This window comes from Oryx dammah, unplaced genomic scaffold (genome assembly GCF_014754425.2).
Source record: "Oryx dammah isolate SB20612 unplaced genomic scaffold, SCBI_Odam_1.1 HiC_scaffold_5, whole genome shotgun sequence".
Lineage (NCBI taxonomy): Eukaryota > Metazoa > Chordata > Mammalia > Artiodactyla > Bovidae > Oryx > Oryx dammah.
Genome location: NW_024070189.1, coordinates 95,246,524 through 95,318,612, shown reverse-complemented (window position 1 = coordinate 95,318,612; position 72,089 = coordinate 95,246,524). Strand labels below are relative to the sequence as shown.

The 72,089-nt window shown below is 40.3% G+C and overlaps 2 protein-coding genes and 3 pseudogenes across 2 annotated transcripts; 3 read left to right on the top strand and 2 right to left on the bottom strand.

Moving 5' to 3' along the window:
* The window catches only part of LOC120864586, a 7,447-nt pseudogene extending 5,586 nt beyond the window's left edge, over window positions 1-1,861 (bottom strand).
* A 2,841-nt stretch (window positions 1,862-4,702) lies between these two features.
* LOC120864585 (putative gustatory receptor clone PTE01) lies at window positions 4,703-5,766 on the bottom strand. The gene is given in 5 exon segments (XM_040241632.1): window positions 4,703-4,835; window positions 4,837-5,008; window positions 5,062-5,101; window positions 5,103-5,741; window positions 5,743-5,766. Coding segments are annotated over 5 exon segments (1,008 nt in total).
* A 33,670-nt stretch (window positions 5,767-39,436) lies between these two features.
* LOC120864002 (olfactory receptor 18-like) lies at window positions 39,437-40,339 on the top strand. Its single transcript, XM_040240775.1, has one exon. The coding sequence runs from the start codon at window positions 39,452-39,454 to the stop codon at window positions 40,337-40,339; it is 888 nt and encodes a 295-aa protein (XP_040096709.1). The 5' UTR covers window positions 39,437-39,451.
* A 9,087-nt stretch (window positions 40,340-49,426) lies between these two features.
* On the top strand, window positions 49,427-50,277 carry LOC120864584 (annotated as a pseudogene).
* An 839-nt stretch (window positions 50,278-51,116) lies between these two features.
* On the top strand, window positions 51,117-64,123 carry LOC120864582 (annotated as a pseudogene).
* The last annotated feature ends 7,966 nt before the right edge of the window (window positions 64,124-72,089 follow it).

Here is a 72,089-nt window from a genome sequence, read left to right as displayed (position 1 = left end):
TATTTTAAACTGTTTTCATTTACCTGAGTAGGAATGGACCACAAGACTCTGATTTGGTATCTGCTTTCATGACTGAATCAGCTGATCATCAGTGCAGAGGAGAAAGTGGACAGATGAAGTGAAATCCAGAAACAACATCAACAGCGAGATCTACCCTGTAGTATCAGGTGGCAATCATTTCTCTGGTCTTTGCCTGTGATCTCATATGTTCTTCCTAAAGCTGACACAGCTAGCTACCTACTGCTCTCCACTGTGCCCTCCAGAAAACTCCACAAGGAAGGGCACAGTGAGCAGGGAATCTCTGCCAGGACTGACTGGGAAGTGGCACGGTAGTTTGGGGTAGCAGAAGACTTCCCTACCTTGCATCTGCAGTCAGTCTGTCTAAAATCACTGGCTTCAAACTTGGCTTTAACATTGTCTAAGTCATGATCTCATTGCTGTTGTTTAGTCCTTAAGTTGCATCTGACTCTTTGAGACCCCATGAATTGTAGCCTACCAGTCTCCTCTGTCCATGGGATTTCCCAGGCAAGAATACTGGAGTGGATTGCCATTTCTTTCTCCAGGGAATCTTCTTGACCTATGATTCAAACCCACATCTCCTGCATTGGCAGACAGGTTCTTTACCACTAAGCCACTAGGAAAGCCCCTTGAACTGATATATGTTACATAAAATATTTCACTTCTCTCTTCTTATTAAAATAATAGTAATGTGTGTACATATAATTGGGGAGAAATTATGCAGATGTACTCAAGCAATAAATATAAAACAATTCCAAACCCATGTAGATTGCTCCCAAACTCCCTTCATCATCACTATCTCCCTCAGCACTTACTGGGCTGGGCTGCATCTCTGCTGGAACATGACCAAGGAGCACAGACTCACTGCCTCTCTCCTGCCTCTCCCTCTTCAGGATGGACAGGAAGACAGACTCAGGCTGGACATTCTGATGTACGTTCCTACAAAGGATGGAGACAGAGGTGTGGATTCACAACGTGAGAACAGGCAAACCAAAGGGCTGGAGGCACAGACCAATTATTTACAATGATATGACCTTAGGGCTCAATGCATAAAGCTCATCATTAGCTAGTTAGTCTATATTATTCCAATCTCTGGGGACTTGTTAATATTAATAGAACAGGAAAAGGAGAAAAGTGAATGTCCTAGAATGAGTCTGGGTCCCTCTTCTCAGAAGGAAATTCCCTGTACTCTTGCTCCTTACTTCCAAGTCACAGGATCTTAACATTAAAGTCCGATTTTTTCTCATTTTATGGTTTTGAGAGCTGAAAATCCATGTATCAATCATGAAATCTATGCAGCATGAGGTCCATGCCAAGGATGTGTATGTACACTTTTCATTTTCAGAGTTAATAATTGTTTCTAAGGATAACTTGTTTTCATTTCCTTACTTTAGCTCGCACTCGATGGGAGGAAACACACAAAGGAATGAAAACCAAGAGTTGAGATCAGTGAGAGCATCTCAGATCCTGCCCAACACACAGGCCTCATGCTCTACAAAGACTGTGTGCTCCAAGCCATTCAAGGCTCAGGTCCTGCCCATCTGCTTTGTAATATGTCCCCAGATTCACTGCACCAACATGATCTCAACAAAAATTCCCTGGAAACAAACTAGAAATGGGTAGACTTTCCTCTCTACTGGGTACTGCAGACCCCACTGTACAGCTCAGGTCATGCAGTTTGGTTTGTGATACACAGGAGAGCCCCTCCATCAGCATCAAAGCAGGTATGGAGCCACAATATTAGAACTGGAAAACTAATGAGCTAGAGGCCATGGCCAATTATTTACAATGATATGACCTTAGGGTTCAGTGCCCGAAGCTCATCATGAGCCAGTTGGTCCATGTTGTCCCAATCTCTGGAGACTTGTTAATATTAATGGAACATGAAAAGGAGAAAAGTGAATGTCCTGGGAAGCATCTGGGTCCCTTTTCTCCTCGGGAGAAAATTTTCCTATATTCTTGCTTATTACTTCTCACTTGCAGGATCTTAACACAAAATTCAGAATTTCCCCCTCAATTTAGCCACGCAATGTGTTATTTTGATATCTATGAATCGATAGTATCAATCATGAAATCTACAAAGCATTAGGTCTATACTATGGATATGGCATACTTTTCATTTTCACAGTCTCTAAGGATAGCTTCTCTTTTTTTTGGCCAATTTTACTGAAACTTCACTTGGGGTTACAAGAGTTAGACATGATTTAGCAACTAAATCACCAAACCAATGAATTTTGAATTCTAAGGTTTTTTTTCTTTATTGTCATTGGCATATTAGAAAACTATTGATCTTTACTTACAATTTAATAACTGATACTTTAATTAAATATTTCAGTACATCTCCCAGAAGGTCACAATCAAGGTGTCAGTCAGGGCTGTAGGCATCTCAAGGCTAGATCAGCAAGTGTCCACTTTCAAACACATTCATGAGGCTGTTGATAAGATTCACCTCTTCACACAATATTATCCAGAGAATTCCTTCAGTTCCTTGACACACGGCCTCCTGGTGGGTTTTATCAATGTGAGCCATCAAGAATACCAGAGAGAAGTACCAAGAAAATAGCCAGATTATTGTACTCTGTTCCCTATTACTTCCCAACATTTCTTCCTCATTCTTGTTGGAAGTGGGTCTCTATGTACATCTCACACTCAGTGGCAGGGAAACACACAGGGGTAGGAAAACCAGGAGTTTGGATCCATGAGAGGATCTCAGTGCCCACCACACAGAAACTTCACTGTCTATGAGAGGAAGACACTGGGTGTTGGGACATTAAAAATAATTCATCCACAGCAAAATGTATTACTATACATGTGTGCTAAGTCACTTCAGTTGTCTGGCTCTTTTCGACCCTTTGAACTGTAGCCCTCTAGGCTCCTCTATGCATGAGATTCTCCAGGCAAGAGTCCTGGAGTGGGTTGCCACGCTCTCCTTCACGGGATCTTCCCAACCCAGGGATTGAACCCAAGTGTCCCTCATTGCAGGTAGATTCCTTACCAGCTGAGCTACCCGGGAAGCCCTGAGTATCCTTGAAGTGAAGTGAAGTAAAATTCACTCAGTCGTGTCCAACTCTTTGTGACCCCATGAACTATACAGTTCATGGAATTCTTCGGGCCAGAATACTGGAGTGGGTAGCCTTTCCCTTCTCCAGGGGATCTTCCCAACCCGGCATCCAACCCAGGTCTCCTGCATTGCAGGCAGATTCTTTACCAGCTGAGCCACAAGGGAAGCCCAAATGGCGACTGAGTAGAGTTGATTATAGAGAGATGAGGGGAGTATTGGGGCTCTATAAAATATGTGGGCAGTGGTAAAATTGTTAAACTGAAGTAACAGCATTGTGGAGAGAAGGAATCAGACATTAGAGTCAGTGCTAAGGATGAGTGTAGAATACACGATGTATATGAAAGATAGATATTGGTCTTTATGTATTAAATTAGCAATTTGCTTTGCACTCGCCTTGGTTTTCCTTACATGATGACTATCTGTAAATAAAACAAGAATCTTCTCACATTCAGTGTTTGGGTGTCATTGAGAAATTTCTGTCCTCACTTTTTATCCCTTTACTATGTGCAGAAATAGTCAAACCCCACTCTTTGTTCTATGAGTCTTAATCTTGCAGTAACCAGTATAGAAAAATAGATTCTATTGAATGTCCTGATAATAAATGCAAACCATATTTTTACAATTTTAAAGCAAACCATATATTTTTCTCTCTTTTGCAAATTTTCTTAGAGATGTCTATAGAAGTTTCAAGACAGAAGAAAAATACTGGATGTATAATTGTTAAATTGACTTTACTCTTCCTTATGAGGTAGTGGGTAATTTGTTCAATGCTGTACAAAGTAGTTCAGTTCAGTTCAGTCGCTCAGTCTTGTCCAACTCTTTGCAACCCCATGAATCACAGAACGCCAGGCCTCCCCTGTCCATCACCAACTCCCGGAGTTCATCCAAACTCACGTGCATCAAGTCGGTGATGCCATCCAGCCATCTCATCCTCTGTCATCCCCTTCTCCCCGCACCCCCAATCCCTCCCATCAAAGTCTTTTCCAATGAGTCAACTCTTCGCATGAGGTGGCCAAAGTACTGGAGTTTCAGCTTCAGCATCATTCCTTCCAAAGAAATCCCAGGGCTGATCTCCTTCAGAATGGACTGGTTGGATCTCCTTGCAGTCTAAGGAACTCTCAAGAGTCTTCTCCAACACCACAGTTGAAAAGCATCAATTCTTCGGTGCTCAGCTTTCTTCACAGTTCAACTCTCACATCCATACATGACTACTGGAGAAATCATAGCCTTGACTAGATGGACCTTAGTTGGCAAAGTAATGTCTCTGCTTTTGAATATGCTATCTAGGTTGGTCATAACTTTTCGAGCTGTGCCTATTTTCTGCCCTTGCTGTGCTACACTAGAGTACAAATAGACAAATTTAAGTTTCTATCCTCAACCTAATGAGAACCTGCTGCATAGCACACGGAACTCTATTCAATGCTCTGCGGAGACCTAAATGGGAAAGATATCCAAAAAAAAGGGATATATGCAAACATATAATTGATTCACTCTGCTGTACAGCAGAAGCTCATACAACATTGTAAAGCAAATATACTCCAATAAAAATTAATTTACAAAAATCTTAGACTGCTTTAAACTCCGTGTGGTTAGCAAAGAAAAATTAGAATGAATGAGAATTTTTTAAAAAACAATTTTAAAACAGGTTGTTTTGCTGAGGAACCTCCACATGGCCCTTTTGCTATCTTGGTTCCTCAGGTTGTATATGAAGGAGTTCAGCATGGGGGTGACCACAGTGTACACCACCGAGGCCACAATTCTTCCTGGGAGATTGTGAGATGGCTGAGCTGAGGTAGACACCAAGGCCTGTTTCATAAAATAAGTAAACAAATGCCAGGTGAGAGCCACAGGTCAAGAAAGCTTTATACCTCCCACCTGATGAGGGGACCCTTAGAATAGAGGAAATAATTTTATAATAAGAGAAAAAGAAAAATAAATTAATTAATTAAAAAATAAATAAATAAATAAATAAGAAAAAAAGATCCCCAAGATAGGAAGAAAACGAGAGATGGCACCAACAAAAATACATGACTATGTTGTTGGTGAAAAGGTCAGAACAGGCAAGGTTGAGGAGATGAGAAGGGTCACAGAAGAAATGAGAAATGTCCGCATCTTTGAAGTAGGTGAGTTTCATCACCATGGAACTATGCATCTGGGAAACCAAGAGACTGACGAAAAGTGACACCAAAACCAATGAGCCACGGAGACATGGGTTCATAATGTCCAAGTAACGCAGAGGGTGACAGATGGCTACAAACTGGTCATAGGCCATCACAGTCAGGAGGAGACCATCCAAACACCCAAAACGCATAAAAAAGGACATCTGTGTCAGGCAGCCTGCATAGGAGATGACCCTGCTATGAGTCTGAATGTCCAGGATCATTTTCAAGATTGTGGTGGAGGTGAAATCGATGTCAGCCAAGGATGGGTTGCAGAGGAAGAAGTACATGGGAGAGTGGAGGTGGGGGTCAAAGGTGACAGTCAGGATGATGAGTAGATTCCCCAGCACGGTGACCAGGTATGTGGACAGGAACAGGATAAAGAGCAAAGGCTGCAGTTCTGGATCACCTGAGAGTTCCATGAAAAGGAATTCTGAGTCATTTGTTAGATTCCGTGGCTCCATATAGCTTTGACACCTTTTGAAAAAGAAGAGAAGATTGAAAGAAAGGAAACAAGTAAATGGCCATGAAGCACTATGTCCACATTTTGGATTCAAGCAATTCACAAACAAAATATTTACACTTGGTTTAAAAGTCTGTTCTTTATGTCTGTGTCTGCTTTGCTGCCCTTCATGTAGGAGTGTTGGTACCATCTTTCTAAATTCCATATATATTCATTAATATACAGTAGTTGTCTTTCTCTTTCTTTCACTGTGTATAATAGGCTCTGGGTTCATTCACATCAATAGAAGTGACCCAAATATGTTCCATTTTATAACTGAGTATTGAGGCAATATGTCCTGGTAACTCAGCAATATTTCTGAGGGTCTCAAATCTAGGTTTGTTTGTTTGTTTTTCCTTGTAACTGTTTTTTCAATGGTTTCTATGTTATTCACCTCTTTCATTACACTGGGCCTGAAGAATGTTAGGAAAGCATGGAACTTTTATGATAACAATGTATGACCACAGTAATAAACTTCTCTGGTGGCTCAGATGGTAAAAAAAATCCACCTGCAATGTGGGAGACCCAGGTTCAATTCCTGGATCAGGAAGACCCCCTGGAGACATGACAACCTACTCCAGTATTCTTGCCTGGAGAATCCTCAAAAACAGATGAGCCTGATGGGCTGCAGTCTGTTGCAGGAAGGGGGACACCTTCCAGGGCCCGAAAGTGGGCTCTTGTCTAACATTCAGAAATGAATTATCCAAGGAGACACATTTACTGACAAAGCAAGAGATATTATTGGGAAGGGGCGCCCGGGCAGAGAGCAGTAGGGTAAGGGAACCCAGGAGAATTACTCTGCCACATGGCTCGCAGTCTTGGGTCTTATGGTGAATGGATAAGTTTCTGGGTTGTCTTTGGTCATTCATTCTGAGTCCCTGGTGGCGCACGCATTGCTCAGACAAGATGGATGCCAGTGAGAAGTATTCTGAGAGGTGATTGGACACGTGGTGTCACCTTTTGACCTTTCCCAAACACTTCCAGTTGGTGGTGGCTTATTAGTTCCGTGTTCTTTACCAGGACCTCCTGTTGTAAAACAACTCATGCAAATGGTTACTATGGTGTCTGGCCAAGGTGGGCAGTTTCAGTCCATGTGCTTCCCCTAACAGTTCATGGAGTCACAAAGGGTTAGACACCACTGAGACTAAGCACAAGCACTCAATGAAATATATTGAATAAGAAATAGACTTCTCCCTCTAAAATTAAAATATCTCTTGACATATCAATAAACTATAAATGGCACAGACATCAGCAACTTCTGGCCCCCAAATGTGGATGAGGGCTCCCCAAACTGCAATACACCTCCAACAACACCCCACAGTGATTGGCGAGAAGCTGGGAGGGGTTCTGTGCTGTGTTTAGTCGCTCAGTCTTGTCTGACTCTGCAACCCCAAGGATGGTAATCCGCCAGGCTTCTCTGCCCATGAGATTTCACAGGTAAGAATACTGGAGTGGGAGGGCAGGGGAATGCAAGAAGCAGCCTTCTGCCACATTGCCACTCCTTAAGGGGAACAAAGAAACAAGATTTGGTCCCAGAGGGCTGAGGTGCATATGAAAGGAATGAATTCGCTGATCCTGGAGGCTTGCATCTTCCCATAGCTAGAATGCTAAATTCCTTAATTTGCTGTCTGATCTTTGATGTTCAGACTGCCTGCTCCCTTTGTTGCAGACTTGTATATAGCCTGCAAACTTGTATTTAGCCTTCCCATCACAATAAACTGTGGAAAATTCTGAAAGAGATGGGAACACCAGACCACCTGACCTGCCTCTTGAGAAATCTGTATGCAGGTCAGGAAGCAACAGTTAGAACTGGACATGGAACAACAGACTGGTTCCAAATAGGAAAAGGAGTATGCCAAGGCTGTATATTGTCACCCCGCTTATTTAACTTATGTGCATACTTCATGGCAAATAGATGGGGAAACAGTGGAAACAGTGGCTGACTTTATTTTTCTGGGCTCCAAAATTAACTGCAGATGGTGATTGCAGCCATGAAATTAAAAGACACTTACTCCTTGGAAGGAAAGTTGTGACCAACCTAGACAGCATATTAAAAAGCAGAGACATTACTTTGCCAACAAAGGTCTGTCTAGTTAAGGCTATGGTTTTCCAGTGGTCATGTATGGATGTGAGAGTGAGACTATAAAGAAAGCTGAACGCCGAAGAATTGATGCTTTTGAACTGCCGCTAATCTGACTGCTGCCCCTTCTCGCCTCATTAGAGGTGATCTGTTCCTGTAAAGTGTCGGTCTCGTTTTTCTTTTCTCGAATCTCGCCTTCTCTAACTCCCTTACCTTACAATTGTTGCCTACATTGTGCCAAAGACTAAACTCTGGATAATCAGAAATAAATGTGACTCAGTCATTTCCTCCAAGTACTCATTATGCACTTACATAGGGATGAAACGTAAATGTTTTGGGAATTCCCTGGCTGTCCAGTGACTAAGACACCATGCTTTAACTGCCAAGGGCCCTTGTTCGATCCTTGGTCAGGGAACTAGGATCCCACGAGCCATGCGGCACAACCAAAAAAGAAAAAAAGAAAAACGAACATGATTTGTCGGTATCCATTAAAAACCAAACTGTCAGGTCACAGAATGTTTCAGTCAAATCATATGAACCTTAAATTTTGCCCTTATTGTAAGCACCCACCACATAGTTAAATCGTATAGGTAGTATTCTTTCTTTAGTTCTTACTCAGTGGAATGGTATTGTAATCAGGAAGAGTTAATTTTGAATTCACACCGGATCTGATCTGTGACTTTAACCCTTATCTTGCTGCTTCTGAGTTATATGTACATAATGGCCTGCCTCAGGGAGATAACCTGACCCAACCCACCTGTGAAGGACTGTGACATATTCTTAAATTCTTTGTGTGGCAAAGGGCATGGTGCCCTTCCTCTGCTGCTTACAGGAGTGGCCCAGAAATTCACATTTGGGAAGGCCAGAGTCACAGATAGATGTGACATATTTGTTGGTTGATATGACAAGAGATATTCCATTTCATACCACCTGTGAAATGACTTGTAAGGAAGTCAAATTAACACATCCCCCTGCCTGAGGCTTGCCATTCTAGGAGATATTTGCAAGGATTGAATAGTCTTTTTACTTTGTTTCTTCACCACCACCACCACCACCCTCCACTATCTCTGATCCATAAAAAAACCTGGTTTTGAGGTCCCAGCTTTTGAGGCACTAGACTGCCATCTTCTCTGTCAGCTGGCTCATGAATGAAGTCCCCTCCTTGTCCCAACACCTTGTCTTGGTTTTATAGGCCTATCGTGTGGTGAGCAGCTTTCTTCACAGTCCAACTCTCACATCCATACATGACCACTGGAAAAACCATAGCCTTGACTAGACAGACCTTTGTTGGCAAAGTAATATCTCTGCTTTTTAATATGCTATCTAGATTGGTCATAACTTTCCTTCCAAGGAGTAAGCGTCTTTTAATTTCATGGCTGCAATCACCATCTGCAGGGATTAAAGGAGCCGTATAAGTTAAATAAGCAAGGTGACAATCAGTCTTGATGTACTCCTTTTCCTATTTGGAACCAGTCTGTTTTTCCATGTCCAGTTCTACCAGTCCCTCCTAAAGACAATCAGTCCTGGGTGTTCATTGGAAGGACTGATGCTAAAGCTGAAACTCCAATACTTTGGCTACCTCATGTGAAGAGTTGACTCATTGGAAAAGACCCTGATGGCTGGGAGGGATTGAGGGCAGGAGAAGAAGGGGACGACAGAGGATGAGATGGCTGGATGGCATCACCAACTTGATGCACGTGAGTCTGAGTGAACTCTGGGAGTTGGTGATGGACAGGGAGGGCTGGAATGCTGCAATTCATGGGGTCACAAAGAGTTGGACACGACTGAGCGACTGAACTGATCTGTGGTGAGCAGAGCAAGCTTGGACTTGGGAACAGTTATCAACCAGGAATCAACTCAGATAACCATATGGAGGTTCAGAGGTACTAAGTACTTGTTCCATTTTTCTAGATAGCAAGTAGAGCAGATAGGATTTTAAATTATATTGTGCACAAATTAGCAACAAAGCAACAACAGGGAATCTTTAATAAAGGTTCATAATACCAAGTCTATAGCTTGTTGGTCAGTCGCTTAGTCATGTCCAGCTCTTTTCAACCCCGTGGACTGCAGCATGCCTGGCTACCCTGTCCTTCACTATCTCCCAGAGCTTTCTCAAACTCATTTCCATTATTCAATGAAGCCATCCAACCATCTCATCCTCTGTCACCCCCTTCTGCTTTTGTCTTCAATCTTTCCCAGCATCAAGGTCTTTTCCACGGAGTCGGCTCTTCACATCAGATGGCCAAAGTATTGGAGCTTAAGCTTCAGCATCAGTCCTTCCAATGAATATTCAGGGTTGATTCCCTTTAGGGTTGACTGGTTTGATCTCCTCGCTGTCCAAGGGACTTTCAAGAGGCTTCTACAGTACTGAAGTTCAAAATATGTGTAGCTGACATCATTCCCCTGCTCATTTTCATCATCACCTTCATGATCACTGATCACTTTTAAATACTTAAGGGACAGTTGTTTGTTTTTGTTTTTTGTTTTTTGTTTTTTATTTTGGCCATGCCATGCAGCTTAGGGGAAACCATGAGCAGGGATCGAACCTATGCCCCTGCAGCAGAAATATAGACTTCTAACCACTGGGCCCACAAGGGAATTCCCCTAGGGGGTGGTTTACAGGGACTCATTTCCTGCTCCAGTGAGATAGATGCCAATGGGCACTAGAGTCCATGTGGGAGGAAAACAGAAATCTAAATAAGAGTCCCAAAATTCCCACTAGAACCAATAGCATAAACTCCATGGGCTTCTGAGCTCACTGCCAATGGTGCCCTACCATCTTCTACTCCAACTGTGCTTCTTATCCTGATGATCAAGACACAACCCTCCCCCAGTCCTTCCCGTATCCAGTATCTCCAATGGCACTCACTGTACTGCACCTCCTTTATGCTGGCTCATGACAAAGGACTAACAATCCACTTCCCTTCCCATTCTTGGTAAGTGATGAAGGTTTAGGCTTCATTCTCTGGACTGGCAGAAAGAGAGTTAGGCCTGAACCCCGTGATGCATACAATGACTCTGGGAATAGAAGACACACATACAAATGCAACTGTACAAGGACTTGCAAACTGAAAGCTTGCACAGCACAGGCTGATTATTTGAAGTTGTGTGGGCTTGAAGATTTGATGCAAAGAGCTCCTAATTAGCCAAATTGTTCCCTGTTATCTCAGTCTCTGAGGATTTGTTGTTGTTAATTGTACTGGATTATAAGAAAAGTAAATGCTCTTTGTAGGGACTAAGGATTTCCACTTCTTAGTAGAAATTTTGCCTGCACTTCTCCTTCTGACTTTCAGGTTTCATACACCTTAAGGAAAAATTCAGACTTACTATATGTGTATGTGTTAGTTTCAGGTATAGTGCAAAGTGATTCAGTTATATACACATATGTATGAATATTTTTTATATATATACCCTTTTTCAGATTCTTTTCCATTATAGGTTATTACAAGATATTGAATATAGTTCCCTGTGCTATATACAATAGGTCCTTAGATGTTTATTTAATATATAGTAGTGTGTACATGTAAATTTCAAAGTGCTAATTTATCTCTCCACCCCCACTGTTGTTATTCCCTTTGGTAACCATAAGTTTGTTTTCTATGTTTATGGTTCTATTTCTGTTTTGTAAATAAGTTTACTTGCATCATTTTTGAGATTCTACATTAAGTGATATCATATGATATTTGTTTTTCTCTGTCTGACTAACTTCACTTAGTATGATTATCTCTAGGTCCATCCATGTTCCTGCAAATGGCATCATTTCATTCTTCTTTATGGCTGAGCAATATTCCCTTGAGTATACCACATCTTCTTTATCCATTCATCTGTCAACGGACACTTAAGTTGCTTTCATGTCTTGGCTTTTGTAAATAGTGCTGCTAAGAACATTGTATGTATGTATGTAACTTTTTGAATTAAAGTTATCCCTGGATAATTTCCCAGGAGTGGGATTGCAGAATTATATAGTAAATTTATTTTTAGTTTTCTAAGGAACATTCATACTGTTCTCAGTATGGCTGCACCAATTTATATTTCCACAGACTTACTTTTTAAAATAACATACATTACTTAAATTGAAGAAGGAAATGGCAACCTGCTCCAGTATTCTTGCCTGGAGAGTCCCCATGGACAGAGGAGCCTGGCAGGCTACAGTCCCTGGGATCGCAAAGAGTTGCACATGACTGATGCAACTTAACCCATCACTTAAATGGGAAGAGAATCTTAAAAAAGGATATATGTACCTGTATAACTGATTCACTCTGTTGTACACTAGAAACTAACACAACATTGTAAAGCAGCCATACTTCAATAGCAATTAATTAATGTACATCAAAATATCTTTTAAGTAGGAAGTCAAGTAACACCTGGAGTAACAGGCAAATTTGGCCTTGGAATGCAGAATGAAGCAGGGCAAAAACTAATAGAGTTTTGCCAAGAAAATGAACTGGTCATAGCAAACACTCTCTTCCAACAACACAAGAGAAGACTCTACACATGGACATCACCAGATGGTCAACACCAAAATCAGATTGATTATATTCTCTGCAGCCAAAGATGGAGAAGCTCTATACAGTCAACAAAAACAAGACCAGGAGCTGACTGTGGCTCAGATCATGAACTCCTTATTACCAAATTCAGACTGAAATTGAAGAAAGTAGGGAAAACTGCTAGACTGTTCAGGTATGACCTAAATCAAATCCCTTATGATTATACAATGGAAGTGAAAAATAGATTTAAGGGCCTAGATCTGATAGATAGAGTGCCTGATGAACTATGGGATGAGGTTCGTGACATTGTACAGGAGACAGGGATCAAGACCATCCCCATGGAAAAGAAATGCAAAAAAGCAAAATGACTGTCTGGGGAAGCCTTACAAATAGCTGTGAAAAGAAGAGAGGTGAAAAACAAAGGAGACAAGGAAAGATATAGCATCTGAATGCAGACTTCCAGAGAATAGCAAGAAGAGATAAGAAAGCCTTCTTCAGCAATCAATGCAAAGAAATAGAGGAAAACAACAGAATGGGAAAGACTAGAGATCTCATCAAGAAAATTAGAGATACCAAGGGAACATTACATGCAAAGATGGGCTCAATAAAGGACAGAAATGGTATGGACCTAACAGAAGCACAAGATATTAAGAAGAGGGGGCAAGAAAACACAAAAGATCTGTACAAAAAAGATCTTCACGACCCAGATAATCACGATGGGGTGGTCACTCACCTAGAGCCAGACATCCTGGAATGTGAAGCCAAGTGGGCCTTAGAAAGCATCACTTCGAACAAAGCTAGTGGAGGTAATGGCATTCCAATTGAGCTGTTTCAAATCCTGAAAGGTGATGCCGTGAAAGTGCTGCACTCTATATGCCAGCAAATGTGGAAAACTCAGCAGTGGCCACAGGACTGGAAAAGGTCAGTTTTCATTCCAATCCCAAAGAAAGGCAATGCCAAAGAATGCTCAAACTACCGCACAATTGCAGTCATCTCACATGCTAGTAAATTCATGCTCAAAATTCTCCAAGCCGGCTTCAGAAATACATGAACCGTGAACTTCCTGATGTTCAAGCTGGTTTTAGAAAAGGCAGAGGAACCAGAGATCAAATTGCCAACATCCACTGGATCATGGAAAAAACAAGAGAATTCCAGAAAAATATCTATTTCTGCTTTATTGACTATGCAAAGCCTTTGACTGTGTGGATCACAATAAACTGTGAAAGATTCTGAAAGAGATGGGAATACCAGACCACCTGACCTGTCTCTTGAGAAATCTGTATGCAGGTCAGGAAGCAACAGTTAGAACTGGACACAGAACAACAGACTGGATTCAAATAGGAAAAGGAATATGTCAAGGCTGTATATTGTCACCCTGCTTATTTAACTTATATGCAGAGTACATCATGAGAAATGCTGGGCTGGAAGAAACACAAGCTGGAATCAAGATTGCTGGGAGAAATATCAATAACCTCAGATATGCAGATGACACCACCCTTATGGCAGAAAGTGAAGAAGAACTAAAAAGCCTCTTGATGAACGTGAAAGTGGAGAGTGAAAAAGTTGGCTTAAAGCTCAACATTCAGAAAACGAAGATCATGGCATCCAGTCCCATCACTTCATGGGAAATAGATGGGGAAACAGTGGAAACAATGTCACACTTTCTTTTTTGGACCTCCAAAATCACTGCAGATGGTGATGGCAGCCATGAAATTAAAAGACACTTACTCCTTGGAAGGACAGTTATGACCAGCCTAGAGAGCATTCAAAAGTGGAGACATTACTTTGCCAACAAAGGTCCATCTAGTCAAGGCTACGGTTTTTCCAGTGGTCATGTATGGCTGTGAGAGTTGGATGAGAAGAAAGCTGAGCACTGAAGAATTGATGCTTTTGAACTGTGGTGTTGGAGAAGACTCTTGAGAGTCCCTTGGACTGCAAGGAGACCCAACCAATCCATTCTGAAGGAGATCAGTCCTGTGTGTTCTTTGGAAGGAATGATGGTAAAGCTGAAACTCCAGTACTTTGGCTACCTCATGCGAAGAGTTGACTCATTGGAAAAGACTCTGATGCTGAGAGGGATTGGGGGCAGGAGGAGAAAGGAACGACAGAGGATGAGATGGCTGGATGGCATCACTGACTTGATGGACGTGAGTTTGAGTGAACTCGGAGTTGGTGATGGACAGGGAGGGCTGGCGTGCTGCAATTCATGAGGTCTCAAAGAGTCGGACATGACTGCGCAACTGAACTGAACTAAACTGAACTCAAGGCAATGAAAATAAAAATTTACACTCAGAGACAAAAATTGACTGAGAAAATGGAAAGTGCATCACATTTTTGGTATAGAAGGCATAATATGGCATAGATTTCATGATTAATAAAACGGATTTACAAATATCAAAATCACACATCACATGATTAAACTGAGGAAAAGAAGTCTGAATTTTATATCATCATCCTACAACTTGGAAGTAGGAAGCAACAAGTACAAGTGAACAACTTCCTGAGAAGAGGAGAGAACTAGACCCTTCCCAGGACATTCACTTTTCTCTTTTTCCTGTTGCATTAATACTAATGTGTCTCCAGAGACTGGGACAACATGGATCAACTGGTGAATGATGAGCTTTGAGCATTGAGCCCTAAGGTCATAACATTGTGAATAACTGGCAGTGCCTCCAGCTCACTAATTTGCCTATTTTAATATTGTGAGTCCACTCCTATGTCTCCACCCTTTTTAGGAACCCGCATGAAAATGTCCAGCCTGAGTCTGTCTTCCTGATCATCCTGAGGAGGGACCCTGAGACTTCATCACACACCAGGCAGAAGATGGGCAGTGAGTCTGTGCTCCTTGGTCATGTTCTAGCAGAGATGCAGCCCAGCCCAGTAAGACAGGGATGGATGAAGGGAATGTTGAGAACATGAATTTTACCACTATAAGACAAACATAACTGTTGGGATAGACAGGTGGGAGGACACCAGTATACAAATTTCAGATTAGAGCCCTGTGATCTTCATGATCTTTGCTCCAGCTGGGGTGTGAGAACTCTCATTCAGAGTCCTGCTTCCACCGGTTCTGACTCTGGCTGGCACCCCACCCACCCGAGCAGCCAGTGGATCTCTGTAACCTTCCCCTGAGCACTTCAATTCATTATGAAAGCAGTCATGGGAAGACTGAGTAGGATGACATTAATCAAAGTATCAGGTACTGTTATTCAAGGCTTCCTAAGTGTCAGGCTCTGGGGTATGTTTTTGTGTTTCTTGGTTAATTACATCTGCATCATCTCTTCCAAATTATAAGTGTACATATTATTATTATTTTATTAAGAAGAAAGAAGGACAATATTTTTTTTCACTGCCTGCCCTAGGCTCACTTCCAGGGATGTGTGAGTCTGGTGGGCTGCAGGCAAGGCAGCCAGGCATAGGTCCCAGGAGCAGCAGCTGCTGGAGGGAAGGTCCTGGCACCTGCCTGAAGCGTGGGCTGGCCGGCTCCCCTCCCTGGGTGTGGAGAAATGTGGTGAATGCAGGGTGGAGGGGCTGCAACAGTTGAGGGGCGTGCTCCTCCACAGGTCCTTGCAGGTCCTCAAGAAGCACATTTTATGTGCTTGTATCACATCATGAGGTAGAAAATGTTAAAACCTTTCTGAAGCCAGTCACCCTGGGAAGACTGATTCCAGACACAGGCCACCCAGTGAGTCTTCCTGTTTTCACCCAGTCCTGTCACTTCCCTGTCAGCCCTGGTAGAGACTCCCTGCTCATTGTGCCCTTCGCATTGGAGTTTTCTGGAGGACACAGAAGAGGGGAGTGGGTAGCACTTGCTGCATCAACTTTAGGAGGAATGTCTGAGATCACAGGCAAAGGTCAAAGAAATAATTGGCACCTGAAATTTTCAGGGTAAATCTCTCTGTTGATGCTGTTCCTTGATTTCACTTCATCTATCCACTTTCTCTGTATTTATAATCAACTGAATCAATCATGAAAAGAGACATAAATATCAGAGTCTTGGTTTCAGAAAACTGAAAACAATTCAAAATAATATACCCCAGGTGTATCTATTATTATACTTCTGTACTCGTGCTGAAAACTTTCAATAAATCTGAAAACAGTAAAATTTAGGGCACAGGACTCAGAGAAGAAAAATGTAATTTTGAATCCTATAACTCTACCAATTCTTAGTGTGTTATGGAGAAATTTCTTAGAATCTGTGAGATTTAGGATTATTAACTGGGTTGATTCCTCGTTGATACAAACCCACTGAATTAGGACTAAACAAATAATTGTTGCCCTCTATTCACTAGCTATGTGACGGACACATAAAGAAAGTGCAAAATACCTTTTTGATATTTTGTTCCTAATAATGATTATGGTAAGTCTCACATCATCAGATTTAAACATTTGTTGATCTGAAGTTATGGTTTCCCTACATCCCTGACAGGACATTTTATTTTTGTTTATACAAGTATATCCCTCAAATATGAAGATAACTAAGTGAGGGACATTTACTTCTGATTCCCCAGAGCCTATAACTTGATAGCACAGAAGTGGCCCCAAGAATTTTAAAAAACTCAGTTAAGTGTTGAATAAACCCTTCCAGTTTTCACAGAAACCAAGTGTGGGCAATATAGCTTTTGCATAGTGCACCATTCATGCCAGTGTTGTCATCCTTTTCAGAATATCCCAAAGGACCAGAGACAAAATAAAATAGAATTTGTTTTTATGTCATCGACTTTCTATGGGACCTATTATTTTCCATTTAATCTTCAGATTTCAATGATCAAAAAACCATTTCAGAAGTTTTTATAAGTATGGGGGGGAAAGAGTCAGAAAATATGGGGACAGTACATTTTATTGCACTTGCAGAGACATATTTTAAAATTTCCTATCATTCCATGCTCTGGTGCCCTGGGACGGAAAAGGCTTTGAACTCTTCTGTCATATAATTCATGCTGCTGCTGCTGCTGCTGTTCAGTTACTAAAGTGGTGTCCAGCTCTTTGCAACCCCATGGATGGTAGCCCATCAGGCTTCTCTGTCCATGAGATTTCTCAGGCAAGAATACTGGACTGGGTTGCCATTTCCTTCTCCATTGGATCTTCCCAACCCAGCAATCTAACGCACAACTCCTGCATTGGCAGGAGGATTCTTTACCACGGAACCACCTGGGAAACCCAATAGCCCTCTTCAGTTCAGTTCAGTTCAGTCGCTCAGTCGTGTCTGACTCTTTGCGACCCTATGAATTGTATCACTGACTCGATGTTCATGAGTTTGAGTGAACTCCAGGAGTTGGTGATGGACAGGGAGGCCTGGCGTGCTGCGGTTCATGGGGTTGCAAAGAGTCAGACACGTCTGAGTGACTGAACTGAACTGAGAGCTTTATCCTGTATGCTTGACTCACATTTTATGTTTACACCATGAGACCCTGAATAGGTCGAGATCAGGGACCAAATGTCATTTATCTCTATACTCAAATGAAACACAGTGAGGCTGAGCAGAGTTAAACACATTAAATAAATTATTCTCTATATTATAAGAAAAGGGGAAGACAATTTAACATTTATATATCCACTATTTGCCTTCTTTCCTGGAGCCCTTGCTTCATATAGATATCTCTAAGAACTCCTGAAAGAGAAAAAAAGTATGATTTGCTTGGTTTTATTATCAAGACCTTCAATGGTGAGAGGGTAACAGGCAAGAAGGCCAGGGGTCTCCAAACAGAGGAAATAGCCTGCAAGTGTCAGACATTTTTATCTCTCTTAAGCGGCAGGAGGAAACAAACTAGTGATATTTTTTCCTTCTCTACACAAATTTAAAAGGAAGTTTCTCTTAAAATACTGTGTTGCCATAATGACACCTGTTTTCACCTTAAGTTAACTATTCTCAAATCTAGAGATAACCAATGCTTTTTTCTTATGGAAATGTTTATCTTAAGCTATGCTAATGTACTATGCATTTACCCCAATCTCTGTCTTCAAGTTGGTTCCACTTCTTGGCTCAGAACCTACTTGACAAACCAGTATGTTATACTCAGATATTGTTCCCCTAATCTATGTGAATGAAATTATTTGTATGGTGATCTGCCCTTCTTCAAGGTTCAAGTTAATCATTTTATGGCCCAGGATGAACCATTTGGTGCCAAGATTATCCCCAAATGCATCTTATGGGTGAGGAGCCTGGTGCCATTCTGCGTTTTAAGACATTCCTTTCTTTCATTAACAGACTGCTAGTGACTATATAATACCCAGCTGAAGACTAGCAGGGGGGTACTCTTTCTGCCCCCTTCTGATGCCTATGTCAGAAGCTTTCTCTACCTCCTTTATACTTTAATAAAACTTTATTACACAAAAGCTCTGAGTAATCAAGCCTCGTCTCTGGCCCCGGATTGAATTCTTCTCCTCTGGGGGCCAAGAATCCCGGCGTCTTTGCATGATTCAACAACAACCTTTCAATGGGATCGGTTTTTCTCTAATGATCACTGCAAGATTAAGACTCTTAGATTAAGATTGGGGGTTGAAAGTTCTACAAATAATAAAGGAACAAAAAAGGGAGTATGGAATTTCTCAACTGCACATAAAGATATTTATCATGTGTAGAGAAACTGGGAAAAATAAAAAGAAAACCATTCATTTGAATATTAATTATATGAATATCACTATCTATGTTTTTCAAGCACCATGTTCTCAGTACTCATCTTTACCAGTAATACTAAGATTTTATTCCCTTTACTATGATATGACTTCAGTTTGATGTTATTTTTGCTACTGCCCAGTATATTAAAGGGCTCCAATACTCACTTTTCTTCTATCTCTAATCAACTCTACTGACTTGCTATTAGGTAATGGACATTCATCATCATCATATTCATCATCAGAGTCAATCTAATCACACTAGACCACAGCCTTGTCTAACTCAATGAAACTAAGCCATGCGGCGGGGCAACCCAAGATGGGCAGGTCATGGTGGAGAGGTCTGAAAGAATGTGGTCCACTGGAGAAGGGAATGGCAAGCCACTTCAGTATTCTTGCCTTGAACCCCATGAACAGTATGAAAAGGCAAAATGATAGGATACTGAAAGAGGAACTCCCCAGGTCAGTATGTGCCCAATATGCTACTGGAGATCAGTGGAGAAATAACTCCAGAAAGAATGAAGGGATGGAGCCAAAGCAAAAACAGTACCCAGCTGTGGATGTGAGTGGTGATAGAAGCAAGGTCCGATGCTGTAAAGAGCAATATGGCATAGGAACCTGGAATGTCAGGTCCATGAATCAAGGAAAATTGGAAGTGGTCAAACAAGAGATGGCAAGGGTGAATGTCGACATTCTAGGAATCAGCAAACTAAAATGGACTGGAATGGGTGAATTTAACTCAGATGACCATTATATCTACTACTGTGGGCAGGAATCCCTCAGAAGAAATGGAGTAGCCATCATGGTCAACAAAAGAGTCCAAAATGCAGTACTTGGATGCAATCTCAAAATTGACAGAATGATCTCTGTTCGTTTCCAAGGCAAACCATTCAATATCACAGTTATCCAAGTCTATGCCCCAACCAGTAACACTGAAGAAGCTGAAGTTGAACAGTTCTATGAAGACCTATAAGACCTTTTAGAACTAAAACCCAAAAAAGATGTCCTTTTCCTTATAGGGGACTGGAATGCAAAAGTAGGAAGTCAAGAAACACCTGGAGTAACAGGCAAATTTGGCCTTGGAATGAGGAAATGAAGCAGGGCAAAGACTAATAGAGTTTTGCCAAGAAAATGCACTGGTCATAGCAAACACCCTCTTCCAACAACACAAGAGAAGATCTACACATGGACATCACCAGATGGTCAACACCGAAATCAGATTGATTATATTCTCTGCAGCCAAAGATGGAGAAGCTCTATACAGTCAGCAAAAACAAGACCAGGAGCTGACTGTGGCTCAGATCATGAACTCCTTATTACCAAATGCAGACTTAAATTGAAGAAAGTAGGGAAAACCGCTAGACCGTTCAGGTATGACCTAAATCAAATCCCTTATGATTATACAGTGGAAGTGAGAAATAGATTTAAGGGCCTAGATCTGATAGATAGATAGAGTGCCTGATGAACTACGGGATGAGGTTCGTGACATTGTACAGGAGACAGGGATCAAGACCATCCCCATGGAAAAGAATTGCAAAAAAAGCAAAATGGCTGTCTGGGGAGGCCTTACAAATAGCTGTGAAAAGAAGAGAGGTGAAAAGCAAAGGAGAAAAGGAAAGATATAAGCATCTGAATGCAGAATTCCAAAGAATAGCAAGAAGAGATAAGAAAGCCTTCTTCAGTGATCAATGCAAAAAATAGAGGAAAAGAACAGAACAGGAAAGACTAGAGATCTCTTCAGGAAAATTAGAGATACCAAGGGAACATTTCATGCAAAGATGGGCTCAATAAAGGACAGAAATGGTATGGACCTAACAGAAGCAGAAGATATGAAGAAGAGGTGGCAAGAATACACAGAAGAACTGTACAGAAAAGATCTTCATGACCCAGATAATCACGATGGTGTGCTCACTAATCTAGAGCCAGACATCCTGGAATGTGAAGTCAAGTGGGTTTTAGAAAGCATCACTACGAACAAAGCTAGTGGAGATAATGGCATTCCAATTGAGCTGTTTCAAATCCTGAAAGATGATGCTGTGAAAGTGCTGCACTCAATATGCCAGCAAATGTGGAAAACTCAGCAGTGGCCACAGGACTGGAAAAGGTCAGTTTTCATTCCAACCCCAAAGAAAGACAATGCCAAAGAATGCTCAAAGTACCGCACAATTGCACTCATCTCACATGCTAGTAAAGTAATGCTCAAAATTCTCCAAGCCAGGCTTCAGCAATACTTGAATCATGAACTTCCTGATGTTCAAGCTGGTTTTAGAAAAGGCACAGGAACCAGAGATCAAATTGCCAACATCCGCTGGATCATAGGAAAAGCAAGAGAGTTCCAGAAAAACATCTAGTTCTGCTTTATTGACTCTGCCAAAGCCTTTGACTGTGTGGATCACAATAAACTGTGGGAAATTCTGAAAGAGATGGGAATACCATACTACCTGACCTGCCTCTTGAGAAACCTATATGCAGGTCAGGAAGCAACAGTTAGAACTAAACATGGAACAACAGACTGGATCCAAATAGGAAAAAGAGTACGTCAAGGCTGTATATTGTCACCCTGCTTATTTAACTTATATACCGAGTACATCATGAGAAACACTGGGCTGGAAGAAGCACAAGCTGGAATCAAGATTGCCGGGAGACGTATCAATAAGCTCAGATATGCAGATGACACCACGCTTATGGCAGAAATTGAAGAGAACTTGATGAAAGTGAAAGTGGAGAGTGAAAAAGTTGGCTTAAAGCCCAACATTCAGAAAACAAAGATCATGGCATCTGGTCCCATCACTTCATGGGAATTAGATGGGGAAACAGTGGAAACAGTGTCAGACTTTATTTTGGGGGGCTCCAAAATCACTGCAGATGGTGATTGCAGCCATGAAATTAAAAGAGGCTTACTCCTGGAGGCGTCTGGAAGGAAAGTTTTTCCAACCTAGATAGCATATTGAAAAGCAGAGACATTACTTTGCCAACAAAGGTCCATCTAGTCAAGGCTACGGTTTTTCCAATAGTCATGTATGGATGGGAGAATTGGACTGTGAAGAAAGCTGAGCGACAAGGAACTGATGCTCTTGAACTGCGGTGTTGGAGAAGACTCTTGACAGTCCCTTGGACTGCAAGGAGATCCAACCAATCCATTCTGAAGGAGATCAGCCCTGGGATTTCTTTGGAAGGAATGATGCTAAAGCTGAAACTCCAATACTTTGGCCACCTCATGCGAAGAGTTGACTCATTGGAAAAGATTCTGATGATGGTAAGGATTGGGGGCAGGAGGAGAAGGGGACGACAGAGGATGAGATGGCTGGATGGCATCACTGACTAGATGGACATGATTTTAAGTGAACTCCGGGAGTTGGTGATGGACAGGGAGGCCTGGAGTGCTGCAATTCATGGGGTTGCAAAGAGTTGTACAAGACTGAGTGACTGAACTGAACTGACACTAGCAAGACTAGGTTGGGTGAAATTACTACTGTATTTAAAAAGGATAATCAAGTAGGACCTACACGGAACTCTGCTCACTGATATGTGGGAGCCTGGATGAGAAGGGAGTTTGAGGGAGAATAGTACATGTATTTGCATGGCTGAGTCCCTTTGCTATTCATCTGAAACTATCACCTTGTTAATCAGCTATACCACATCACAAAATTAAGTCCAAAAGAAAAAGAAAATTGTGTGAAATTAAACGATTTTTTTTAATGTGAAAATAATTTTGTTTAAAGATGTTCCCAAATGACTAGAAAATGGGATAAATTAGATTTCAGCTTGTCATACAGGACAGCTTTTCATGACTGATCTGTCTTATTGTCCTCTTTTTCTGGTTATTATCCCATTCCACTAATTCTTCTGGAACAACAGTAAACACAATAGACATGCTTCAGAGGCACCTGTTTCCCAACAAAAATACAGCATAAGTTTTTCCTAGCTTTACTGAGCCCCTCAGACAGTAAAGACCAAAAACTATAAAACTCCTAGAGGAAAACATAGCCAAAACGTTCTCTGACATAAATCACAGCAGGATCCTCTATGACCCACCTCACAGAGTAATGGAAATAAAAGCAAAAATAAACAAATGGTACCTAATTAAAATTAAAAGCTTTTGCACAATGAAGGAAACTATAAGCAAGGTGAAAAGACAGCCTTCAGAATGGGAGAAAATAATAGCAAATGAAGCAACTGACAAAGAATTAATCTAAAAAATATGCAAGCAGCTCCTGCAGCTCAATGCCAGAAAAATAAATAATCCAATCAAAAAATGGGCCAAAGAACTAAACAGACATTTCTCCAAAGAAGACATACAGATGGCTAACAAGTTCGTGAAAAGATACTCAACATCAATCATTATCAGAAAAATGCAAATCAAAACCACAATGAGGTACCATTTCATGCCAGTCAAAATGGCTGCTATCAAAATATCTACAAACAATAAATGCTGGAGCGGGTGTGGAGAAACGGGAACCCTCTTACACTGTTGGTGGGAATGCAAACTAGTACAGCCACTATGGAGAACAGTGTGGAGATTCATTTAAAAAACTGGAAATAGAACTGCCATATGACCCAGAAATTCCACTGCTGGGCATACACACCAAGGAAACCAGAATTGAAAGAGATACTTGTACCCCAATGTTCATTGCAGCACTGTTTACAATAGCCAGGACATGGAAGCAACCTAGATGTCCATCAGCAGACAAATGGATAGGAAAGCTCTGAAACATATACACAATGGAGTATTACTCAGCTATTAAAAAGAACATAATTGAATCAGTTCTAAAGAAGTGGATTAAACTGGAGCCTATTATACAGAATGAAGTAAGTCAGAAAGAAAAACACCAATTCAGTATATTAACGCATATATATGGCATTTAGAAAGACGGTAACAATGAGCCTATATGCAAGACACCAGAAAAGACACAGATGTAAAGAACAGACTTTTGGACTCTGTGGGAGAAGACAAGGGTGGGATGATTTGAGAGAATAGCATTGAAACATGTATATTATCATATGTGAAATAGATCACCAGTCCAGGTTCAATGCATGAGACAGGGTGCTCAGGGCTGGTGCACTGGAATGACCCTGAGGGAGGGGATGGGGCTCAGGATGGGGAACACGTGTACACCCATGGCTGATTCATGTCAGTGTATGGCTACAAATCACTACAATATTGTAAATCACCTCCAATTAAAATAAATTATTTTTTTTAAAAAGATGATGTAATAGAATACTACTCAGCCATTAAAAGACTGAGATTTTGCAGTTTGAAACAACCTGGAAGGACTTGTAGGGTATTATGCTAAGTGAAATAGGTCAGACAGAGAAAGAGAAATTACAAAAAAAAAAGAATCTGACTACAATGCAGGAGACCTGGGATTCAATACCTGGGTCAGGAAGATCCCCTGGAAAAGAGAATTGCAACTCACTCCAGTATTCTTGCCTGGAAAATTCCATGGACAGAGGAGCCTGGCAGGATACAGTCTATGGGGTTGCAAAGAGTAAGACATGATTGAGCAACTAATCCTTTCACTTTCAAGATGTACAATAGGATGTGTTGATACATGTATATATAGTGACATGCTTACCAAAATATTTTACTGTACGAACAACTACCACTGGTTTTCATATTCCATGTCCTGGAAATTGAGTTTGTCACTGACCCTAGTATATTATTCCTTCTATTCACTATGAAATAATTTCAGTTTAGTAACGCATTTTTGCCCTGAACTAATTCGTTTAAGTGCTTCAACAGAAGTAGTTAAACAGGATATTACAGTGCCTGTAAATATCTGCCATGTGTTCTCTCCTAAAAATACCCTCTGGTACTTATCCACAGACAGGTAAATACCATTCTTCCCTCCACATCCAATTTGATTTTGGTATAAATTAAAGTTTTCTTCATATCAGTCAATGACAAACCAATCTCCATATTCCTCAGCAAAGAGGTCTCTAAGTCAGGAAGGCTGCATGGACAGGATTCAGAAGGTTACATCACTCCAATCTCCACCTACATCCCACTTTATACAGTAGGAAAAAATCGGGTAAGCCCAACCACATTTTATTTATTAACGTCTTCAAGAGCTGAGGCCACAAAGGTATCTAAAGAAGATATATTCTGAAGTTAGCTGGTTGCTCTCTAATTAGAAAAAAATCAGAACACTTGGACTATTTGTTACATTTTGCCATGGAATGGCTGCAAGTTGTGCTGATGCTGATGCAGGGGCTCTCCTAGTGTATCAGAAGCCAGGGATCTACTTGAGACTGCACGACCTGAAGCAGTAGAGTGAGGTCTACAGAAGTACCCAGTGGAAGAGGTTTGACTCCAATGGTAGTTTGTGTCCAGGGAAGCTTTGCTGAAGTTGTGGGATGAATTTGGGAATATGCTGGAAAGTAGAAGGACAGGATCTGAGTCTTGAATTGGTTGGAGCACAAAGTCATTATAAAGATGAGGACTGTAGTGGGTTGGGGGCGGGAGGGTGCAGGATCTGAGATGTTTTCAATGATCCCAAAGGTTGGTGATCATTATTTTGTGTATTTCCTTTCCATCGAGTCAAGACATATAGTGACTCGATTACGATGACAAGAATGTGGAAGAAATGTTGGGAAGTCACTTCTGGGAACAGAGTAAAGTAATATGGTTTTCTTTCTGGCTCCTCTTTCTTGCATTCTTGATGGCTCACATGGATAAAACCCAGCTGCCCCACCAGGAGGCCATGTGTCAAGGAACTGAAGGAATTCTCTGGACAATATTGTGTGTGAACAGGTGAGTCCCACTAACAGCCTCATGAGTGTGCTTGAAAGTGGACACCTGCTGATTCAGGCTTGAGATGCCTGCAGCCCTGGCTGACACCTTGATTAAACCCTTCTGGTAGGCCTGTTGAAGTATTTAATTAAAGTATCAAATATTAAATAATAGGCAAAAATCAATATTTTTCTAATATGCCAATGCAATTCATTTAGAGAAAAGCTTAGAACTAAAGATTTGTTCAAATGAAGAGAAAAGTTATCCTTTTTTATTTTTAATTTATTGTTTTTTTTATTTATTTCAATTGGAGGTTAATTACTTTACAATATTGTATTGGTTTTGCCATACATCAACATGAATCTGTCATGGGTGTACACATGTTCCCCTCCCATCTCCTCCCCATACCATCCCTCTGGGTCATCCCAGTGCACCAGACCTGAGTATCCTGTATCATGCATCGAACCTGGACTGGAGATTCACTGCTTATATGATATTATACATGTTTCAGTGTCATTCCCCCAAATCGTCCCACCCTCTCCCTCTCCCACAGAGTCCAAGAAACTGTTCTATACATCTGGGTCTCTTTTGCTGTCTCGCATATAGTGTTATCGTTACCATCTTTCTAAATTCCATACATATGCGTTAGTATACTGTATTGGTGTTTTTCTTTCTGGCTTACTTCACTCGGTATAATAGGCTCCAGTTTCATCCACCTCATTAGATAGAACTGATTCAAATGTATTCCTTTTAATGGCTGAGTAATACTCCATTGTGTATATGTACCACAGCTTTCTTATCCATTCATCTGCTGATGGACATCTAGGTTGCCTCCATGTCCTGGCTATTGTAAACAGTGCTGCTATGAACATTGGGGTACAAATGTCTCTTTCAATTCTGGTTTCCTTGGTATGTATGCCCAGCAGTGGGATTGCTAGGTCAAATGGCAGTTCTATTTCCAGTTATTTAAATGAATCTCCACACTGTTCTCCATAGTGGCTGTACTAGTTTGCATTCCCACCAACAGTGTAAGAGGGTCCCCTTGAGAAAAGTTATCTTTATAAATATTAACTGTAAAAATGGAAAGTGCATCACATCCTTTGTACAGAACTGATCCTGCATAGATGTCATGATTGATAACAATGGATTTGCAGCTATCAAACCACATTGAGTGGTCAAATTGAGGACAGAAGTCTAAATTTTATATTAAGATCCAGCTAGTTAGAATTAATCAGAGAAAGCAATGGCAACCCACTCCAGTACTCTTGCCTGGAAAATCCCATGGACAGAGGAGCCTGGTAGGCTGCAGTCCATGGAGTTGCTAGGAGTCGGACACAACTGAGAGACTTCACTTTCACTTTTCACTTTCATGCATTGAAAAAGGAAACAGCAACCCACTCCAGTGTTCTTGCCTGAAGAATCCCAGGGACGAGGGAGCGTGGTGGGCTGCTGTCTCTGGGGTCACACAGAGTCGGACACGACTGAAGTGACTTAGCAGCAGCAGCAGTTATAATTAATAAGTAAGAGAAGAGGAGAATTTCCTCCTGAGGATAAGAGGGACATAGACCCTTTCCAGGACATTCACTTTTTCCTTTCCCTGGTCTGTTAATATTAACAAGTCTCCAGAGATTGGGGCAACAGGGACAAACTGGATAATGATGAGCCTTCAGCACTGAATCCTAAGTTAATATCACTGTAAATACACGGTACCTCCAGCTCTTTAGTTTGCCTGTTCTAATATTGGAAATCCACACCTATGTCTCCAATCCATTGTAGGAACCTGCCTCAGAAGGTCCAGCTGGAATCTGTCTTCCTGCCTGTCTTGAGAAAGGACTCTGAGACTTCATCACACCAGGAAGGAGAGGATCAGTGAGTCTGTGCTCCTTGGTCATGGACCAGCAGAGATGCCACCCAGCCCAGTAAGTGCTGAGGGAGACAGATATGGATGAAGGGAGTTTGGGAGCATGATGTTTTTTTCCTCAACAAGGCAAATGTGACAGTTGGAATAGTTAGGTGGGAGGGCATCAATGTACAAATTTTGGTTCAGAGCCTTATACTTTATATTTTTATTCCTGGTTGGGGTGTGAGAACTCTCATTCAGAGTTCTGGTTCCACCCTCACAGTTCTGGCTGTGACTGGCATCTCCCAGACCACAGCAGTGAATGGGTCTCTGTACACTTCCCCCTCAGCACTTTAAAGAATTCTGAAAACAGTGATGATGAGGTGGATGACTTTCAGTTCAGTTCAGTCACTCAGTCGTGTCTGACTCTTTGCGACCCCATGAATCGCAGCACGCCAGGTCTCCCTGTTCATCACCAACTCTAAGAGTTCACTCAAACTCACGTCCATCAAGTCAGTAATGCCATCCAGCCACCTAATCCTCTGTCGTCCCCTTTGCCTCCTGCCCCCAATCCCTCCCAGCATCAGAGTCTTTTCCAATGAGTCAACTCTTCCCATGAGGTAGCCGAAGTACTGGAGTTTCAGCTTAAGCATCATTTCCTCCAAAGAAATCCCAGAGCTGATCTCCTTCAGAATGGACTGGTTGGATCTCCTTGCAGTCCAAGGGACTCTCAAGAGTCTTCTCCAACACCACAGTTCAAAAGCATCAATTCTTAGGCACTCAGCTTTCTTCACAGTCCAACTCTCACATCCATATGTGACCACAGGAAAAACCATAGCCTTGACTAGACGGACCTTTGTTGGCAAAGTAATGTCTCTGCTTTTGAATATTCTATCTAGGTTGGTCATAACTTTTCTTCCAAGGAGTAAGTGTCTTTTAATTTCATGGCTGCAGTCATCATCTGCAGTGATTTTGCAGCCCCCAAAGATAAAGTCTGACACTGTTTCCACTGTTTCCCCATCTAGTTCCCATGAAGCGATGGGGCTGGATGCCATGATCTTCGTTTTCTGAATGTTGGGCTTTAAGCCAACATTTTCACTCTCCTCTTTCAATTTCATCAAGAGGCTTTTTAGTTCCTCTTCACTTTCTGCCATAAGCGTGGTGTCATCTGCATATCTGAGGTTATTGATATTTCTCCCAGCAATATTGATTCCAGCTTGTGCTTCTTCCAGCCAAGCGTTTCTCATGATGTACTCTGCATATAAGTTAAATAAGCAGGGTGACAATATACAGCCTTGACATACTCCTATTCCTATTTGGATCCAGTCTGTTGTTCCATGTCTAGTTCTAACTGTTGCTTCCTGACCTGCATACAGGTTTCGCAAGAGGCTGGTCAGGTGGTCTGGTATTCCCATCTCTTTCAGAATTTTCCACAGTTTATTGCGATCCACACAGTCAAAGCCTTTGGCAGAGTCAATAAAGCAGAAATAGATGTTTTTCTGGAACTCTCTTGCTTTTCCTATGATCCAGTAGATGTTGGCAATTTGATCTCTGGTTCCTGTGCCTTTTCTAAAACCAGCTTGAATATCTGGAAGTTCACAGTTCATGTATTGCTGAAGCCTGGCTTGGAGAATTTTGAGCATTACTTTACTAGCATGTGAGATGAGTGCAATTGTGCAGTAGTTTGAGCATTCTTTGGCATTGCCTTTCTTGGGGATTGGAATGAAAATTGACCTTTTCCAGTCCTGTGGCCACTGCTGAGTTTTCCAAATTTGCTGGCATATTGAGTGCAGCACTTTCACAGCATCATCTTTCAGGATTTGAAACAGCTCAACTGGAATTCCATCACCTCCACTAGCTTTGTTTGTAGTGATGCTGTCTGAGGCCCACTTGACTTCACATTCCAGGATGTCTGGCTCTAGGTGAATGACCACCCCATCGTGATTATCTGGATCGTGAAGATCTTTTTTGTACAGTTCTTCTGTGTATTCTTGCCACCTCTTCTTCATATCTTGTGCTTCTGTTAGGTCCATACCATTTCTGTCCTTTATCGAGCCCATCTTTGCATGAAATGTTTCCTGGTATCTCAAATTTTCTTGAAGAGATCTCTAGTCTTTCCCATTCTATTGTTTTCCTCTATTTCTTTGCATTGATCGCTGAGGAAGGCTTTCTTATCTCTTCTTGCTATTCTTTGGAACTCTGCATTCAGATGCTTATATCTTTCCTTTTCTCCTTTGCTTTTTGCTTCTCTTCTTTTCACAGCTATTTGTAAGGCCTCCCCAGACAGCCATTTTGCTTTTTTGCATTTCTTTTCCATGGGGATGGTCTTGATCCCTATCTCCTGTACAATGTCACAAACCTCTGTCCCTACTTCATCAGGCACTCTATCTATCAGATCTAGTCCCTTAAATCTATTTCTCATATCCACTGTATAATCATAAGGGATTTGATTTAGGTCATACCTGAATGGTCTAGTGGTTTTCCCTACTTTCTTCAATTTAAGTCTGAATTTGGCAATAAGGACTTCATGATCTGAGCCACAGTCAGCTCCTGGTCTTTTTTTTGTTGACTATATAGAGTCAACATTAGATGACATTAACCACCTGCTAAGTCACTTCAGTCATGTCTTACTCTGTGCAACCGTATGAACTGTAGCCTGCCAGGCTACTCTGCCCTAGGGTTTCTCCAGGCGAGAATACTGGAGTGGGTTGTCATGCCCTCCTCCACCAGATCTTCCCTACCCAGGGATTGAACCCACGTCTCTTATGCTTCCTGCTTTGGCAGGCAGGTTCTTTACCACTAGCACTCCCTGGGAAGCCTGATATTAACCATAATGTACTGTAACTGTGGGTTTCCTAAGTTCCAGGCTCAAAAGTATGTGTTTTGTTTCTTGCTTGATTTCATCTGCATAATCTCCTGATAATAAGTGCACAGACATCATTATTTTAATAAGAGTAAATGCATATAGAACTTTATGTAATTTATATCTGATCATGAGTTAGAAAGCATTGAAGCCCATCACTCTGGGCAGACTGACTCCAGACACAGGACACATGGGCAGTCCTCCTCCTGCAAACTCAAAAAGTCCTGTTGCCTCCCTGTCAGTCCTGGCAGACTCACTGCTCACTGTGTCCTTCCCTTTAGAGTTTTCTGCAGGACATAGAGGAAGGCAGGAGGCAGCACTGGCTGCATCTACTGTAAGAAGGGTGGCCGAGATCACAAGCAATGTCTTAGAGAAAAGGGACACAGGATAATTCAGGTAGATTCTCTGTTGATCCGGCTCCCAGATGTAATGTCCATTGTCCAATTTCTCCTTCATGCTTATAATCAGCATACTCAATCACACAAAATGATATACATTCAGAGTCTTATTGTTTATTCTTACTTAGGAAACTGAAAACAGTTTCATAAATGTACTTCATACATATTTGTGGTTAGATATCCATGGGTAGTCCAGCTAAGTTGCTTCAGTGGTGTCTGACTCTTTGAGACCCCATGGACTGTAGCCCACCAGGCTCCTCTGTCCATAGGAATCTTCAGGCAAGAATACTGGAGTGGGTTGGTATGCCCTTCTCCAGGGGATCTTCCTGACCCAGGGATCAAATCCACATTTTTTATATCTCCTGCATTGACAGGCTGGTTCTAGCACCACCTGGGAAGTCTGCTTAAACCTTCAGAATGCCTGGATACAGTGAAATTTTGTGTGAGGGACTCTGGCTGACACTTTCATTTTGAATTCTGTTTGTTCCACTTATTATCAGTTTATTTGGGAACAAGTTCTTAATATAAATAAACTAAAGATTGTCCACTGAATTTATTACTTGTTGATGCAACTTCAGTGAATTATGAGCAAATAAATAATAATGCCCTCTATGTAATAACTGTGTGGTGGATGCATAATAAAAGGGCAATAATGCAGAGTCCCAAAGAATAGCAAGGAGAGATAAGAAAGCCTTCCTCAGTGATCAGTGCAAAGAAATAGAGGAAAACAATAGAATGGAAAAGACTAGAAATCTCTTCAAGAATATTAGAGATACCAAGGGAACATTTCATGCAAAGATGGGCACAATAAAGGACGGAAATGGTATGGACCTAACAGAAGCAGAAGATAGATATTAAGAAGAGGTGGCAAGAATACACAGAAGAACTACACAAAAAGGTTCTTCATGACCCAGATAATCACGATGGTGTGATCACTCACCTAGAGCCAGACATCCTGGAATGTGAAGTCAAGTGGGCCTTAGAAACTATCATTACAAACAAAGCTAGTGGAGGTGATGGAATTCCAGTTGAGCTATTTCAAATCCTCAAAGATGATGCTGTGACAAAAGATTTGCTGGCTCGATATGCCAGCAAATTTCAAAAACTCAAGGAAAAGGTCAGTTTTCATTCCAATCCCTAAGAAAGGCAATGCCAAAGAATGCTCAAATTACTGCACAATTGCACTCATCTCACACAATAGTAAAGTAATGCTCAAAATTCTCCAAACCAAGCTTCAACAGTATATGAACTGTGAACTTCCTGATGTTGAAGTTGGATTTAGAAAAGGCAGAGGGACCAGAGATCAAATTGGCAACATTCGTTGGATCATCAAAAAAGCAAGAGAGTTCCAGAAAAACATCTATTTCTGCTTTATTGACTATGCCAAAATCTTTGACCATGTGGATCACAACAAACTGTGGAAAATTCTTCAAGAGATGGCAATACTAGACCACCTGACCTGCCTCCTGAGTAATCTGTATGCAGGTCAGGAAGCAACAGTTAGAACTGGACATGGAACAAAAGACTGGTTCCAAATAGGAAAAGGAGTATGTCAAGGCTGTATATTGTCACCTTGCTTATTTAACTTATATGCAGAGTACATCATAAGAAACACTGGGCTGGAGGAAGCACAAGCTAGAATCAAGAATATCGGGAGAAATATCAATAACCTCAGGTATGCAGATGACACCACCCTTATGGCAGAAAGTGAAAAAGAACTAAAGAGCCTCTTGATGAAAGTGAAAGAGGAGAGTGAAAATGTTGGCTTAAAGCTCAACATTCAGAAAACTAAGATCATTGTATCCAATTCCATCACTTCATGGGAAAACAGTGGAAACAGTGGCTGACTTTATTTTGGGGGGCTCCAAAATCACTGCAGATGGTGACAGCAGCCATGAAATTAAAAGACGTTTGTTCCTTGGAAGGAAAGCTAAGACCAACCTAGACAGCATATTCAAAAGCAGAGACATTACTTTGCCAACAAAGTTCTGTCTAGTCAAGGCTATGGTTTTTCCTGTGGTCATGTATGGATGTGAGAGTTGGACTGTTAAGAAAGCTGAGTGCCGAAGAATTGATGCTTTTGAACTGTGGTGTTGGGGGAGACTCTTGAGAGTCCCTTGGACTGCAAGGATATCCAACAGTCCATCCTAAAGGAAATCAGTCCTGAATATTCATTGGAAGCTAAAACTCCAACACTTTGGCCACCTGATGCAAAGAACTGACTCATTGAAAAAGACCCGGATACTGGGAAAGATTGAAGGCAGGAGGAGAAGTTTACTTCAGAAGATGAGATGGTTGGATAGCATCACCAACTCAATGAACATGCTTTTGAGTAAACTCCAGGAGTTGGTGATGGACAGGGTGGCCTGGTGTGCTGCAGCCCATGGGTCGCAAAGAGTCAGACATGACTGAGTGACTGAACTGAACTGAATGATAAGGCTAATTTTCACATCATGTGATTTAAATATCTGGTGACCTGATGGTATATTTTTCCTACATCCCTGACAGAATATTTGGTTTTGTTTATGTTTTTCATAGATGAAAGAAAACAACTGAGGCTCTTTTATTTCTGATTCCCCAGAGCCTACTGGATTTCCTTGGGTTTCCCAGGTGGTGCTAGTGGTAAAGAACCTGCCTGCCAAAGCTTGAGACATAAGAGATGCGGGTTGGATTCCTGGGTCAAGAAGATCCCCTGGAGAAGGGCGTGGCAACCCATTTCAGTATTCTTGCCTGGAGAATCCCATGGACAGAGGAGCCTGGCAGGCTATGGTCCATAGAGTCGCACAGAGTCAGACACAACTGAAGCAATTTAGCATGCACACACCAGAGCCTACATACTCATATCACAGAGGAGATATCAAGAATTTTTTTGGCCTGTAGTTTTCTTTTTTTGTGGCATCTTTGTCAGGTTTTGGTATTAGGGTGATGGTGGCCTCATAAAATGAGTTTGGAAGTTTACCCTCCTCTGCAAGGGGAATGGAACAGTTTGAGTAGGATAGGTGTTAGCTCTTCTCTAAATTTTTGGTAGAATTCAGCTGTGAAGCCGTCTAGACCTGGGCTTTTGTTTGCCAGAAGATTTCTGATTACAGTTTCAATTTCCGTGCTTGTGATGGGTCTGTTAAGATTTTCTATTTCTTCCTGGTTCAGTTTTGGAAAGTTGTACTTTTCTAAGAATTTGTCCATTTCTTGAGTTGCCCATTTTATTGGCATATAATTGCTGATAGTAGTCTCTTATGATCCTTTGTATTTCTGTGTTGTCTGTTGTGATCTCTCCATTTTCATTTCTAATTTTATTGATTTGATTTTTCTCCTTTTGTTTCTTGATGAGACTGGCTAATGGTTTGCCAGTTTTATTTATTGTTTCAAAGAACCAGCTTTTGGCTTTGTTGATTTTTGCTATGGTCTCTTTTGTTTATTTTGCATTTATTTCTGCCCTAATTTTTAAGATTTCTTTCCTTTTACTAACCCTGGAGCTCTTCATTTCTTCCTTTTCTAGTTGCTTTAGGTGTAGAGTTAGGTTATTTATTTGACTTTTTTCTTGTTTCTTGAAGTATGCCTGTATTGCTATGAATTTCCCCTTAACACTGCTTTTACAGTATCCCACAGGTTTTGGGTTGTTGGGTTTTAATTTTCATTCATTTCTATGCATATTTTGATTTCTTTTTTTATTTCTTCTGTGCTTTGTTGGTTATTCAGCACTGTGTTGTTCAGCCTCCATATGTTGGAATTTTTAATAGTTTTTCTCCTGTAATTGAGATCTAATCTTACTGCACTGTGATCAGAAAAGATGCTTGGAATGATTTCAATTTTTTTGAATTTACCAAGGCTAGATTTACACACCGAGAAAACCAGAATTGAAAGAGACACATGTACACCAATGTTCATCACAGCACTGTTTACAATAGCCAGGACATGGAAGCAACCTAGATGTCCATCAGCAGATGAATGGATAAGAAAGCTGTGGTACATATACACAATGGAGTATTACTCAGCCATACATTTGAATCAGTTCTAATGAGGTGGATGAAACTGGAGCCTATTATACCGAGTGAAGTAAGCCAGAAAGAAAAACACCAATACAGTATACTAACACATACATATGGAATTTAGACAGATGGTAATGATAACCCTGTATGTGAGACAGCAAAAGAGACCCAGATGTATAGAACAGTCTTTTGAACTCTGTGGGAGAGGGAGAGGGTGGGACGATTTGGGGGAATGACACTGAAACATGTATAATATCATATAAGCAACGAATCGCCAGTCCAGGTTCTATAGAGGATGCTTGGGGCTAGTGCACTGAGAAGACCTAGAGAGAGGGTACGGGGAGGGCGGTGGGAGGGGGATTCAGGATGGGGAACACGTGTATGCCTGTGGTGGATTCATGTTGATGTGTGGCAGAACCAATACAATATTGTAAAGAAATTAGCCTCCAATTAAAATAAATAAATTTAAATTAAAAAATAAATAGAGTTGCATTGCACTTCTAAAAAAAAAAAAGATTTTTTTTTTTACAAAGCCCTGTTAAGATTTGAATAAAAACTTCCATTTTGCATGGAAACAGAGTGTTCAATAAAGTCCCCACACAGTCAACCACACATACCACAGTTTTCATCCTTTTCAGAAATATCCCAAGGGACAGAGACAAGATAAAATTGTGTTTAATTGTGTGTATCTCATGAACTTTCTCTGGGGCCTATTATTTTCCATTGAGTAGCATCAGCAGCATTCAATAATTGGATAGCCACTGGAGAAAGTTTCACAAATATTGGGGGGGGGGGGGATGCAAGTCAGGAAAAAAGGGGACAGAACATCTTAATGCATGAGTTGAGACACATTTTAGGATTTGTTGTCCTCCATGATTCAGATCACTGAAACGGGAAATGCCTGAATCTCTCTTCCATATAATCCATGAAATATCATTAAATTTGGGATCTGTGTTTCCTTGCTAAATGCAGTACCTCAAATTGAAATTCTCTTTTAAAAAATGACCAAATATCTGTTAAGCTCCAAACTTCTTTTAGGTACCATGTACATTCTATAGGTGCAATTTAGACATTTTTCCAGAAGGAACAGAAGCACAAAGAGGTGGGAAGATTTACAGACATTTCATTAATAGAGGGTGAAAGACCCAGAACTCAATCATTGATCTACTTATTCCTGCACCAGTTCTCAACCAGCTTCACTGCTAATACTGTGACTGTTTCTTTTCAAACCTACTTTGGCCTCAGGTTTTTGTTTTTTTTTTTTTTCATTATTTTATTGGAATATAACTGCTTTACAATGTTGTGTTTGTTTCTGCTGTACAACACCGTGAATCAGCTATACGTGTGCATATATCCCCTCCCTCTTGAGCCTCCTTCCCACCCTCCCATCCCACCCTTCTAGATCATCTCAGAACACTGAGCTGACTCCCCATGCTATACAGCAGCTTTCCACTAGCCATCTACTTTATGCATGGTAATATACACATGTCAATGCTACTCTCTAATTTGGTCTCAGTTTTGAAATGAAGAGAAAATAATTGATTCACCCTCTTTGGGCTCAGAGTGTCAACCAGTGAATATGGGAATGAGGGTTCATAAAGGTACTAACATGATGGAATATAGGATTTTATATGAATAGTCATGTTTTGCAGTCCAGTTTTGAAATATAAGATTGATAAGATCTCCTGTAGAAGATGAAAACTCATGTGCTGCTGCTGCTGCTAAGTCGCTCCAATCGTGGCCAACTCTGTGCGATCCCATAGACAACAGCCCACCAGGCTCCCCGGCCCCTGGGATTCTCCAGGCAAGAATTCTGAAGTGGGTTGTCATTTTCTTCTCCAATGGATGAAGGTGAAAAGGGAAAGTGAAGTCGCTCAGTCGCAGGTATCATGAAATGATCAGAAGACAGATTTCAATAATATATTCATATGATACCTTAATAAGGGTGGATGTTAACAGTCCATGAGTTGCAGAATCAGATGTGACTGAGTGATTGAGCATGCACACATGCAGTTGATAGAAAATATTTTTTGCTTTGAAATGAACATAGGCAATTAATATTAATAAGACTGGACATGCACTAATTCTTAGTTATTGAATAACTAACTGTTGAACACTCACATATCATACACAAATTCTCACTTGTATGACACAGAGAGGTACAAGAAATTTCATAGGATTGCTGTAACACAAAGTTGATATAAATAATAATATAACAAAATAATATATGTGACATTAAATATTTAGTATATATGTAAATGTTGTTATAGTTATTGCATTTTAATATGTGTTAAATATATATTTTGATAATGCTAATTTTTAAAAAAAATTTTATTGAAGAATAGTTGATTTACTATGTTGTGTTCGTTTCGGGTGTACAGTGAAACAGTTATACATATACATACTTTTTTATATATACACTCTTTTTTAGATTGCTTCCCATAGAGGTTATTTCAGAATATTGAGTGGAATCCCTTGTTCTATACAGTAGGTCCTTTATTCGTTATTTACTTGATGTATGTGTTAGTCACTCAGTCATGTCTGACTCTTTGAGAGTCCATGGACTGTGGCCCGCCAGGCTCCTCTGTCCATGGCATTTTCCAAGCAAGTACACTGGAGTGAGTTGCCAAGCCCTCCTCCAGGGGATCTTCCGACCCAGAGATCACATCTGGGTCGTTTTATGTATAGCAGGCTCCTAGGTTATGCCTCCCCCCATTTCCCCTTTGGTAACCATAAGTTTGTTTTCTTCATCTGTGACTCCATGTCTCTTGAAAATAAGATCATTCATACCATTTTCTTAGCATTACACATATAACTGGTATCATAAGTTATCCTATGTTTCTCTAACTTACTTCACTTGGTATGACTAATATCCCATTAGTCAGCCATAAAAAAAATAATGAAATAATGCCATTTACAGCAACACGGATGAACTTAAACATTGCCATACAACACACTCCAGTATTCTTGCCTGGAGAATCCCCGTAGACAGAGGAGCCTGGCTGGCTACAGTCCATGGGATCGCAAAGAGTCAGACATGACTTAGCAACTAAACCACCATCTACCTTTCTATATATCCATCTATCTACTTGTCTATACCTAATTTTCCGTCTCTTTATCTGTATCTCTATCTATTCACGCATTTATGGGGACTTTCCTGGTGGCTCGGTTGGTAAAGAATCTTCCTGCCCATACAAGAGATGTGGGATTCATCCCTGGGTCAGGAAGTTCCCCTGGAGAAGGAAATGGCTCCCCACTCCGGAATTCTTGCCTGGAAAATCCCGTGGAGAGAGGAGCCTGGCAGGCTACCGTCCATGGGGTCACAAAACAGTTGGGGGATCAAACCCAGGTCTCCCACATTGCAGGAGGATTCTTTACCAGCTGAGCCACCAGGGAAGCACCGAGATTATACATACTGGGTTGAAACAAATAACTTCACGTTAAAAAAAAAATCAAATATTTCAAAATCTTATTATTGTTTAAACATTAACAGAGCCCTGAGGCTTCCCTGATAGCTCAGTTGGTAAAGAATCCACCTGCAATGCAGGAGACACCAGTGTGATTCCTCAGTCGGGAAGATCCCGCGGAGAAGGGATAGGCAACCCAGTCCAGTATTCTTGAGCTTCCCTTGTAGCGCAGCTGGTAAAGAATCCGCCTGCAATATGGAAGACCTGGGTTCCATCCCTGGGTTGGGAAGACTCCCTGAAGAAAGGGAAGACTCCAGTATCTGGCCCGGACAATTCCACGGACTGTATAGTCCATGAGTTCGCAAACAGTCGGACACTACTGAGCAACTTTCACGTTCATGTGTACTAACATCATTTTTGCGGTCCTTAGCAAGTTTCATTATGTACACTAACGAAACCATACTTCTTGTAGTTTGATTCCAGCACAACCAATGGTATGAAGTACATACTTTATGACTTTTAAAAGCCAACTCTCTAATTAATTAATTAAAGAACAACTCTCATTTTTGAGTAAATACTTATTGTTTGAAACAGGAAAGTCAGGAAATCAAATAATGATAAAAATTATGAAGATTACTATGACACAAAAACGTTTTCTGACTGTTAATCTCAAATTTAGAATTCAGATGACACAGTCCTATGTTTCATAGAGTGCTTACAAACATTCTAAATAAAGGAAATTTCTAGACTGTATTTAAATAAAATAAGATTTATATAACTATGCCTCACTTTGTTTCAATTTGAATATTTTTCTTTTTAAATTTTTTTACTGGAAGATAATTGTTTTACAATGTTGTATTGGTTTCTGCCATACAACAATGGGAATCAGCCATAATTATACATGTACTAGTTTTTCTTAGAGGGGGCCATTATCATTCCAGATTTTTTCTAAAGAGAAGACTATTTTTTACTGAGATCATGGATTTAGTATCTCCAATATTCTTGCACCTCTTTTACCTTTCAGTCCAGAACCTACAAAATAATTGTGTATAGAGAGAGGCGGAGAAGGAGAAAGCAATGAAGAAACAGTTCTGAGCAGACAGAATTTGTCACACTGAGATATATTGCTGAAGGCCCTGGGGTGAATGATCTTAGAAATGAATTCCTTGAATCCAAAATATGGACACAGTACTGCATGACCATATAATTATTTCCCTTTTTCCACTAATTCTTTTCTTTTTTAAAAGGTGTCCAATCTACATAGAACCACAAAACCTAAGAAATGTATCAGAATTCTTCCTCATGGGTCTTTCAGATGATCCAGAACTTCAGCCTTTCCTCTTTGGACTCTTCCTATCCATGTACCTGGTCACCGTGCTGGGAAACCTGCTCATCATTCTGGCAGTCTCCTCTGACCCCCACCTTCACACCCCCATGTACTTCTTCCTCTCCAACCTATCCTTGGCGGACATAGGTTTCATCTCCACCACAGTCCCCAAGATGATTGTGAACATCCAGTCTCACAGCAGAGTCATCTCCTATGCAGGCTGCCTGACACAGATGTCCATTTTTATCCTCTTTGGAGGGATGGATTGTATGCTTCTGTCTGTGATGGCCTATGACAGATTTGTGGCCATCTCTCACCCACTGTACTACCAGGTCATCATGAACCCATGTACCTGTTGCAAATTAATTTCAGGGTCTTTTTTTGTTAGCCTTTTGAACTCCCAAGTGCAGAATTTGATTGTGTTACAATTTACCTGCTTCAAGGATGTGAAAATATCTAATTTCTTCTGTGACCCTTCTCAACTGCTCAACTTTACCTGTTCTGACATGCTCACAAATAATATAGTCATGTATTTTGTTGGTGCCATTTTTGGTTTTATTCCTTTCTCTGGAATCTTTTTCTCTTACTGTAAAATTCTTTCCTCCATTCTGAGAGTTCACCCATCAGGTAGAAAATACAAAGCCTTCTCCACCTGTGGCTCTCACTTGGCAGTTGTTTGCTTATTTTATGGAACAGGTCTTGGTGTGTGCCTCAGTTCAGCCATCTCACAATCTCCCAGGAAGGATGCAGTGGCCTCTGTGGTGTACACTGTGGTCACCCCCATGCTGAATCCCTTCATCTACAGCCTGAGGAACCAAGACATCAAAAGGGCCATGTGGAGGTTTCTCAGAAAAATAATCTAACTTCAGTCCCTGTGCCAATGCAGTAAAATTAAGCATGTTGACCTGAAATCCTACATCTCTCATCTCATCATTTTTGTAGCTCTCATGGCCTTGATCCCTCTCCTTGCTTAACAACTGAGTGTTTCTTCTTTTGGTATTGTTTTAATGGGACTGGGGGAAACTTCTAGGATCCTTTGTCCATCTTAATCACGGCATGATTGAGTAGTTTTCATCTATGGTGATTCTATTGTTTATTATCTGTGGTCCAAGGATCCTGAAAAGATGAATCTCTTTCTATATATTAAAATTTCACATCTTTTTTCACAGCTTTGACTATTTTCCGTAAAATTTTCTCAAGTTTGAAGTGTATTTACACGGGCTAGATATGACATCAACCTTGATTATTATTGAAATCATCATGAAGTTTAAAAACACTGACACCAGCCCCAAGGGATGGGATGGGGAGGGTCATGGGTTGGGGGTTCAGGATCGGGAACACATGTACACCCATGGTGGATTCATGTCAATGTATGGCAAAACCAATACAATACTGTAAAGTAAAATAAATAAATAAATAAAACTGAGATTAAAAAATAAAATAAATTAAAAAAAAAAAACACTGACAACTGGGTCTCACAACCAGAGACTTATACTTGAGTGTGTCCTGAGGATTTTTAAAAGCACTTAAAGAGATCCAGTGTGGACAAGGTTTAGAACTTCTGATCTCACTCATATCTTTGATTCCAAGATGACTTGTACACCTTGAATCCTAACAGCTCTTGGACAATGATCAGAACTCAAGGTGGGAAGATATGAAGAGCTTACCATGGCAACAGGCAATTTTCCCCTTTCTGATAATGATTCTTCACATATAGTTTCTCTCACACCATACAGTCGGGTGTAAGTGCTGGTTATGAAGCTACTGTCTCTGCTCCAAACTCACACTTTTGCACTTGCTTTGGGCTGTGGCTCTTAAAATCACTGCTCTGTTTACCATCTTGTGTTCTTACATTCATTCATGTATGCCCATTGCTCAATTGTGTCTAATTCTTTGTAAGCCCATGGACTACAGAAAGATAGGCTACCCACTCCAGTATTCTTGGGCTTCCCTTGTGGTTCAGCTGGTAAAGAATCTGCCAGCAATGTGGGAGACCTGGATTTGATCTCTGGGTTGGAAAGATCCCCTGGAGAAGGGAAAGGCTACCCACTCTAATATTCTGGCCTGGAGAATTCCTTGGAGTCACAAAGAGTTGGACATGACTGAGCAACTTCCACTTTTCACACAGGCTCCTCAGTCCTTGGGATTTTCTAGGCAAGAATACTGGAATGAGTTGCCATTTCCTTCTCCATGGGATCTTCCCAACTCAGAGTTCAAATCCATATCTCCTGTGTCTCCTGCATTGCCAAGAGAACTCTACCACTGTGCCACCCAGGAAGGCATTTAATTAAGTACCAGTTACCAACAAATGTGTAAAAATTAATAGTTTTCTAATATGCCAATGTATACAATTAGAGCAAAAACTTAGAGCTGATGACATATTCAGATAAGCAAATAATAAAAACATGTAAATCCCCATCCTATAAAATGCCAACCAAAGCGAAGACTAAGGAAAAGAAAATAAGTTATCCTTCATGGTGGCTTAGTTGCTAAGTCGTGTCCAACTCTTTGCGACCCCATGGACTGTAGCCTGCCAGGCTCCTCTGTCCATGGGATTTCCCAGGCAAGAATACTGGAGTGGGTTGCCATTTCCTTCTCCATGGAATCTTTCTGACCCAGGAATCAAACCCCAGTCTCCTGCATTGTAGGCAGATTTTTTTAATGACTGAGCTACAAAGGAAGTCCCAAGTTATACTTAGAGATAGATAAATAATAACTGAGAAAATGGAAAAGGTATTACAACCTTGGTGTAGACCTAATGCTGCATAGATTTCACATGAAATGCAATGGATTTACAGATATCAAAATTTCATGTTAAAGTGGTTAAAGAAACAAAAGCCTGAATTTTATGTTAAAATCCTGCAAATTGGAAGGAAGAAGTAAAAGTGGACATCCACCTGAGGAGAGAGGGTCCCAGACCCTCCTAAGGATATTCACTTTTCCTTTTTTTTTCCTTTTCCATTAATATTAAAAAGCCTCCAGAGATTGGGACAACATGGACCAATTGGCTAATTATACCCTTTGTGCATTAAGCCCTAGGTCATATCATTGTAAATAATTGGCTGCTGCCATCTACACATTAGTTTGCCAGTTCTAAGCGTGTGGATATATATCTATGTCTCCTCCATTTGGAAGCACCTGCATTGGATGTTCCCCAGCTGAGTCTGTCTTCCTGCCCATCCTGAGAAGGGACCCTGAGACTTCACCACACACCAGGCAGGAGAGGGGTCATGAGTCTATGCTCCTTGGTCATGCGCCAGCAGAGATGCAGCCCAGCCCAGTAAGTGTTGAGGGGGAGACAGTGATTGAAGGAGGGACCACTGGGAGCAATATTTTCTGTTCAGGAGGAACAAGCATGACAATAGAGATGGAAAGATGAGAGGGCACCGATATACAAGATTTGGGATCAGAGCCCTATGAAGTTTAATTTCTTGGTTCTGATTAGGTTGTGAGAACTCTCATTCAGAGGTCTACTTCTATCTTCATTGGTTCTGATTCTGGCTGGCATTTCTCCAACTATAGCAGCACATGGGTCTCTGTAAACTTCACGTAAGCAGTTCTAATGATCCTGAAAGCAGTGATGAGGATGATAAGGAAGATAACATTAACCATAGTATCATGTACTGTTGCTGAGGTCATCCCCAGTGGCAGGCACTGAGGTCTGTGTTTATGTATGTTTTTTTTTATTTCATCTGCATAACCCCTTAAATTATAAGTACAGTCACATTATTAATACTTTTTTTAGCTGCGCTGGGTCTTCATTGCTTCATGCAGACTTTCTCTAGTTGCAGAAAGAGGGGGCTACTCTCTAGTTGCAGTGCTCAGGCTTCTCATTGCTGTGGCTTCTCTTGTGGAGCATGGGCTTGTGGAGCATGGACTCTGTATTGTGACAGATGGGCTTAATTGCCCTGGGGCATGTGGGATCCTGGAACAGGAATCAAACTCATGTCCCCTGCATTGGCAGGTGGATTCTTAACCACTGAACCATCAGAGAAGCCCTCATTAGCAGTTTAAGAAAAGGAAAGGCTCGCAGCATTTTCTGTAACTTGTACCAGGTCATGAGTTAGAAAGGGTTGAAGCCAGATTTGAAGCCGGTGAATCTGGGCAGATTTCCTCCAGACAAAGGGCACCTAGACCGTGCCCCCTGCAAACCCAGAGTGACATGACTGGGCAGTCCTGGAAGAGACTTCCCATTACCACACCTTTCCCTTTGGAGTTTTCCAGAGGACACAAAGGCTGCTCCTGCTGCATCGCTCATAGGAAGGAGGGGTGGGTGAGATCACCGGCAAACTCATTGACAGAAGAAACCCAGACACTTCAAGGCAGATTTATCTGCTTATCCTGCTTCTGGATTTTAACTGTTCACTTCTTCATCCACATTTATAATCCACCTACTCAATCACAAAAGGAAATATAAAATCAGAGCCTTGTTTTTCATCTTCACTCAGGAAAATAAAAACATTAATAAATATACCTCAGATATATCTCTGATTAGACCTTGGTACCTTTGTCTTCCCTGGTGACTCAGACTGTAAAGAATCTGCCTTCAATGGAGGAGACTTGGGTTCAGTCCCTGGGTTGGGAAGATCCCCTAGAGAAGGAAATGGCAACTCACTCCTGTTTTCTTGCCTGGAGAATTCCATGGACAGAGGCTATAGTTGGACATGACTGAGAGACTAACCTTTTCACTTTTTCATCTTTGCTTAAACCTTTCAGAAAGTCTGGAGACAACAAAATTAGTATGTGGGACTCAGAGACGGACAACTTGTTTTTGAATCCTGTGTGCTCCCCTTATTCTTAGCATATTATGGGGCAATTTCATAACATCTCTGAGACGTAGGATTGTCAAATGTGTTGACTCCTTATTAATACAACACCATTGAAGTAAGACTAAACAAATAATGGATGCCTTCTATGCAACAACTATGTGAAATGACTGAGGCTCATTTATTTCTGAATCCCCAGACCCTATACTTTGTTGTTACAGAGGAGGCACCAAGAATTAAAAAAAACAACAATTAAATATTGAACAAATTCTTCCATTTTTGATAGAAAAAAAAAGTTAAGCAATTCTTCCACACCATAGACTTGTTCCTGAAAGGTAGGGTCCGGCTGCTCACTGCTCGAAAGCTAATAAACAGGCTAGGTTGTTGGAAAGGAAAATTTGCTTTACTTCAGTTGTGGGCAACTGGTGGGTGGTGACATCTATGCAAAGGCTGACTCCCCCTCACTGACAGTCAGTGGGGAAGAGTTTTATAGGCTGAGGGAGAGGGCTACATGCAGAAACAGTACAGTCAGCTCTGACAGTCATCTTCAGATGGGTCATTGATGGTCTGAACAGCATCATCATAGTTGTTTTAGGTACAGTTAATTTTCAGTTTCAGAGTCAGTTTGTTTTCATTTCTTTGAGGCCAATTCTTGGAATTGTGGCAGCTATGTCGCTGCTACAGTCTGATCTATGTAGTTAACTTCTCCACCTGGTGAGGGTTTCAGTAAGACAGTTCACAGAATAAGGCTCAGAATATCATCTATAGCCCTTGAGGAGGAACTAAAGGTCCTTGACTATGCTTAATGAACATTATTATTATTTGGTCTCCTTTGACTGTTTTCCTTGTTTTTGCATGTTCTCGTTTCTCTGATTACACTTATTCTTTGACTAAAGTTTTTCCACAAACAAAAGGCAGGCAGAAGATATGGAGTGAAGGACCACAGGGTCCTGCTATGTTTCATCCTTTTCAGAATGTCCCATAGAACCAGAGACAAGATAAAATAGTGCTTGTTTGTGTCTAGGTCATGGACTTTCAATGAGACCTATTATCTTCCATTTAATAGCATTTGCAGGATTCAATAATTGAAAAACCATTGCAGAAATTTTCATAAATATGGAGAAAAAAAGAGTCAGAAAAGAAAGACATGGTACATCTGATTGCATGAACTGAGACACATTTTATGTTTCATTTCATTCCATGCTGTGATGCTCTGAGACAGGAAAGGCTTTGATCTCTTTGCCATATAAACCAGAAAACATCATTAAATCTGGTATTGCATTTCATTACTAAATACATTATCTTAATAATGCTTTAAATTCTTTATTAAATGACCAAATATGTATAAGTTCCAAATGTGTCTTGGCTGTGACATATATTGCAGAGGTGGATGTTAGACGCTTTTTTTCCAGGAAGGAACAGAAGCACAGAGAGGTGGAAGCACACTCCACATACAGGGGGTGAAAGATCCAGGATTAAAACCTTGATCTAGGTTTTAGGGAAGATCCAGGACTAAAACCATGACAAATGCACCTATTGTCAGTCCCCTCCACTGTAGCTCATAAGTGTTTCTTTTCTAACTTGCTTTATTGGTCCAGGATGTGCAATGAAGGTAGAACTGATTGATTCTCTTTTGGTTTAGTGAGTCTATCTGTGAATTATGGGACTAAGGCAGTAATTTACATGAACTATATAGACACTAATATAGTAGATTATTGAGTTTTCTATGAATAGTCATGTTTTGCAGTCCAGCGTTGAAATCTAAGGTTGAAAATATTATATATAAAAGATGAAAATGCTATGTGCACATATTAAGTAATTATCACCAGGTACTTAGTTCATAGAAAATGATTTTTGTATTGCAACAAATACAGAAAGTTAACATTAATAAACCTGATTATACACCAATTGTTAGAAATTGAATAAGTAATCTCCACTCACATAATATATACATGTTCTCATCGTACAATACAAAGAAAGATACAAGAATTTTTGTAGGATTATTTGAGAATGTGTGTATGTGTTAAGTCATTTCAGGCATGTCTCTTTTCAACTCCATGGACTATAACATGCCAGGCTCCTCTGTACATGGGATTCTCCAGGCAAGAATACTGAAGTGGATTACCATACCCTCTCCATGTTATTTGAGAATAAACTAATATAAGTAATATGACAAATATGATATATATAATATAAATTAAAATTGCATTTTAAATGAATGTGAAACATATATTTTAAACTTGTTAAATTTAAATCAATACATATAAACATAAATTTATGCAATAAAGGAAATATTATATATACTTACATGATAATGTGCATTAGGTAAATATTTGCAGTAGTTTTATGTATTTAACAAGGAGACTTAACCTCAAAGTTGTGGTAAACAAGAGCATTTTAGAGGCAATAAGGGTAGTATTCTGTTTAAGGAAGATTTTAAGAAGCTGGTTATGGATACATAAATGAAATTGACATTATGGAAACACTGACAAGGAAATAATACTCATCAGCTTCATGACACTGGTTCCTTTTGGGGATGTGTATGCAGAGGAATGAGATGGAGCTGAATTTCCAAGAAAAGTTAAACTGTATCATTAATATTTCAAATCTTTATCAAGTGTGAGATTGAGGCATATATTAACTAATGTTTATATTTTAAAAATAAGTAGTGGGTATTGATGAGAATAATAATAGGTAATATTCATGGAGCTTTATCTAAGTTGGGCAATATTTTAAGGCAGTGTTTATCAAGTCCAGTTTCACATTAGGGTGACCAAAAGCACACATGTAGAGATACTGAAATTTGTTCTAGATGAAGCTAGAGTAGTTGTATATTTTAAAATAAGTGCATTCAAATCATCAATCAAATAGACACAGAAGTATAAGATTGTAATTCCTTTATTAGGAAGCATTGATGTGAAATTCTGTTAACTAGACTTAGAGGGGGCTTCCCAGGTGGCTCAGTGGTAAAGAACACACCTGCCAGTGCAGGAGACATGAGAGACTCGGGTTCAATCCCTGGGTCAGGAAGATGGCAACCCACTCCAGTCTTCTTGCCTGGAGAATCACCTGGACAGCAGAGCCTGGTGGGATACAGTCCGTAGGGTTGCAAAGAGTCAAGACATGACTGAAGCAACTTAGCAGGCATGCACACACACAGAGGTCTGCATTCTCACCTGGCTGTAGGAATTTTCCTTATGCTAACCTCTTCAATGTGAATAAGAGTTTATGATCAGGAAAACAAGACTACCAGGTATATGAAAATGTGTTCAACATTGCTAATATCAGGAAAAGTTGGTCAAAATCTACATTAAATATTGCCTCACATCTGTTAGGATAGCTACTATTTAAAAAAAAAAAAAAGACAACAAATGGTGAGGATATGAGGTAAGAAAACCCTTGTACCTGGTTGGTGGGAATAAATATTTGTACAGCTCTTACAGAAAACAGAAAGGAGGTTCCTTTAAAAATTAAAAACTGGAGCAAACTGAAGTAGAACTACCTTAGGACCCAGCACCCCACCCCATGGTAGATGCCAAAGAAATGAAGTCAGAACCTCGAAGAGATATCTACATTCCCCTGTCATTATCTTATTATTTGAAACAGTGAAAGTATGAAAACGTGTCTGTTGACAGATGAGCAGGTAGAAAAATATGGTGTGTATATAAAGACAATAGACTATTACTCAGCCATACAAAGAAGGAAATCCTGCCATTTGTGACAACATGGATGGATCTGGAGAATATTATGCTTGTTAAAATATATACACCAGACACAGTCAAATCCACTATGATCTCACTTAGGTGTAGAAGTTAAGAAAATTAAACTCTTAGGACCATAGATTAGAACTGTAGCTGTGAGGACTGGTGGTGAGGAAAGTGGGAAATGTTAGTAAAAGGGTATAAACTTTCAGTTATAAAATGAATAAATTCTGGGGATCTAATAAATAGCCTGGTTACTATAGCTAATAATTCTGGTTGTGTTCATGAAATCTGCTAAGAGAGATTTGCCTAACTGTTACTACATACACACACAAATAGAAAATATTTGAGCTTCCAGATACATTATTTAACTTGACTGTGGTAATTATTCTCCATGTGTATGTGTATTAAATCATCATTTTGTACATCTTTTAAAGACTTTCAAGTGGCACAACCCAAATATATGCAGTTTTGTCAATCATTTCAATAAACTGAAAAAAAAATGAAGCAGTATTTTCTGCCAGTAGAGAACAGAGTCCAAAAAATGTAAAGTGGTCTCACACATCAGACATTTAATTGCGATGGTATTGAAACAAATAACCTTGTATAAGATAAAATATTTCAAGGGGGTTTCTTAAATTTCATTATCATGTAATCCTTGACAATGCTGTGCACAGGAATACCATCTTTGTAGTCACCAATGCATTAGATCACATGCAATTAATTAAACAATATTGATTGAAATTTGACCTCCTCCAAAGGTATGATGTATATACTAAATGACTTCTAGAAGATAACCTCTAATGTTTGAGTAATCCCTGTTTCATGAAGGAGGGAAGACAGAAAATCAAAGATGATAAAACTCTGAATATCAAATAAACTGTGTTCTGATTATGAATATTCATTTTTAATTTAGAATCCAGATGACATAGTCCTGTATTTCATAGATATTTATAATTACTCTAAATGAAGGAAATATCTAAAATTGTATTTGAAGGGAATTATTTATATAAATGACTTAATTTCTTTATATTTTAATTATTATATATTTTCTTAGAAGAGGAAGAGAATCTCTCATTATATGTTATTTCTAAAGAAGTAGGCTATATTTAACTATGATCATAGATGTATTAACTCTAATGTTCTTGTTTCCTTTCCCTTTTCATGAAGTTTTATAATCTAAGAGTTTATAGACAGATGCGTATAATACAGATATCAAGGATGAAAATTTCTAAGCAAATAGAATTTGTCACAGTGAGAAATATTGCTGAAGGAACAGCGGTGTATAATCTTAGAAATGAGTTGGTTGAATCCAAAATATAGACATAGTGCTACATGACAGTTTATGTATTTCCTATTTTTCCACTCCTCTTTTTGTTTCCCAAGGATATCCAAACTATATAGAACTGGAAATCTAACCACTGTCTCAAAATTCTTCCTCCTGGGCCTCTCAGATGATCCAGAACTTCAGCCTTTCCTCTTTGCACTCTTCCTGTCCATGTACCTGGTCACCATGCTGGGAAACCTGCTCATCATCCTGGCCGTCACCTCTGACCCCCACCTCCACACCCCCATGTACTTCTTCCTCTCCAACCTGTCCTTGGCTGATATTGGTTTCATGTCCAACACCATCCCTAAGATGAGAGTGAACATCCAAACTAATAGCAGTGTCACCTTCTATGTGGGCTGCCTGATAACAGATCTCTACTTTTATGTTTTTTGGTACATGGATAGTACTCTTCTTACTGTGATGATGGCCTGTGACAGGTTTGTGGCCACCTGTCATCCACTGCACTACATGGTTGTCATGAACCCATGCCTCTGTTGCTCCTTAGTTTTGGTGTCTGTTTTGGTTAGCCTTTTGGATTCTCAGGTTCACAATCTGATTGTGTTACAACTTATCTGCTTCAATGATGTAGAAATTTCTAGTTTCTTCTCTGACCCTTCTCTGCTCCTCAACTTTGCCTGCTCTGACACACAAAGAGTATAGTCAGGTGTATTATTGGTGCCATCTCTGTTTTTCTCCCTACATCAGGAATCTTTTTTTCTTACTATAAAATTCTTGTCTCTTTTCTGAGAGTTCCCTCATCAGGTGGGATATATAAAGACTTCTCCACCTGTGGTCCTCACCTAATAGTTGTTTGCTTATTTTAAGGAACAGGCCTTGGTGAGTACCTCAGCTCAGCTGTTTAACAATCTCTCAGGAAAGATGCAGTGGCCTCAGTGGTATAAACTGTGGTCACCCGCATGCTGAATCCCTTCATCTACAGTATAAGGAACAGAGACATCAAAAGGGCCACGTGCAGGTTCCTCAGCAAAACCTTCTCATCTTAAGATCTGGCCACCCATAGAAAATGTAGCAAAACTAAACCTGGAGATCTGAAATTTTTACCTCTCTCATGATGTCATTTTGCAACTCTTATGACCTACATTCCTTTCTTTGTGTTACACCTGAATATTGCTTCTCTTTTACAGTTTAACATGACAGTAGGGAGTTTTAGGGTCCTTTGTGTATCATAATCACTCTTTGCCTAAATCTCATTATATCTACAGAGATTCTATGATTTTTTTTGGTGGTGAAGCAGCTTCAAAGAATGATTGATTCCCTTTAGATGTGTTGAAAATTTACAAGTTTTCCACAACTCTTATGTCTTTTCCATAGTAAATTCTATTTCTATTTTTCAAATATCTGCGTGCAGTTATATTTGAGGATGCTCATCACTGTTTCTCAACCTTGGCTTTTATCAAAAACATCTAGGAAATTTAAAACTACTGACCCTGGGTCTCACCACTAGACACTCTGGTTTAACTCGACTTGGGTGTAGCCTGAGTATGAGGATTCTTGAAAGCACTCAGATGGTTCTAGCGTTTGGCCAAGATTGAGAACTACTGATGTAAGTCTGGTTTTTCCTCCAAAAGCGACCTTTATTCTTTGGGTCCTAACTGCTCATGCACAAATGCTGAAGATATGGAAGAGTCACTGGTCAAAGGGAGAAGACAGAAGACCCTGCTGTAGTAACAAACAATTCTCTTTCCCCATTTTTGTGATAATTTTCTTCTCATAGCTCCTCTACATCATATGCATGGGCTTTGCTCTAGGTTGGGCTTCTTGAAATCACTGCTCTAGGTTGTATCTTGTGTTCATCTTACATACTTTCAACAGTGGCCTAAAAATGTCGCCATGCCTTAAAAGCTCAGCTGATTCCTTTACACCCCCTCAAGCCATTGGTGGAGTAGCTTCTTCCTTCACTTATGATTGCTATATTACTTCTTTGGGTTTTTTTTTAATTTTTCAGCCCTTCAATAACTATTTAAATGACTCTCTGTGTTAAAGCTTTTCACTAAATTGATTAATTGCAATATTCCTGGCTGACTGCAACTCAGCCATAAAAAATAATGAAATAATGCCATTTGTAGCAATTTGGATAGACCTAGAGATTGTCATACTGGGTGAAGTATGTCAGAGAAGGGCAAATATCATATGATATCACTTATATGTGGGATCTATAAAAGGGTACAAATGAACTTATCTACAAAACAGAAATAGACTTACAGATGTAGTAAGGAAATGTATGCTTATCAGAGGGCAAGCAGTAGGGAGAGATAAATTGGAAGGTTGGAACTGACATATAAACACAACTATATCCAAATAGATAGCTATTAAGAACTATGACAAATGAAACTCTACTCAATACATTGTAATGAAGTATATAGAAAAAAATCTAAAAAAGAATGGATATATGTATAACTGATTCACTGTGGTGTATACCTGAAACTAACACAACATTGTAAATCAACTCTATTCCAAAAAAAATTTTTGAAAAAACACTAATGGTTTTTCTTTTCTTACTGAATTTTAACTGATACTGTAGCACTGGGTATAAGTTTGTTGTTATATACCTGCAATTGGAAGATGCAAAATGTGCCAAGGAAAAACACATGGTTATCAAGGGTATATCAGCTTTGGGTATGCAACCAGAGAATAGGTGGTATCATAGTCCAATTGCTATGTGGCTCGTGATGCTTGTAGTACACTGAATCACCCAAATCTTCACAATAAGTTTACCTTGTTTTGCATATCTTTAAGATTGCAAAGAACCTATTATCAGCAAAGGGAGGACTTTTCCTTTTACTACAAACAGCCTGGTTAGGACTTCACTTGATTACCCTGCTTTACTGTCCTCCATCACAATAATTATATCATAAGGCTCCTATTGAGTTGTGCAAGACAAGTATCCATCACTTTTTGAGGTGTCACATTTTTTGTATGGTAGTAATCTTGGCTGACTGAATGCTGTGCAGAACTACATTAGCTTACTTTTCATTTTACCACTTAGCAAAATCACCAACAAACTCTATTGATAAGAAACTTTGATATTAAAGAAAAGAATACATGTGACAAAAGACATTTTCTTATTAACTTAAGCAAAGAGATATTGCCCAATAAAAGTTATTAAAATCACTAAAATACTATACCTGCATATCCATTAATGCTAACCTAAGTGACAATAAAAGAATCTTGGAAGGGGCCAAAATAATGCTACTTTGTGTGTGTGTGTGTGTGTGTGTGTGTGTGTGTGTGTGTGTGCATGGGGTTCTGTGGGTTTAATATACTGTTTATGTTCTGTTACACTTATATCACATGGTTTCTTATTAGGTCATATTAAATTCTCATAGAAAATGAATATAGGGCATTTTAACTCCATAAATAGTATTATAGAAAGTATACACTTGAATAGTAATCCTAGGTGTTCTACAATATTCATGAAATGATTTTCTGCAATGTTCACAACCGCCAAATTGTCAGAAAATACATCCTGCTTGTATGAGTTTAATATTTTACATTCCACAGAGAAGTAAAATCCTATGTTCCACATCTTTCACTGCTTGACTTATTTAAGTTAGCATAATGAACTAACAGAAGCAGAAGAGATTAAGAATAGGTGGCAATTAAGAAAATTGAAGTTGTATCAAGCATTTTTTCTGACCACAATGCTATGAGACTACATATCAATTACAAGAAAATAACTAAAAAACACAAGCACATGAAGATTAAAAAATATGTTTCTAAATAACCAACAGGTTACTGATGAAACCAAAAGGAAAATTAATAAGTTTCTGGAAACAAATGACAGTGAAAACATAACAAATCAAAACAAATAGATGCAACAAAAGCAATTCTAAGAGGGAAGTTTATAGCAATACAATCCTACCTCAAGAAACAAGAAAAACATCAACTATATAACCTAACTTTACACCTAAAACAACTGGAAAAAGAATAACCAAAAAAAAAATTAGCAGAAGGAAAGAAATCATAAAGATCCAAGCAGAAATAAATGAAAAATAAATGAAAGAAACAATAGTAAAGATTAATAAAACTAAAAGCTGGTTCTTTGAGAAGATAAAATTGACAAATCTTTTAGCCAGACTCATCAAGGAAAAAAGAGAGAAGAATCAAATCAACAAACTTAGAATGAAAAAGGGGAGGTTACAATAGACAACGCAGAAATACAAAGGATTGTAAGAGACTATTATGAACAACTGTATGGCAATAAAATGATAACCTGGAAGAAATGGAAAGATTCTTAGAAAAGTTCAGTCTTCCAAGACTGCACCAGGAAGAAATAGAAATTATGAACAACCCAATTACAAGCATTGAAATTGAAGCTGTGATCAAAAATCTCCCAAAAAACAAAAGCCCAGGACCAGATGGCTTCATAGGAGAATTCTGTCGAACATTGAAAGGAGAGCTAATGCCTACCCTTCTAAAACTGTTTCAAAAAATTGCAGAGGAAGGAACACTTCCAAACTCATTTTACGAGGCCACCACAGCCTGATACCAAAACCAGACAAAGACAACACAAAATAAAGAAAACTACAGGCTAATATCACTGACAAACATAGATGCAAAAATCCTCAACAAAATTTTAGCAAACAGATTTCAACAACACATTAAAAAGCTCATACACCATGATCAACTTGGGTTTATTCCAGGGGGGCAAGGATTCTTCCATATACACAAATCAATCAATGCAATATACCATATTAACAAATTGAAACATAAAAACCATATGATAATCTCAATAGATACAGAAAAAGCCTTTAACAAAATTCAGCACCCATTTATGATTAAAACCCTTCAAAGAATCAGCATAGAAGGAACCTGCCTCAACATAGTAAGGCCATATATGATAAGCATACAGCAAACATTATTCTCAATGGTGAAAAACTGAAAGCATTTCCCCGAAGATCAGGAGCAAGATAAAGGTGTCCACTTTCACCACTATTATTCAACATAGTTCTGGAAGTCCTAGCTACAGCAATCAGAGAAGAAAAGAAGGGGGAAAAAAGGAATCCAGATCAGAAAAGAAGAAATAAAGCTCTCACTGTTTGCAGAGGACATGATACTGTACATAGAAAACCCTAAAGATACTATCAGAAAATTACTAGAGCTAATCAGTGAATTTAGCAAAGTTGCAAGACACAAAATCAACACACAGAAATCATTTGCATAGCTATATACTAACAATGAAAACTCAGAAAGAGAAATTAAGGAATCATTCCTCTTCACCATTGCAACAAAAAGAATTAAATATCTAGGAATAAGCTTACCTAAGGAGACAAAAGAACTGTACACAGAAAATTATAAGACACTGATGAAAGAAATCAAAGATGACATCTATTTAGATGGAGAGATATCCCACGTTCATGCATGAGAAGAATCAATGTTGTGAAAATGACTATACTATCAAATGGAATCCACAAATTCAATGTGATCCCTATCAACCTACCAGTGGCATTTTTCTGGTATTGTTCAGAACTAGAACATTGTATTATTCTGGTATTTGTTCAGAACTAGAACAAAAAAATTTCACAATTCATATGGAAACACAAATAGCCAAAGCAGTCTTGAGAAAGAAGAATGGAGCTGGAGGAATCAACCTTCCTGAATTCAGATTACAGACTTCGTTATTACTTTGTATACTACAAAGCTACAGTCATCAAGACAGTATGGTACTGGCACAAAAACAGAAATATAGGCCAAAGGAATAGGACAGAAAGTCCAGAAATAAACCCATGCACCTATGGGTACCTTATTTTTGACAAAGGAGGCAAGAATATAAAATGGGGCAAAGACAGCCTCTTCAATAAATGGTGCTGGGAAAATTGGACAGCTACGTGTAGACAAATGAAATTAGAACATTTCCTAACACCATACACAAAGATAAACTCAAAATGGATTAAAGACCTAAATGTAAGATCAGAAACTATAAAACTCTTAAAGGAAAACATAGAACACTCAATGACATAAATCAAAGCAAAGCAAGATCCTCTATGACCCACCTCCTAGAGTAATGGAAATAAAAATAAAAGTAAACAAGTGGGACCTGATCAAACTTAAAAGCTTTTGCACAGCAGAAGAAACTATAAGCAAGGTGAAAAGACAACCCTCAGAATGGGAGAAAATAACAACAAATGAAACAACTGACAAAGGATTAAATTCCAAAATTTACAAGTAGCTCATACAACTGAATACCAGAAAAACAAACAACCCAATCAAAAAGTGGGGAAAAAACCTAAACAGACATTTCTCGAAAGAAGATATACAGATGGCCAACAAATGCATGAAAAGATGCTCAACATCGCTCATTATTAGAGAAAGGAAAATCAAAACTACAATGAGCTATCACCTCACACTACTCAGAATGGCCATACCAAAGAGTCAACAAACAGAAAATGCTGGAGAGGGTGTGGAGAAAAGGGAATGCTCTTGCACTGTTGGTGGGAATGTAAATTGATACAGCCATTATGGAAGATAATACTGAGATCGCTTTAAAAATATGGGAATAAAAGCACCACAAGTGAAGTGAAGTGAAGTGAAGTCTGTCAGTCATGTCCGACTCTTTGAGACCCCATGGACTGTAGCCTACCAGGATCCTCCCTCCATGGGATTCTCCAGGCAAGAGTACTGGAGTGGGTTGCCATTTCCTTCTCCAGGGGATCTTCCTGACCCAGGGATCAAACCCAGGTCTCCCGCATTCCAGGCAGACACTTTAACCTCTGAGCCAATCCCACTCCTAGGCATATACCCTGAGGAAGCCAAAATTGAAAAGGACACATGTATCCCATTGTTCATTGCAGCACTGTTTACAATAACTACAACATGGAAACAACCTAGATGTCCGTCAACAGATGAATGGATAAAGAAGTTGTGGTACATATACAAAATGGAATATTACTCAGCCATAAAAGGAATGCATTTGAGTCAGTTCTAATGAGGTGGATGAACCTAGAATCTATTATACAGAGTGAAGTGAGTCAGAAAGAGAAAGAGAAATATCATATTCTAATGCACATATACAGAATATAGAAAAATGGTACTGAAGAATTTATTTGGAGGGCAGAAATGAAGAAAAAGACATAAAGAATAGAGTTATGGACCTGGGGATAGGTGAGGAGAGGGTGAGATGTATGGAGCGAGTAACATGGAAACTTACCTTACCATATGTAAAATAGATAGCCAACAGGAATTTGCTGTATGGCTCAGGAAACTCAAACAGGGGCTCTATATCAACTTAGTGGCATGGGATGGGGAAGGAGATGAAAGGGAAGATCAAAGGGGAGGGGCTGATTCATGTTAAGGCTTAAAAGAAAACAACAAAATTTGGTAAGGCAATTATCCTTCAATTAAAAATAAATAAATATTTTTTTAAAGAAAAAGAGGTGGCAAGAACACACAGAAGAATTGTATTAAAAAGGTCTTAATGACCTGGATAACTATGATGATGTGGTCATCACCTAGAGCCAGACATCCTGGAATGTGACGTCAAGTGAGCCTTAGGAAGCATTACAACAAAGTTAGTGGAATTGATGGAATTCCAGCTGAGCTATTTCAAATCCTAAAAGATGACACTGTTAAAGTGCTACCCTCACTCATTTGGAAAACTTAGCAATGGCCACAGGGTTGGAAAAGGTCAGTTTTCATTTCAATTGCAAAGAAGGGCAATGCCTAAGAATATTCAAACTGCTGCACAGTTGTGCTCATTGCACCTGCTAGTAAGGTAATGCTCAAAATCCTTCAAGCTAGGCTTCAACAGTACATGAACAGAGAATTCCAGATGGACGAGTTGGATTTAGAAAAGACAAAGGAACCAGCTATCGAGTTGTTACAGAAAAAGCAAGGGAGTTCCAAAAAACTATCTACTTCTGTTTCGTTGACTATGTTAGAGTCTTTACTTCATGAATCACAAGAAAACTGTTAAAAATTCTTAAAGAGATGGGAATACCAGGCCACCTTAGCTGCCTCCTGAGAAAACCTGTATGTAGGACAAGAAGAAACAGTTAGAACTGGACATGGAAGAATGGACTATTTCAAAACTGGGAAAGGAGTACGTCAAGGCTGTATATTGTCACTCTGCTTATTTAACTCATATACACCATGAACATCATGCAAAATGCCAGGCCGGATGAGTCACAGGCTGGAAACAGGATTGCCAGGACAAATATCAGCAACCTCAGATATGCACCTGACAGCACCCTAAATGCAGAAAGCAAAGAGGAACTAAAGAGCCTCTTGATGAAGGTGAAAGAGGAACATGAAAAAGCTGGTTTAACACCCAACATGCAAAAAACTAAGATCATGGCATCTGGTCCCATCACTTCCTGGTAAATATATGGGGAAACAATGGAAACAATGACAGATTTTCTTTTCCTGGGCTCTAAAATCATTCCTGACAGTGACTACAGTCATGAGATTAAAAGACATTTGCTCCTTGGAAGAAAAGCTATGACAGAGCGAGATAGCGTATTGAAAAGCAGAGACATCACTTTGCTAATATGGCACCCCACTCCAGTACTCTTGCCTGGAAAATCCCATGGACGGAGGAGCCTGGTAGGCTGCAGTCCATGGGGTCGCTAAGAGTCGGACACGACTGAGCGACTTCACTTTCACTTTTCACTTTCATGCATTGGAGAAGGAAATGGCAACCCACTCCAGTGTTCTTGCCTGGAGAATCCCAGGGACGGGGGAGCCTGGTGGGCTGCCGTCTATGGGGTCGCGCAGAGTCGGACACAACTGAAGTGACTTAGCAGCAGCAGCAACAAAGGTCCATATAGTCAAAGCTATGGTTTTTCCAGTAGTCATATATGGATGTGAGAGTTGGACAGTAAAGAAGGCTGAGTGCTGAAGAATTGATGCTTTCAAACTGTGGTTTTTAGAGAACTCTTGAGAGTCCTTTGAACTGCTAGGAGATCAAACCTATTAATCCTAAAGGAAATCAATCCTGAATATTGACTGAAAGGACTGATGCTGATGCTGAAGCTGAAGCTCCAATACTTGGGCCACCTGATATGAAGAGCTGACCCATTAGAAAATACCTTGATGCTGGAAAAGATTTAAGGCAGGAGAATGGGATGACAGAGGATGAGATGATTGGATGGCATCACCAACTCAACAGACATGAGTTTGAGCAAGCTTTGGGAGATGGTGAAGGACAGGGAAACCTGGCCATGCTGCAGTCCATGGGGTCACAAACAGTCAGACACAACCGGGCGACTGAACAACATCATCAGGGCATCCCATAATCAACTCTACTGAGTTGCTCTTTGGTCATGGATACTTCCCTGGTGGCTCAGATGGTAAAAGTATCTGCCTATAGCGTGGGAGACTACAGTTCGATCCCTAGGTCGGGAAGATCCCCTGGAGAAGGAAATGGCAACCCACTCCAGTACTCTTGCCTGGAAAATCCCATGGACAGAGGATACAGTCCATGGGGTTGCAAAGAGTCGGACACAACTGAGAGACATCACTTCACTACTCATCATGATAGAAGGTATTGAGAACTGGGAGAAGAACAAGACATACATCGCATTTTATGGGACAAACATATCTACCTTGGTTTTCATGCCTCATGCCCTATAAATTCATCTTTGTCTTTGACCCTCGAATCTTATTCCTTGCTCTCATTATGAAAGCATTTCAGTTTAGTAATACATTTTTTTTGCCAAGAACTAAATATTTAAATGCCACAGCCCCCAGTTTCTTCCTCTCATATCTGCCTGTATATATCTGCAATGTGATCTCCCTTAAAAATACCCTCTGTCACTTGTTCATACATGGTTGCATAACATTCTTTCCTCCATATCCAATCTAATAGAGTTTAAATGAAAGATTTCTTCATATCACTTAATGACAAACCAACCTCCACATTCCTCAAGAAAGCACACTCTGTCATGAAGATTGCATAGACAGAACTGAGAAGGTTACATCCCACCACTCTCCACATACATCCCACTTTATCCACTAGTAAAAATGGGTAAGCCAAATCCACATAGTAGTAAAGTCTTCAAGAGCTGAGACCACAAAGAAGCCAAGAGAAAATATATCCAAACTTGAATGGATTCTTTAGAATTAGCAGAAATTAGAAACATGAGAAATATAACATGTGGAAATTTGTTATATCTGTTCATGCGACAACTGCAGGTTGTCCTGATGCTGATGGAGGGGCTATCATAGTGTATTAAACCAGGGGTCTATGTGAGACAGCATGACTGGAAGCTTTTGAGTCAGGTCTGCAGAAGTACCAGTGGAGAGGAAGGCCTACCAATTTCTAGTTTGTTTCCAGGGATTTTTTTGTTTAGATTATGTTGGCACAGTGAATCTGGGGGATATACAGCAAAGCAGATGGGCAAGACCTGACCCTTGAAGGGTTTGGAGCCAGATTCCTTATAGAGGATGAAGCCTGTGTGGTGGGCAGGATCTGAGATGCTCTCACTGATTCCAGCTCCTGGTTTTAATTCCATTGTGTATTTCCTCCCATTGACTGTGAGCTGAAGTAAAGAGATGAAAGTACGTTTTCTTTAGAGACAATTATTAACTCTGAAAATGGAAAGTGAATCGCATCATTGGTCTAGACCTCATGCTCCATAGATTTCATTATTGATACAATGGATTTCAACATATCAAAATTACACATTGAGTGGTAAATTGAGAAAAAAGGTCTGGTGTTATATTAAGATCCTGCATCTTGGAGGTCAGAAGCAAGAGTACGTGGAATTCCCTCCTGAGATGAAAAGGGACCTTCCCAGGACATCCACTTTTCTCCTTTTCCTTTTCCATTAATATTAACAAGTCCCCAGAGTTTGGGACAACATGGACCAACTGGCTAACGATGATCTGTGAGCATTGAGCCCTAAGGTCATACCATTGTAAATAGTTAGCCAGTGCCTCCAGCTAATTAATTTGCCTGTTCTAGTACTCTGGCTCCACACTTATGTCCCCATCCTTTGTAGGAACCTGCATCAGAAGGTCCAGCCTGAGTCTGTCTTCCTGCCCATCCTGAGGAGGGACCCTGAGACTGCATCACACACCAGGCAGGAGAGTCTATGCTTCTTGGTCATGCTCCAGCAGAGATGCAGTCCAGCCCAGTAAGTGCTGAGGGAGACAGTGAAAGTGAAGGGAGTCTGGGAGCATGATTTTTTCTACAACAAGACAAACATGATAGTTGGGATATACAGATGGGAATGAATTGATTCTTGTTCAGTATATCAGTTGTGTTGGATTCTTTTTGACCTCATGGACTGCAGCACACCAGGCTTCCCTGTCCTCCACCATCTCCCAGATCTTGCTCAAACTCATGTCCCCTGTGTAGGTGATGCCATCCAGCCATCTCTGCGTAGATTGTCCAACCATCTCTCCATCCTCTGTTGCCCCCTTCTCCTCCTGTTTTCAATCTTTCCCAGCATCAGGGTGTTTCTAATAAGTCAGCTATTTGAATCAGGTGGCCAAAGTATTGACACTTCAGCTTTAGCATCAATGACTATTGACTAATGACTATTGAGGACTATTCAGGACTGATTTCCTTTAGGATTGACTGGTTTGGTCTCCTTGTTGTCTGTTCAAGGGACTCTCAAGAATCTTCTCCAACACCACAGTTCAAAAGCATTAAGTCTTTGGTGCTCGGCCTTCTTGATGGTCCAGTTCCCACATCCATACATGACTACTGGAAAAACCACAGCTTTGACTATATGGACCTTTGTCAGCAAAGCAATGTCTCTTTTTAATATGCTGTCTAGGTTTATCATATCTTTCCTTCTGAGGAGCAAGCATCTTTTAATTTCATGGCTGCAATCACTGCCCGCAATGATTTTAGAGCCCAAGAAAATAAAGTCTGTCACTGTTTCTGTTGTTTTCCCATTCATTTCCCATGAAGCAACAGGACCAGATACAATGATCTTAGTTTTTTGCATGTTGAGTTTTAAGCCAGCTTTTTTATTCTCCTCTTTCACTTTCTTCAAGATGCTTTTCAGTTAGTCTTCGCTTTCTGCATTTAGGGTGGTGTCATCTGCATTCTGAGGTATTGATATTTCTGTTGGCAATCTTAATTCCAGCTTATGCTTCATCCAGCCCCGCATTTTGCATGATGTTCATGGTGAATATAAGTTAAATAAGCAGGGTGACAATATACAGCTTTAACATACTCCTTTCCCAATTTGGAATAAGTCCATTGTTCCATGTCCGGTTCTAATTGTTGTTTCTTGACCTGCATACAGGTTTCCTAGGAGGTAGCTAAGGTGATTTGGTATTCCCATCTCTAAGAATTTTCCAGTTTGCTGTGATCCACATAGTCAAAGGCTTTAGCATAGTCAATGAAGCAGAAGTAGATGTTTTTTGGTATTCCCTTGCTTTTACTATATTCCAACAGACATTGACAATTTGATCTCTGGTTCCTCTTTTCTAATCGCCAGTCCAGGTCCGAAGCAGGATACAGTGTGCTCGGGGCTGGTGCACTGGGATGACCCAGAGGGATGGGATGGGGAGGGAGGTGGGAGGGGGGTTCAGGACAGGGAACACATGTACACTCGTGGTGGATTCATGCCAATGTACGGCAAAACTAATACAATATTGTAAAGTACTTAGCCTCCAATTAAAATAAATTTATATTAAAAAAATAATAAATCCAGCTTGTACATCTACAAGTTCTTGGTTCATGTACTATTGAAGCCTAGCTTGAAGGATTTTGAGCACTGCCTTGCTAGCCTGTGAAATGAGTACACTTGTGTGGTAGTTTGAACATTCTTTGGCTTTTCCCTTCTTTGGGATTGTTTTCTTGATGGCTCAGATGGTAAACAAACTGCCTACAGTGCATGAGACTCAGGTTTGATCCCCGGGTTGGGAAGATCCCTGGAGAAGGGAATTGCAGCCCACTCCAGTATTCTTGCCTGGAGAATGCCAAGGACAGAGGAGCCTGGCAGGCTACAGTTCATGGGGTCACTAAGAGTTGGACATGACTGAGTAACTAACGCTTTTAACATTTCTTTGGGATTGGAATGAAAACTGACCTTTTCAGTCCTGTGGCTGAGCTTTCCAAATTTGCTGGCATATTGATTGCAGCACTTTAACGGTGTCATCTTTTAGGATTTGAAACAGCTAAGTTAGAATTTAAACACCTTCACTAACTTTTTCATAGCAATACTTCTTAAGGCCCACTTGACTTCACATTCCAGAATGTCTGGCTCTAGTTGAATGACTAGAGTGGTCATTTGGGTCATTAAGACCTTTTTTGTACAGTTCTTCCGTGTATTCTTGCCACCTCTTCTTAATATCTTCTGCTTCCATAGAGTTTCTGTCCTTTACTGTGCCCACCTTTGCATGAAATGTTCCCTTGGCATCTATAATTCTTCTGAAGAGATCTCTAATCTTTCCCATTCTATTGTTTTCCCCTATTTCTTTGCATTGTTCACTTAGGAAGGCTTTCTTATCTCTCCCTGCTGTTCTTTGGAACTCTGCATTCATATGGCCATTTATTCCTTATTTCCTTTGCCTTTTGCATCTCTACTTTTTTCAGCTATTTGTAAGGCCTCCTCAGACAACCATTTGCCTTTTTGCATTTCTTTTTCTTGGGCATGCTTTTGATCACTGCCTCCTCTACAATGTTACAAACCCCCACCCATAGTTCTTCAGGCACTCTGTCAGACCTAATCCCTTGAATCTATTTGTCCCTTTCACTGTATAATCATAAGGGATTTGATTTAGGCCATACCTAAATGGCCTCGTGGTTTTCCATACTTTCTTCAATTTAAGTCTGAATGTTTCAATGGATACAGTGGTACATGCCATTTTCTCATTATCTTTCTTCCAAACTCTTTTCTTTTTCAAAGGTGTCCAAGATACATACAACCACAGAATCTAACACAGAATCTAACCAGTGTCTCAGAATTCTTCCTCCTGGGACTCTCAGATGATCCAGAACTGCAGCCTTTGCTCTGTATCCTGTTTCTGTCCATGTACCTGGTCACTGTGCTGGGAAACCTGCTCATCATCCAGGCCATCACCTCTGACTCCCACCTCCACACCCCCATGTACTTCTTCCTCTCCAACCTGTCCTTGGTTGACATTGGTTTCATCTCCAGCACTGTCCCCAATATGATTGTGAACATCCAAACTCACAGCAGAGTCATCTCCTGTGAAGGCTGCCTGACTCAGATGTCTATTTTTATCCTTTTTGGAGGCATGGATTGTACGCTTCTGACTGCTATGGCCTATGACCGGTTTGTGGCCATCTGTCATCCACTGCACTACACGGCCATCATGAACCCATGCCTGTGCTGCTCCTTAGTTTTGGTGTCTTTCTTGGTTAGCCTTTTGGGGTCCCAGGTGCACAATTTGATCGTGTTACAACTTACCTGCTTCAAGGATGTGGAAATTTCTAACTTCTTCTGTGACCCTTCTCTGCTCCTCGACCTGGCCTGTTCTGACACTGTCACCAATAACATAGTCATGTATTTTGTTGGTACCATCTTTGGTTTTCTCCCTTTATCAGGAATCTTTTTCTCTTACTATAAAATTCTTTCTTCTATTCTGAGAATCCCCTCAACAGGTGAGAAATATAAAGCCTTCTCCACCTGTGGCTCCCACCTGGCAGTTGTTTGCTTATTTTATGGAACAGGCCTTGGGGTATACCTCGTCTCAGCCATCTCTCAATCTCCCAGGAAGGATGTGACAGCATCAGTGGTGTACACTGTGGTCACCCCCATGCTGAACCCCTTCATCTACAGTCTTAGGAACAGAGACATCAAAAGGGCCATGTGGAAGTTGTTCAGCAAAATAATCTCATCTTAGTACCTGTGCCACCCATTTGGAATGTATAAGGTTGAAAAATGTAGCAAAATTAACATCTAGACCTAAAAATTCCACCTCTCAGGATATCATTTCTGTAGCCCTTATGGCTTCACATCTCTTCCTTAACAGCTTAATTGTTACTCCTTTTTTAGGTCCTTATCTGACCATTTGAGAGTTCTATCATCCTTTGTATGTCATATTCACTTTTTGACCGAATATTGTTATATCTACAGAGATTTTATAGTTTATAATTGGTAGCCCAAGCATCCTCAAAATATAAATAATTCCCTTTCATTTATATATTACCATACATAAAATAAATAGCAAGTGAGAATTTGCTATGTGACACAGGAATCTCAACCCAGTGCTCTGTGACAACCAAGAGGGGTAGAATGGGATGGGAGATGAGATGGGGGCTCCAGAAGGAGGGAACATATGTATACCTATAGCTGATTCATGTTGATGAATGGCAGAAGCCAACACAATATTGTAAAGCAATTATCCTCTAAAGAAAAAAGGAAAAGAATCTATGTCAAAGAGCCACAAGCAAGTAAAAATTAGCTTTCATATCTTTTTACATTGTTCTTCAGGTTTTAGTTCTCAACTTTGTAACTACCTTATGTATTATGGTATAGTAGCTAATAAAAATAAAATCTTTAAAAATTTTTCTTTTAATACGTTGAAAGTTTACAATTCTTCCACAGCCCTTATGTAATTTATATGTGCATGTACCTAGTCGCTTCATTTGCATATGACTCTTTGGGACTCCAAAGAGTATACTGTAGCCACCAGGCTCCTCTGTCGATGGGGATTCTCCAGGCAAGAATACTGGAGTGGATTTCCATGCCTTCCTCCAGGGAATCTTCCCAAGACAGCGATTGAACCCAGGTCTCCTGTACTGTAGGCATTCTTTACGATTTAAGCCACCAGGGAAGCCCATGTGTTTTCCATAGTAAATTCTATTTTTCACATCTCTGCATGCAGTTATGTGTGAGTATGCCTGTCACACCTTCTCAACTTTGGCTGTTTTTGAAATCATCTGGAAAGTTTAAAAATTCTGACCCCTGGGTCTCATGACCAGATATTCTGATTTAACTGACTTGGGTGTGGTCTGAGTATGAGGATTTTAAAAAGTACTCAGGTGTTTCTAGTATATGGCCAAGGTAGAAAACTACTGATGTAAGTCAGATCTTTCACTCAAAGGTGACTTCTAAACATTGGGTCCTAACTGCTCATGCACAAATGTTCAAGATCTGAAAGAGATCAGAGGTCAGAGGGGGAAGATACAAAGAGCCTACTTTAACACTAGACAATATGTTTACACATTGTTTCTGATAATTTTCTTCATTTGGCTTCTCTACATCATACACCTGGGCTTTGCTTTCAATTCAGTTCAGTTCAGTCACTCAGTCGTGTGCGACTCCCTGCGACCTCATGAACCACAGCACGCCAGGCATCCCCATCCAACGTCAACCCCTGGAGTCCACCCAAACTCATGTCGATTGAGTTGGTGATGTCATCCAGTCATCTCATCCTCTGTCGTCCCCCTCTCCTCCCGCCCTCAATCTTTCCCAGCATCAAGGTCTTTTCAAATGAGTCAGCTCTTCACATCAGGTGGCCAAAGTGTTGGAGTTTCAGCTTCAACATCAGTCCCTCCAATGAACACCCAGGGCTGATCTCCTTTAGAATGCACTGGTTGGATCTCCTTGCAGTCCAAGGGACTCTCAAGAGTCTTCCCCAACACCACAGTTCAAAAGTATCAATTATTTGGTGCTCAGCTTTCTTTATAGTCCAACTCTCACATCCATACATGACTACTGGAAAAACCATAGCTGACTAGATGGACCTTTATTGACAAAGTAATGTCTCTGCCTTTTTTTTTTAATTTAAGGATTTTTTTTTTTTGTTACTTTACAATATTGTATTGGTTTTGCCATACATCATGCTGTCTAGGTTGGTCATAACTTTCCTTCCAAGGAGTAAGCATCTTTTAATTTTGTGGCTGCAGTCACCATCTGCAGTGATTTTGGAGCCCAAAAAAGTAAAGTCAGCCACTGTTTCCACTGTTTCCCCATCTATTTCCCATGAAGTGATGGGACCAGATGCCATGATCTTAATTTTCTGAATGTTGAGTTTTAAGCCAACTTTTTCACTCTCCTCTTTCACTTTTATCAAGAGGCTCTTTGTTCTTCTTCACTTTCTGCCATAAGGGTGGTGTCATCTGCATATCTGAGGTTATTGATATTTCTCCAGGTAATCTTGATTCCAGCTTGTGCTTCATCCAGCCCAGCGTTTCTTTGGATTAGGAGGCTTGAAATCACTGCTCTATTCTCCATCTTGTCATCATCTTACATACTTTCAATAGTGGTCAGTAAAACCTCTGTGTCCTTAAAGCTCAACTGGTCTAGTCATACTCTTCAAGCCCTTGGGGTAGTAACTTCATCCTTCACTTAGGATTGCTACAGTAGCTTTGTTCTTTTTGCCTTTCAGTCCTTCAGTAACTCTTTAACCAACTCGCTTTATTAAATTTTCTCACTCAAAGGACTAATTGCATTATTCCTGGCAGAGGGCTACACAGCACATGAAATAACTAAATAATGCCATTTTCAGCAACGTGGGTGGACCTAGAGATTGTCACACTGGGTGAAGTATGTCAGAGAAAGACAATTGTCATATGATATTGCTTATACATGGAATTTTTTTAAAGTAGTACAAATAAACCTATCTACAAAACAGAAATAGCAGAGTTCAGAAGGGAGGGAACACTTGAATGCCAGTGGCCGGTTCATGTTGATATATATCAAAGGCCATCACAATTTTGTAAACTAATTATCCTCCAGTTAAATAAGCTTAGAAAAGAAAAGGTTAAGACTCACAGAATATAGGCTGGGGTTTGAGAAGTACTACAAATAACAAAGGGAGAAAAAGTGAGGATAGAAATTTCTCAGTTTCATGTGACATGATGAAAAGATTACCATTTCCTGAAAAGAAACACATCATGTGAGGAGAAACTGAGAAAATCTAATCATTATTTTTATTACATACACACAAATATCTGTGTTTTTCATACACCATGTCCTATACCCACATCTCTGGCAGTCTCTCTGATAGCATATCCCCTGTATACTATATGCCATGAGTCCAGGTTAATATTATTTTTGCTACTGTCTGAATATTTTAAACAATCCTAGCAATCACTTCCACATTGTCTAATCCACCTCTGCTCACTTCAGTTTGGTTCATTCACTCAGTCGTGTCCAGCTCTTTGGAACCCCATGGACTGCAGCACACCAGGCCTCCCTGTCCATCAGCAACCCAAGTTTACTCAAACTCATGTCCATTGAGTAGGTGATGTCATCCAACCATCTCATCCTCAGTCACCCCCTTCTCCTCCCACCTTCAATCTTTCCCAGCATCAGGGTCTTTTCCAATGAGTCAGTTCTTCGCATCAGGTAGCCAAAGTACTGGAGTTTCAGCTTCAACATCAGTCCTTGCAATGAATATTTAGAACTGATTTCCTTTAGGATGGACTGGCTTGATCTCCTTGGAGTCCAAGCGACTCTCAAGAGTCTTTTCCAACACCACAGTTCAAAAGCATCAATTCCTTAGCACTCAGCTTTCTTTATAGTCCAACTCTCACATCCATACATGACTACTGTCAAGAATTAAAATAAATAAAGTTATATTAAAAAAAACCCGTAGCTTTGACTAGACAGATCTTTGTTGGCAAAGTAACATCTCTGCTTTTTAATATGCTGTCTAGGTTGGTCATAACTTTTATTCCAAGGAGCAAGTGTCTTTTAATCTCATGGCTGCAGTCACGATTTGCAGTGATTTTGGAGCTCTAGAAAATAAAGTATATCACTGTTTCCATTGTTTCCTCATCTATTTGCCGTGAAGTGATGGGACCAGATGCCATGATCATAGTTTTCTGAAAAAGGGCTTCCCTGATAGCTCAGTTGGTACATGGACAGGAAGAGGAAAAAGAGAAAAGACTGAAGTTCTGGATCATCTGAGAGACCCAGGAGGCAGAATTCTGAGACACTTGTTAGGTTTACACATCTGTGCTACTTGGACACCATTGGGAAAAGAGAGAGCTGGAAACAAAGGAAATAAATAAATGGGTGTTGAGCACTGTGTCCATATTGTGGATTCCAGCAATTCATTTCTAAGATTGTACACCCCACTTCCTTCACCAATATTTCTCACTGTAACAAATTCAGTCTGTTTAGAATTGTTCCCTCAGTGGTTTCTGTGTTATTCACCTGTGTCTATACACTCTTACTTTCTAAAACTTCACAGAAAAGTGATATGGAGCAAGAATGTTAGTGGTAACACATCCATGATCTCAGTAAAATACCACCTACCTCTTTAGAGATAATATAAAATGAGAAATTCCCTTCCCCCTCTAAGAAAATATATGATTCAAAGTTAAAGAATTTAAGATATATGTATTTATTTTATTCAAATACAATTCTAGATATTTCCTTCATTTAGAATATTTACAGATCTCTATGAAATGCAGGACTATAGGAGGGCAGGAGGGCCTAGAGGGGCATTCCCACATTGAAGGTCAGGAAGGGCGGTGGGAGGAGATACCCTTCATCCAAGGTAAGGAGCAGCAGCTGTGCTTTGCTGAAACAGCCATGAAGAGATACCCCACACCCAAGGTAAGAGACACCCAAGTAAGATGGTAAGTGTTGCAAGAGGGCATCAGAGGGCAGACACACTAAAACCATACTCACAGAAAACAAGTCAATCTAATCACACTAGGACCACAGCCTTGTCTAACTCAATGAAACTAAGCCATGCCCGTGGGGCAACCCAAGACGGGCAGGTCATGGTGGAGAAGGCTGACAGAATGTGGTCCACTGGAGAAGGGAATGGCAAACCACTTCAGTATTCTTGCCTTGAGAACCCCATCAACAGTATGAAAGGGCAAAATGATAGGATACTGAAAGAGGAACTCCCCAGGTCAGTAGGTGCCCAATATGCTACTGGAGATCAGTGGAGAAATAACTCCAGAAAGAATGAAGGGATGGAGCCAAAGCAAAAACAGTACCCAGCTGTGGATGTGACTGGTGATAGAAGCAAGGTCTGATGCTGTAAAGAGCAATATTGCATAGGAACCTGGAATGTCAGGTCCATGAATCAAGGCAAATTGGAAGTGGTCAAACAGGAGATGGCAAGAGTGAACGTCGACATTCTAGGAATCGGCGAACTAAAATGGACTGGAATGGGTGAATTTAAATCAGATGACCATTATATCTACTACTGCGGGCAGGAATCTCTCAGAAGAAATGGAGTAGCCATCATGGTCAACAAAAGAGTCTGAAATGCAATTCTTGGATGCAATCTTAAAAACACAGAATGATCTCTGTTCATCTCCAAGGCAAATCATTCGATATCACAGTAATCCAAGTTCTGGATCATGGCATCTGGTCCCATCACTTCATGGCAAATAGATGAGGAAACAATGGAAACAGTGATATACTTTATTTTCTAGAGCTCCAAAATCACTGCAGATCGTGACTGCAGCCATGAGATTACTTGCATGAGTAATCCAAGAAGCTGAACTTGAACGGTTCTATGAAGACCTACAAGACCTTTTAGAACTAACACCCAAGAAAGATGTCCTTTTCATTATAGGGGACTGGAATGCAAAAGTAGGAAGTCAAGAAACACCTGGAGTAACAGGCAAATTTGGCCTTGGAATGCTGAATGAAGCAGGGCAAAGACTAATAGAGTTTTGCCAAGAAAATGAACTGGTCATAGCAAACACCCTCTTCCAACAACACAAGAGAAGACTCTACACATGGACATCACCAGATGGTCAACACCGAAATCAGATTGATTATATTCTCTGGAGCCAAAGATGGAGAAGCTCTATACAGTCAACAAAAACAAGACCGAGAGCTGACTGTGGCTCAGATCATGAACTCCTTATTACCAAATTCAGACTTAAATTGAAGAAAGTAGGGAAAACTGCTAGACCATTCAGGTATGACCTAAATCAAATCCCTTATGATTATACAGTGGAAGTGAGAAATAGATTTAAGGGCCTAGATCTGATAGATAGAGTGCCTGATGAACGATGGAATGAGGTTTGTGACATTGTACAGGAGACAGGGATCAAGACCATCCCCATGGAAAAGAAATGCAAGAAAGCAAAATGGCTGTCTGGGGAGGCCTTACAAATAGCTGTGAAAAGAAGAGAGGTGAAAAGCAAAGGAGAAAAGGAAAGACATAAGCATCTGAATGCAGAGTTCCAAAGAATAGCAAGAAGAGATAAGAAAGCCTTCTTCAGCAATCAATGCAAAGAAATAGAGGAAAAGAACAGAATGGGAAAGACTAGAGATCTCATCAAGAAAATTAGAGATACCAAGGGAACATTTCATGCAAAGATGGGCTTGATAAAGGACAGAAATAGTATGGACCTAACAGAAGCAGAAGATATTAAGAAGAGATGGCAAGAATACACAGAAGAACTGTACAAAAAAGATCTTCACGACCCGGATAACCACGATGGGGTGATCACTCATCTAGGGCCAGACATCCTGGAATGTGAAGTCAAGTGGGCCTTAGAAAGCATCACTATGAACAAAGCTAGTGGAGGTGATGGAATTCCAGTTGAGCTGTTTCAAATCCTGAAAGATGATGCTGTGAAAGTGTTGCACTCAATATGCCAGCAAATGTGGAAAACTCAGCAGTGGCCACAGGAGTAGAAAAGGTCAGTTTTCATTCCAATCCCCAAGAAAGGCAATGCCAAAGAATGCTCAAACTACTGCACAATTGCACTCATCTCACACGCTAGTAAAGTAATGCTCAAAATTCTCCAAGCCAGGCTTCAGCAATACGTGAACCATTAACTTCCTAATGTTCAAGCTGGCTTTAGAAAAGGCAGAGGAACCAGAGATCAAATTGCCAACATCCGCTGGATCATCAAAAAAGCAAGAGAGTTCCAGAAAAACATCTATTTCTGCTTTATTGACTATGCAAAGCCTTTGACTGTGTGGATCACAATAAACTGTGGAAAATTCTGAAAGAGATGGGAATACCAGACCACCTGACCTGCCTCTTGAGAAATCTGTATGCAGGCCAGAAGCAACAGTTAGAACTGGACATGGAACAACAGACTGGTTCCAAATAGGAAAAGGAGTACATCAAGGCTGTATATTGTCACCCTGCTTATTTAACTTCTATGCAGAGTACATCATGAGAAACGCTGGGCTGGAGGAAGCACAAGCTAGAATCAAGAATACCGGGAGAAATATCAATAACCTCATATATGCAGATGACACCACCCTTATGGCAGAAAGTGAAGAGGAACTAAAAAGCCTCTTGATGAAAGTGAAAGTGGAGAGCGAACAAGTTGGCTTAAAGCTCAACATTCAGAAAACAAAGATCATGGCATCCGGTCCCGTCACTTCATGGGAAATAGATGGGGAAACAGTGGAAACAGTGTCAGACTTTATTTTTGGGGACTCCAAAATCACTGCAGATGGTGACTGCAGCCATGAAATTAAAAGACGCTTACTCCTTGGGAGAAAAGTTATGAGCAACCTAGATGGTATAATTCAAAAGCAGAGACATTATTTTGCCGACTAAGGTCCGTCTAGTCAAGGCTATGGTTTTTCCAGTAGTCATGTATGGATGCGAGAGTTGGACTGTGAAGAAGGCTGAGCGCTGAAGAATTGATGCTTTTGAACTATGGTGTTGGAGAAGACTCTTGAGAGTCCCTTGGACTGCAAGGAGATCCAACCAGTCCATTCTGAAGATCAACCCTGAGATTTCTTTGGAAGGAATGATGCTAAAGCTGAAACTCCAGTACTTTGGCCACCTCATGTGAAGAGTTGACTCATTGGAAAAGATTTTGATGCCGGGAGGGATTAGGGGCAGGAGAAGAAGGGGACGACAGAGGATGAGATGGTTGGATGGCATCACTGACTCGATGGACGTGAGTCTGAGTGAACTCCGGGAGATGGTGATGGACAGGGAGGCCTGGCATGCTGTGATTCATGGGGTC

Bases quoted from the DNA above. Each gene is read 5' to 3' on its own strand.
- LOC120864002 (XM_040240775.1), top strand. From the start codon at position 39,452: ATGGGTCTTTCAGATGATCCAGAACTTCAGCCTTTCCTCTTTGGACTC.